The sequence below is a fragment of the Lynx canadensis genome, chromosome B4 (assembly GCF_007474595.2).
Source record: "Lynx canadensis isolate LIC74 chromosome B4, mLynCan4.pri.v2, whole genome shotgun sequence".
NCBI classification, from domain to species: domain Eukaryota; kingdom Metazoa; phylum Chordata; class Mammalia; order Carnivora; family Felidae; genus Lynx; species Lynx canadensis.
This window is the reverse complement of record NC_044309.1, coordinates 112,285,309-112,357,397: the sequence shown is the minus strand read 5'-3', so window position 1 is coordinate 112,357,397 and position 72,089 is coordinate 112,285,309. Positions and strand designations below refer to the sequence as shown.

Below are 72,089 nucleotides of genomic sequence, written 5' to 3'. Positions count from 1 at the left end.
GAAATATGTAAATGTTTAGTATTCATTTGCTGAGTTTCAACAAACAAAGACAGTTATATCAAATTCTTACAAGGTATAGAACATCAATATCAGTCTGGAAAGTCAACTCTTAACCTCATCCTCCTGCAAACATCCACTGTTCTAGTTTTTTCCATTATAGACTCATCTGCCCATTCTAGAATTTGATATAAAAGGAATCATAGAGTATGTATCCTTTGTATAAAGCTTCTTTCACTCAGAAGAGTTTTTAAATCCATCTATATCATACGTCTATCAATTGCCCATTTCTTTTAAGTACTATGTAGTACTCTTTTCCTTTTTTATCTATTTTGGTAACGTTTGCCTTTTTTTGTTTAGTTTATTAGCATATAATGGAATTATCAATATTCATTGTTTAAGGCCTATCATTTTTCTATTTGTTTTCTGTTTATACTGTGTTTTGATCTTCTATTCCCTTTTTCCCCTTTTTTAAGAAAGTATTGTTATTGAAATATAATTCACATGTAACATTCTGTAAGTTTAAGGTGTACAACATGTTTATTTGATATGTTTATATATTACAAAATGATTACCACCATAGCATTAGCTAACACTTCTATCATATCATATTATTAACATTTTCTGGTTGCTGTTGTTTCATTTTTTAAATATTTTTAACATTTATTTATTTTTGAGAGAGAGGGACAGAGCATGAGTGGGGGAGGTGCAGAGAGAGAGAGAGAGAGACAGAATCTGAAGCAGGCTCTAGGCTCCGAGCTGTCAGCACAGAGCTGACATGGGGCTCGAACTCAGGAATTATGAGTTCATGACCTGAGCTAAAGTTGGACGCTTAACCAACTAAGCCACCCAGGTGTCCCACTGTTGTTGTTTTAATTTAAGTATAATCTATGTACAATATTATATTAGTTTCAGGCATACAACACAATGAGTCAAAATTAATATGCCTTATGAAATGCTCGCCACAGTAAGTATAGTAATCCTCTTTTCTGTTTTTTGTTTTTATCATTTGTCTTTTACAGTTCTATTTTAACATATATTTACTTGTTAGTTGTCTCTTATATGTCTCTTTTCGTTATATTTTTAGGGATCGGTCTAGGGATTAGATTAGAATAACTCCTGCTGGAGTTCTCTTTGTTTAGATTTTACACTGTAGCTCATTCCATTTTGACAATTCGTGTTTGAATAAGATGATTTTTTCTGGCCTAATTATTTGGATGAGGTTTTCCTGACGGATGGGCCAGTGGTATATTTCAGGATGGTGAGAAATATTTTTATTCCCATCCCTGTGTTGATGTGTGTGAGAAGTTTATTAGCTCTTACTTATCCCCAAAATATTGAGGTTAGCAACTGGCAGGCAGCTCCCAATGGCATGAAGGACTTCTCTCCTCTCCTTGGACTGAACTACAGGTAGGTTGTCTGTGTAATTTTTCCTTCAAAACAGAGCCAGGCCCAAGGAAGCTCCCCCATCAGCCCAGACACCCTGTTGCCATTTTTGCAAACAAGAAACTTGCTTTTGAATCTCTAGATTGCAAAGAAGTGCTTATGGCCTTTGAATTGAGTTCTGCAGCCACAAAGATCCTCTCTCTATATCCCGTTGGTCTTCACTATTTGAACAGGCCTCTCTCTTATTTAATAATTCAGCGTTACTTACTATAACCTCCAGGATTTTATTCATTTATTTTTGTTTATTATACAATGAACTTTATGTATCTGTTTTCTATCCTCTTTGTTGCTGTTGGATGATTGCCAAGGAAAAGAAGGGCACACTGATTATATTCAGCCACACACACACACACACACACACACACACACAATTCACCTTCTGGGGGTGCCTGGGTAGTTCAGTCAATTAAGCGTCCAACTTTGGCTCAGGTCACGATCTCACAGTTTAGGAGTTCAAGCCTTGTGTCAGGCTCTGTGCTGACAGCTCAGAGCCTGGAGCCTGCTTCAGATTCTGTGTCTCCTCTCTCTCTGCCCGTTCTCTGCTTACCTTCTGTCTCTCTCTGTCTCAAAAGTAAATAAACATCAAAAAAATAAATAAAACAAAAATAAATAAAAATAAGAATTCACCCTCTGAATAATTTTCTTTCCTCTTAACCTATTTTCTTGTCTTTGTAACATGTATATTTATTTGTTTGTTTGTTTATTTATTCTTTTAGAGAGAGAGAGAGAGTGCATGAGAGGGACAGAGAGAGAGAGAGAGAGAGAGAGAGAATCTTAGGCAGGCTTTATGCTCAGCATGGAGCCCAACATGGGGCTTGATCCCACAGCCCTGGGATCATGACCTGAGCCAAAATCAAGAGCCAGAGGCTCAACCAACAGCCACACAGGAGTCCAAATACATGTCATTATTTCAAATGTATTTTTTTCCTTTTTATTTGTCTGACACCCCCACTTGGAAGTAAATTCATTGAAAGCAGCAGTTTTGACAGCCTCAATTATTTCTGCATCTACAGTGCGTAGAATAGCTCCTGACATTATAATTGACAAATATTTGTTGAAACAATAGGAGTTCAGGAAATATTTGTTGAAAGCCTATATTTTCACCTGAATAAAACTAATTATTTTTGAAAGCATGATACACTTCCAAGCAAGTGGTTGCACGAGACACAGATTTCAGCAGTTTTACTTAGGTAATTTTAAATTTTATTTTTAATGTGATACACATGATAAAACAAAAACACTCATGATTTCTGTAAAATTTCTGTGACATTCAGAAGTTTCGCAGAAATCATGAGATAATATGTTTAAACGAATCAAGTTGCATTTGATTTAATAAAAATATTAAGTAATGGAATGAGTTCATAAGGATATGACAAACCTCATCAAAGCAGTCTGGTAATAATGGAAGTTTGGAAAATACTGTATTGCTTCATATGTTTGAACAAGACAGTAATTACTAGGCTGTGCCAGCCTGGGGCTAGAAATCAGGTGACTTTTTCTTAACCATTCAAACTGCAATGACTTCAATCTCCTACCTGTCCAGACAGCCTCCTCCCAGGGCTTCTCTCTCCAAAGATCCCTGATGAGTGCCTGTCCTGCTTGTTGCTTACCCACTGCCCCCAGCATGGAGGACGGGAACTCACCTGGGCTCCTGAGGCATCTCCACACTGGTGACCTAAAAGGGATATGCCGGAGGAAGCTGGTCCCTATTGTGTTTGCTTGCATTGAGTTTAGTTTCTTCTTAAAGGAGTGGCAGATTTGAGAAAGGTCAGCAGAGTTGAGTTGGATTTTGCACGTTTCTAATTTTTTTCCACACTTTCCCTTCAGGCACAGATTCTTTCTCCTGATGAGACCTGCATTCAGATGTCTCTGCTAAGGATGTGCATCTGACATTTTTCGCACACTTTATTCCACACCTCCCTTTCCCCACAGGCGATCAGTTATCTAAATAGTCACATTTCAGGATGATGACTGAGATTACCTAAAAGGCTTACCAAAGAACTCTGCCTTAATATGTCAGGAAGAAGACTGGCTGAAAATAGAATTGGAGGGCCTGGATGTCTCAGTGGGTTAAGCGTCAGACTTTGGCTCGGGTCATGATCTCACTGTTCGTGAGTTCAAGCCCCACATTGGGCTCTCTGCTGACAGCATGGAGCCTGCTTGGGATTTTCTCTCTTTTTCTCTCTGCGTCTCCCTGCTTGTGCGCAAGTGCTCTCGCTCTCTCTCTCTCAAAAACAAATAAACATTAATTTTTTTAAGTGAAATTGTACTTAACTTTTTTTTATGTCTTGAAATACTTTGTATGTAGAGGTCCCTTAGAAAATACTAGGAAGGGGCACCTGGGTGGCTCAGTCAGTTAAGAGTTTGACTTCAGCCAGGTCATGATCTCACGGTCTGTGAGTTCAAGCTCTGCATCTGGCTCTATGCTGACAGCTCACTCACCCTCTGTCTGTCTCTCTCCCTCTCAAAAATAAATAAACATTAAAAAATTTAAAAAAAGGGGCGCCTGGGTGGCGCAGTCGGTTAAGCGTCTGACTTCAGCCAGGTCACGATCTCGCGGTCCGTGAGTTCGAGCCCCGCATCGGGCTCTGGGCTGATGGCTCAGAGCCTGGAGCCTGTTTCCGATTCTGTGTCTCCCTCTCTCTCTGCCCTTCGCCCGTTCATGCTCTGTCTCTCTCTGTCCCAAAAATAAATAAACGTTGAAAAAAAAAAATTTAAAAAAAAAAATTTAAAAAAAGAAAATCTACTAGGAAGAGGAATAGTGGTCAAGGCAGAATGTCAGCATTCCTTGGATATCTAGCTAAGGAATCCAGAGAACAGCATTAATTCTAATAAAACCCATGGTGAATTATGAAATAATTACAATAGCTATCAAAGTAAACAAAAATTACTATATATGCCGAATGCTTCCTGTACATTGGAAATTTGCTATATGCATTTACATTCAATAGATCATTTAAATATACGATCCTCATGTTAATCCTATAAGGGTTTTGCTTTTCTTGTTCTACAGAACAATAATCTGTGATAAAGAAGGATTAAATGAGCTTTTCAAGGGTACATAGCCAGTAAATGCTGACTTTAGGAGCCATCTAACCCCAAAGCCAAGATTCTTCACACTGTGTGAGGAATGAAATGTTTTGAAACCTTTAAATGCATATCAGTTAAAAGGGGATGTGATAGTTCATTTTATGTGTCAACTTGATTAGGCTCTGGCACCCAGTTGTTTGGTCAAATACTAGTCTAGGTGTTGCTGTAAAGATATTTTGTAGATGTGATTAACATCTACAATTGGCTGACCTTAAGTAAAAGAGATTTACCATTGATAATGTGAGTGGGGCTCATCCAATCAGTTGAAGGTCTTTAGAGGAAAAACTGAGATTTTCAAGGGAGGAAGAAATTCAGTCTCAGGACTGAAATAGAGAAATCTAGCATGGGCTTTGTTTACCATACTGCCCTACACATTTCAGACTCAAGGCTACATCATTAACCACCACCTGAATTTCCAGCTTGAGGGCTAGCCCTAGGAATGTTGGCCTTGCCACCCCCCCCCCCACAATGTGTGAGCTAAATTTCTATGGAATATGTGCACATAGTCTACTGGTTCTGTCTCTCTGGAGAACCCTAATGTTCGGGGTACTGACACCTGCCCTAACTTACAGTGTGTGCACAGCTAACACTTCAGGTGAGGTGTGGGTCAAGAACTTGCGTAAAATAGACTGCCATAGCAACACCTATACATGACATCTTATGTGATGACCATTGTAAACCAAAGAAAATTCTTCATGCATACTTTCAAAAATCCTAGCTCCATTTTGAAACTGCATATGCCTTTAAGATTTCAGGGAGCTTCAAGATTATCACCTTAGATTTCAAAGGATAAATAAACCTACCCTGGTGCATTCACATTGGCCCAAGGCCCCACACACACGCTCCCAAGTTCTTCTTGAGTGAGGTAGATTCAGATGCCTTCAATGAAACCTCATCTGAATACCCAATGAGAGGTATTTAGTATTGCACATTTTACTTTCCTTCATGACCTTTGAGTTACCTGCCATTCTACAGATTCTGAAGTTCGATGAGGAATCTTTGCAATGACTTGTAGGAATTTGAAGAGATCCATTCTTCCTTTTCACTGCTTAAATTCTAAACTAATTAGCGTTGACTATGAGATATGGAACACTCGGTTAATTCAAATCTTAGGCAAACAATGAGCAAGTTTTTAGTATAAAAATGTCCCAAGTATTACATGAGGCATACTTATATTTTAAAAATTGCCATTCATTTGAAATTCAAATTTCACTGTGTTGCTATATTTTTAGTTCCTAAATCTGACAACACTTGCTAGTAATTGAGAGATACAATTACAGAGTAAATCAAACAAAAGGGTAAAACATCACATTTGCTAATATAATGATAAATAATATTGATAAAATACTTCATAATTGCCAGCATTTTCACTTTAATGTTGATAAGAATACTCTAATAAATTATAATCATAAAAGCTGACTTAAAGGGCTTTGGTGTTTCCAGATAGCATAGTTCAAAAGACATTTTACCCAGGGATGGTGAAGACTGATGAGAGATAACACTTTTTAACTTAAGAGATAATAATTCTGAAAAATAAAAAAAAAAATTGTATACAAAATAAAGAAAAAAGATACAAACTTCCAGTTACAAAATAAATAAGTCACAAGGATGAAATGTACAGTATAGGGAATACAGTTAATAATAATGCACCAAACACATTTGTATGGTGACAGATGATAGATTTATCAGGGTGATCATTTTGTAATGTATAGAACTGTAGAATCACTACATTGTATACCCGACACAAATATAATATTGTATGTCAACTACAATAAAAAATATAAACAAAAATAAAACAAACTTGCATACCTGAAAAAAAGAAAGAAAATATTGCATTATCTGTAATTTTAACACACAGAGATAAACATGAATAATATCTTGATGTATTTCCCTCCAGTCTTGGATGTTCATGTGCATGCACATGTACATGGTGTATAAATATGCACAAGCAGAGTGAGGAATTGGTAGAGTATTCTCAAGAGGTCCATTCTGTCGACCTCTTCAGCTCTGAAGTTTGTCAGCTTTATTAATTTGTATTCCCTAATACTTATGGGTGACTGGCATATCAGGACCGCATAAAGACTTCTTGAATGAAGGGAGAGCAGGCTTTTATGAAATGCGGAGTAAGAGGGAAGTCAGGAAAACTCAACAGCAATCACCCACTGAGTGGCTAGAACAGTATGTCATACAACCGACTGGTCACTAAGAGGCACCAGCTCAAAAGCTGACACAAGACATACTGAATAATGGCCACTACCAACTACTGTTTCCACCAATAGACATTTTGACCCCATGAGGAAAGAGTCTTCCAGATGGTCTTCTTGTATTTTACTTGGGTCTGACCTAGTTCTATACTAATTTGACTCAATGAAACCAAATGGCCACACGATATAAATTTTGAAACTGTATTTTCTTTAGCCCTACATTTATTGGAGTCCTCCTTTGTTCCAGAGACAGAGCTAGACAGTGGATATCCAAAGATAGGAAAACAAAACGTGATTTTTGCCCCTATGGAAGTTTGCTTTGTGGGAATTAAAGAGGACAATAAATAAACACAAAATATTCATAAGAAAAAATATGGAAAATGAAAGCAAGATTCTATAATAATAACAATAAGAATTTTGGTTTGGAGACATCATGAAGGCCTCTCTGAGACACAAATGATTGACAGGGGTGTTTTGAGAGAGGGAGAAAAGTACATATGAGACAAAAGGAAATGATAGCGGTGAAGAAGTCAAAATAGAAAGAACTTGGTATATTGGAGGCAGTGAAAGATTAATGTGACCGAATCTTAAAGGAACATGACAGGATGAGGTTGGAAAGGTACCAAGCCTCTACAGAAAGCATATTTCAGCTACATCAATGATGTTTTATTTATTTCCAAGCACAAGAAAGTGTCATTGCTTTGTTGTAGATATAAACAATGTTGTCAGCAGATTTTTAAAAAGAACAACAGTATGAAAAGATGCATTATAGACAGTTTTAAAGAAACTGATTGTCTGTGTTTTCTCTTATAAAAGAGAAGCATTTTTGATTCCTAGAGGCATTTACTTAGTATTTTAAGTAATAATAAAAAGACTAGGAATACAAACCAAAACTGCAATGTGATATCACCTCACAACTGTCAAAACGGCTAAACTAAAAAAAAAAAAAAAAAAAAAAAAAAAACCTCAAGAAACAACAGATGTTGGCGAGGATGTGGAGAAAAAGGAACACTTGTGCACTGTTGGTGAGAATGCAAACTGTGGAAACAATATGGACATTCCTCAGAAAGTTAAAAATAGAACTATCCTATGATCCAGCAATCACACTACTGAGTATTTACCCAAAAAATACAAAAACACTAATGCAAAGGGATACACGCACCCCCATTTTTATGGCAGCATTATTTACAATAGCCAAGATATGGAAGCATCCCAAGTGCCCATCAGCTGATGAATAGATAGAGAAGATGTGGTACATATATACAATGGACTATTATTCAGCCATAGAAAGAATGAAGTCTTGCCATTTGCAATGACATGGATAGAGCTAGAGAGTATAATGCTAAGCTAGGTAGATCAGTCTGAGAAAGACAAATACCGTATGATCTCACTCATATGTGGACCTTCAGAAACAAAGCAGGGGCACCCGGGTGGCTTAGTAGGTTGAACATCTGACTTGTGATTTCAGCTTCGGTTGTGACCCTGGGGTTGGGAACCCCTGCATTGGGATTCACGCTGAGTGTGAAGCCTGCTTAAGATTCTCTCTCTCTCTCTCTCTCTCTCTCTCTCCCCCCCCTCTGCCCCTCTTCCTTGCTCACACTCTCTCTCTCTAAAATAAAAATTAAAAAAAAGAAACAAAACAAACAAGCAAAGGGAAAAAGAGAGAGAGAAACTAAGAAACAGACTCTTAAGTATAGAGAACAGACTGATTGTTAGAGGGGAAGCAGGTAGGAGGATATGTTAAATAGGAGATGGGGATTAAGAAGTACACTTGTGATGAGCCCTGGGCGATGCACGGAAGTGCTGAATCTCTATATTGTGCACCTGAAACTAATATCACACTGTATGTTAACTAACAGGAACTAAAATAAAATCTTTAAAAAATAATAAAAAAGACTAAATAGAATTAAATCTTTAGGTTTGGGATTCATATTACCAAATATACTGTATAGTTGTTTTTACAAATTTTTCACCAATTATTAAGAAACTTATGAAAATTCCATTTTATCTTCTTTTTTAGATGTTTATTTACTTATCTTTGAGAGAGAGAGAGCACCAGTGGGAGACAGGCAGAGACAGAGAGGGAGACACAGAATCTGAAGCAGGTTCCAGGTTCTGAGCTGTCAGCACAGAGCCTGATGTGGGGCTCACACTGACGAACCACAAGATCATGACCTGAGCCGAAGTCAAACACTCAACAGACTAAGCCACCCAGATGCCCCTAAAAATTCCATTTTAACTCTCTTTCTTAGGTATATATATTTCTCCTTTTATCATTTATCATTTTGTTAATGGCTTTGGCAATTATATATTAAAAAACTGAAGTCTAAAATATGATTATAACCGAAGGAAACTATAAGGAGAGAAAAATAGCAGCAACTTATAAAAGCTGTATCAAATGCTATCTCAAGCTGAAAACATCAGAGTAAAATTGTTTAAAGCACAGAAAGAGCAAAAGTTTGATGTTCTGGGATGAGAATCAAGTTTGGAGCAAAAAGCCATCTACACGAGCTGTGAAGGCCAAGACGAAAAACGTATCGTCGTGTAAACAAGTACATGAATTAACTTATTCATTTCAGAACGACTGATTTAACCAAGTTAGACAACATAAAGTCATTTCAGCCAAGCGAAGACTGGATGTTAACTGTAACAGAGCCAACAAACAGAAGAGTCAGAAAACTAGAGAGCAAAATGTTAAGACTGCTGGCATTTATATCCGTGTGTAGACATAAACTTAGAAGCGAGGCTATATTCTGTAGTAAGAACACCATCAATGCACTGTGTGCAACAGTTCTCTGCTCTGAGAAAAGCCTCTTTTTATTTCAATGGTTTTCCTTTAGAGGAAAATATTTGCTAAAGGAGAAAAAATTTCTCATATATATGATATATGATATATATATATATATATATACATATATATATAATGTACACACTGTGTGGGTTATCCCTGCAGATTAATGCAGGAACCCATCCATAACCAGAGGTAGTAACGGTGGGAGTTGTAGTAGCCATAGTAATAGTTACCACATTTTAAAATATGGTCTATCCTTAATCCAGTATAATACTGTATGTTTACTTTAGGTGCTCCCTACATCAGGAGAATTCCATAAAGTTGTATGCCCAAGTACAGTGCCTGGGTACACAGGCACACCTCATGTTCTTGCCCTTCACTTCATTGAACTTCGCAGTGATTGCATTTTCCTTTTCTTTCTTTCTTTCTTTCTTTCTTTCTTTCTTTCTTTCTTTACTGGGTAATATAAACATAATTTTGCATGCACTGGGAAGTAAAAAAAAAATCATTTAACTTGCCTTATTTGCAGTATACCTGCAAATACCTGCAGATACCTGCAGTATCTCTGAGGTACGTTTGTAGTAGGTACACCAAAAATAAGGCAAATTAGTGAGCCAATTAATATATTAATCGTGTGTGTGTGTGTGTGTGTGTGGTGAAATGAAAAGACTGAATTTTTTTTAAAGATTGAATTTTTGATTAATAGTTTTAGATTTGCAGGCAAATTGGGCAGCTGGTACAGAACTTCCCAGGTTCCCACCTCCCGTGCCCCATATACTATTCCTTTATAATTAATATCTTGCATTAGTATGGGACATTTCTTATAATTAATGAACCAATATTAATACACTGTTATTAACTAAAGTCCATAGTTGACATGAAGGGTTGCTACTTGTGCTGTACTGTTCTATGGGCTTTGACAGATGCATAATGTCATGTATCAATCATTACAGTATCATACAGAACAGTTTTCCTGCCCCCCAAATCCCCTGTGCTTCACCTGCTAACCCCTATCCACGCCCTCTAAACACTTGGCAAACACTGATCTTTTTACTGTTTCTATAGTTATGCCTTTTTCAGAATGCCATATGGTTGGAATCATACAATATGTTGACATTGAAGATCGGCTTCTTTCATTTAACAATATATATTCAATTTTAATCCAATTCATTTTATGGCTTGATAATTCATTTTTCAAAAATAATTTGAGGGGCGCCTGGGTGGCTCAGTCGGTTAAGCGGCCGACTTCAGCTCAGGTCATCATCTCGCGGTCCGTGAGTTTGAGCCCTGCGTCGGGCTCTGTGCTGACAGCTCAGAGCCTGGAGCCTGTTTCAGATTCTGTGTCTCCCTCTCTCTGACCCTCCCCTGTTCATGCTCTGTCTCTCCCTGTCTCAAAAATAAATAAAATGTTAAAAAAAATTAAAAAAAATAATTTTAATTATTTTCCATTATATGGGTATACTGCAATTTCATTCACCTTTGAAGTATATCTTGAGTGCTTCCAGGTTTTGGCGAGTATGAATAAAACTGCTATAAACAGAATGCTCTCAGTTCCTTCCTCCCGTTCTTTATAGCGCTGCTGCCATTCATTTTACTTGTCCATTTACTACATTATCTGTTTGTCTTTGCACGTTGTCCACTTTTTCCAGTAGAGTCCTTCACATAGTAATCATATTTATTTTAGATTCTCTGTCTGGTCATTTCAAAATCTGTGTCATCTCTGGAAAACAGTGTGGAGGTTCCTCAAAAAATTAAAAATAGATCTACCCTATGACCCAGCAATAGCACTGCTAGGAATTTACCCAAGGGAGACAGGAGTACTGATGCATAGGGGCACTTGTACCCCAATGTTTCTAGCAGCACTCTCAACAATAGCCAAACTATGGAAAGAGCCTAAATGTCCATCAACTGATGAATGGATAAAGAAATTGTGGTTTATATACACAATGGAGTACTATGTGGCAATGAGAAAGAATGAAATATGGCCCTTTGTAGCAACATGGATGGAACTGGAGAGTGTTATGCTAAGTGAAATAAGCCATACAGAGAAAGACAGATACCATATGGTTTCACTCTTGTGTGGATCCTGAGAAACTTAACAGAAACCCATGGGGGAGGGGAAGGAAAAAAAAAGTTAGAGTGGAAGAGAGCCAAAGCATAAGAGACTCTTAAAAACTGAGAACAAACTGAGGGTTGATGGGGGGTGGGAGTGAGGGGAGGGTGGGTGATGGGTATTGAGGAGGGCACCTTTTGGGATGAGCACTGGGTGTTGTATGGAAACCAATTTGACAATAAACTTCATAAAAAAAAATCTGTGTCGTATCTGAGTTGTGTTCTGATACCTGCTTTGTCTTGCCAGACTGTGTTTTTCTTGTCTTTTAGCATACCTTGTAATTTTTGGTTGAAAGCTGGGCATGATGCATTGGGTATTAGGCACCGGGGTAATTAGGCTTTTAGTGTGAGGTTTTATGTTAATCCGGCCAAGAGTTGGGTTGTGTTTAATGTTCACCATGGCTGTAGATGCTAGAAGCTTTAGTTTTCTCTAGTTTCTTTGTTGGACATTTACTCCCTCCCCCCATTGCCTATGGGTTTCCCCTAAGAACGCCTTCTTAAATAGATTCCACATCTTGAATATTTCTCAGTTCCAATCTGTTGTTTTTAAGTTGAAGCCCTGTTGATGTGCTGGTAAGATGCTAGGGAGGGTAAGCATTATATATTTTTATAGTTACAGCTCAGGTTTTTAGTAGAACTTAGTCCCTGGGAAGTATGCCTTAGTGCTTTCTCTCTCTCTCTCTCTCTCTCTCTCTCTCTCTCTCTCTTTATGTGGGACAAAGAGGCTAACAGGAGCTGGAGTTGGCTGGTTGCCCTTCCATCAAGTCAGAGAGGCTTCTGGTAAAGTAGCTTCCCATGGACAACAGGCCTTTGTTAATTTTCCTTTGGGCATAATTCAAAATATTTACTAAAAACAGTAAAAGAGTGGCCAGTTTAAGGACATATACAGGAAAAATAATAACTTTGACTAGAGTGAAAAGAGATGATGACAGAAAAAAACAAAATGTCTCAATATGATGTATTTGTTATTTGAGAAAAATGATTCCAATGAATTAAACAGAAATCAAAATTCAAAGGTAACCTAGAAGAGATTTGTGCTAAAATTAAGAATAGTAACTAATCTGCAAGTAAAAAATGCACTTTCTTCTCTTGGAAAGATTAATACAGAACATAAATGTCAAGCCATCATTTGGTGATGTTACCAAGGCTCAAGGTGTAGAAAACATCTTATGAGCCTCCAGAGGAGAAAAGAAAATGACCTAAACAGTGGAAAATGATTAGGCTGGCTTCAGACTTTTCCACTGCAACCTTTAGAGCCAGAAGACAATGAAGCAATGTCTCAATGTCCCAAGAAAAATGTGACCTAAGAATATCCTACCAAACAATTTGTCCTCAGAGTAAAAAGTTCACAGACATTTTCAAACATGCAAGGCCTCAGGGAATTTGGCACATATGAGATGTTTTTTTGGGAAAAAAAAAATCTGGAAACAAATGTAGCTAAAAGCATTGTTATCTGTAGATACACAGAGATAACATTTTGGGCCCTGAGCATTTGGATGGTTATCTTCCCTTTTTCTCAAAATGTCCTTGAATTTTTATAATGACAAAAATATATAATTTATACCAAAATAATAAGCTTTTTAAAAAGATGCAACATAAAAAAAGCAAATAAAATGTAATACTTTAGAGTCCAAATTATGATAAAAAAGCCTCAACTGTGTCTATAATTGTTATTATAAGTATTACCGATTAGGCTTGAGCAATGTGAAAATGATACAGAAAACATGATCTACCATAAGCTCTCCATGAAGCAGAGATTTAATGGTACTACTATCACATGTTGTTTGTCAGTGATTTGTTGATACCTTACATCAATTTGCTGGGAAGACATATAAAAATAATAAATTTAGCAGAAAACTCTCAGATCATACAAAATAGTTTTCAGAAAGTCCATGCATAAATGTTCAAAGACTGTCTCCACTCATGATTTATTCACTCGTCTTTTACTAGTCCCTGTTGGGAACCCCTCCTTTCTCAGTTCATTGCAGGCTCAAGGGTAAAGCATTTGGCCGGAGGTCTAGGTTGGTTCATTAATTTATTCAACAAATATTTGTTGAACGCCTATTGTGTGATTATGGGCTAGAAATGCAGCGATAAAAACGAATATATCGTGGTTTTGTGAAGATAACATTCTGACGAAGAAAATAAAGAAAGTAATCATTTATGCAGTGATGTCAAATAGTTAGAAGCGTTCTGAAGAAGGTTGGCTCTCTTTTAGACAGAGTGGTCAGAAAAGGAGTGACCGTAAAGGTAACATTTGAGCTGAGCCTCAAATGAGGCAAGGACTCAGCTGAATAGACACTAAATTCTCTCAACTCCATTTTTTTAAGTAATGTGCATTGATTTTATCAGAATTAATAGCGCAAAAAGTAATATTTTCTTAGGTTACTAAAGAATCCTCCTTTCCCCCTGGATTTTCACCCGAAAAGATGTAAGATATGGAGCAGACTTAGTCACCTCCTTGGCTAGGTGGCCCACTAAGAATGACGTCAACCAAAAGCAAATTCTCTGAAAAGAGAGAAATGTACTTTTCAGTTACTTGGGTCAATGAATTCCCTGTTTCCTAAGTAAATTTGAGTTTTGGATTTCTATACCTCTATTCAGAAGGATTCCTAACCGGTATGGAAACTCTCTCAAATTCTCATCACAAGTCCGTACCATATGTCTTTGTATGTGACACAAGGAAGCATTAGCAGCAAATAAACATGAAACCTTGCTGTATGAGGCCCATGGGCAGTGGCTTGAAAAGTGTTAAGAGATAGCCTGGCAGTTAGCTAAACAGAAAGATGCAATTAAAAAGAGAGAGAGAGAGAGAAAAAAGGCCAAAACCCACTTATCATAAATGCAAGTAATCCTATCATATATATTTTAGAATAGCCCAAGCAAATCATAGTTTATTAAGTAATTATGTCTTAGTTTGAATTACTGTGCATTTGATTCAGGCAGTCAATCATTAATTGGCTGATTCATTCAAATAACACTGAGCATGGATTTGGGCCAAGCAGTATTTTAGACACTAAGGATACAACTGTGAATGTGACCAATAAATTTTAGGCATCGTGGTGTTTATATTCACCCAGGGGAGATAGATGTAAAAACAGAAAAATATAATAACAGATTGTGGCAAGTGCTATGAAAAAAAATTGTAGTGAGGCATTAGAGTAGGATGCAAAGGAAGAGGGTCTACTAGGATGGGGAGGAGGCCAGGCAGGAAAATAAAACCATAGTAAGATGAAAGTGTACTTTATTAAGTTAAGGCATAATTTCAAAAGTCAAAATCAAAAGATTTGTAGGGTGAATCAAGTCTGCAGATACAATTTTGGACTCTGCAGTGCTTTAAAATAAGTTGATTTTAAATTTCTTTAGCTTTACACATGTGTTCTCAAAGATGCTACTATACAGCCATCATTTTTTGACATTTATTCAGTTCGTTTGTGTTATAGGGAACCCCTGCCTGAACTTTGTTCAGAGCATGTGTGTCTGTATGTAGAACTGACCTAGTGGAAAGGGAGATACCGGGAGGGAGGAGAGAATTCAAGAAACACAGACCTTGAAAGGAGGAAAGGGTATAAGATCCTGGGCATCATTTGGGGGGTTTACTTTTAATGCCTTGGTCTGTCACAGAAGGGAAAACAGAGGGTGCCTATACACGCAAGAGGATTTGATGGCCGAAGTTAATTAAGCATTATTCTGATGACTTTTACCATCACTCTGTTTTAAAAGGAATATGGGACGTTTGACAACAGAGGAAATGTTATAAAGTAGTCATCTTAGAATGTCAGAAAGGGCATCATCATCATCATCATCAGAAACATAGTATGGTTGAAGATTAGTTTAAAGAATTTAAAGTGATGTCCATCATTGTGTGTGATATTCACTGGTAATAGACAGCCGCTCCAATACAGGAGAGAAGAAAGCTGGGAGTTGTGTTCAACTAAAGCTGAGGTTTTCCCAGGTGAGTATGATGGGAAGAAGAAGAAAAAAAAAGGTAGCAGAAAGTACTTGAAAAGGTATGCATATGATAATGGTGCATCCAACCTAAAGGTAAGGAGAGAAGTAAAACAGGAGGTTTAATGAATTGTGGGAAAGTGATGGAAGCTATGGAAGAAGGCCTCATTAGGCAAAAAGAAAAATAATAATAGGGCCCCATTAGTAGGTTTAAGTAAAGCCTGGTGATGATGAGCTAAAAGGCATGACAGTGGTGGTGAGTGGCTGGGTAAGAATGTGGTAACTTTCCTGTATCTGAGGAGATAAAGCAGCAGTCACACCACCATGATAGATGGATCGTGTGGAGGATAGATGGACAGATGGAGATTGGCATCACTGGAGATGATGACCGGGTATGAATAGAGGGTATGAGCGAGCCAGGAGCTGAAGTCATCAACAGCAAGGGGTTTGGCTAGGAGATCAAGCAGTTGATGACAAGGGAGAGGTTACAGATAGTTAAACCAAATGCCATGAATTCCAGAATGGGCAAAATTTTTGCAAGAGTAAAGAGGACAAGTCATTTGAAAGAGAAAATCTAAAACAAGTAAAATCCCCCCATCTTTTAGTTATGTGAGTGAAGAATTAAAAAAAAAAAAAAACATCAGTTTAAAGGACAGCAGCAGAAAACTTTGCCAGGAGGCAGCCAGATTCTATTATTATTATTATTATTATTATTATTGTTATTATTATTATTTAACTTACTTATTTAAATTCAAGTTAGTTAACATACAGTATAGTATTGGTTTCAGGAGTAGAACTCAGTGATTCATCACTTAAGTATAACACCCAGTGCTCATCCCAACAAGTGCCCTCCTTAATGCCCATCACTATTTATCCCATCCTCCCATGTTCCTCCCCTCCAGCAACCCTCAGTTTGTTCCTATAGTTAAGAATCTTTTACAGTTTGCCTTCCTCTCTGTTTTTGTCTGATTTTTCCTTCTCTTCCCTTCCCCTATGTTTATCTGTTTTATTTCTTAAATTCCACATAGGAGTGGAATCACATGATATTTGTCTTTCTCTGACTGACTTATTTTGCTTAGTTTAATACACTCTAGTTTAATCCATGTTGTAGCAAATGGCAAGATTTCATTCTTTTTGATCTTTGAGTATTGTTCCATTGTATATGTAGACCATTTCTTCTTTATCTATTCGTCAGTTGATGGACATTTGACTTCTTTCTGTTATTTGGCTATGGTTGATAGTGCTGCTATAAACTTTGGGATGCAGGTGCCCCTTAGAATCAGCATTTTTGTATCCTTTGGATAAATACCCAGCAGTGTAATTGCTGGATCATAAGGTAGAGGGTAGTTCTATTTTTAATTTTTTGAGGAACTTCCATACTATTTTCCAGAGTGGTTGCCCCAGATTGCATTCCCACCAACAGTGCAAAAGAGATCCTCTTTCTCCGCATCCTCACCAACATCTGCTGCTTCCTGAGTTGTTCATTTTAGCTATTCTGACAGGTGTGAGGAGATATCTCATTGTGATTTTGGTTTTTATTTCTCTGATGATGAGTAATGTTGAACATCTTTTCATGTGTCTATTAGCCACCTGGATGTCTTCTTTGGAAAAGTGTCTATTCATGTCTTCTGCCCATTTCTTTACTGGATTATTTGTTTTTTGAGGTTGAGTTTCTTAAGTTCTTCATAGATTTTGAATAATAACGCTTTATCCAATATGTGATTTGCAAATATCTTCCTTTCTGTTGATTGCCTTTTAATTTTGTTGATTGTTACCTTCGCTGTGCAGAAGATTTTTATCTTGATGAGGTCCAAAAGTTCATTTTTGCTTTTGTTTCCCTTGCCTCTGGAGACATTTCTAGTAAGAAGTTGTGGCTGAGGTCAAAAAGGTTGCTTCTTATTTTCTCCTGTAGGATTTTGTTAGTTTCCTGCCTTACATTTAGGCCTTTCATCTATTTTGAATTTATTTTTGTGTATGGTGTAAGAAAGTGGTCCAGGTTCATTCCTGTGCATATCACTGTCCAATTTTCCCAGCACTATTTGCTGAAGATACTGTGTTTTTTTCCCATTGGATACTCTTTTCCTGCTTTGTCAAAGATTAGTTAGCGATACCTTTGTGGATCTCTGTCTGGGCTCTCTGTTCTGTTCCATCGACATCTGTGTCTGTTTTTGTGCCAGTACCACACCGTCTTGATGAGTACAGCTTTGTTACACAGCTTGAAGTCCACCATTGTGATGCCTCCAGCTTTGGTTTTCTTTTTCAACATTACTTTGGCTATTCGAGGTCTTTTGTGATTCCATACAGATTTTAGGATTATTTGTTTCAGCTCTGTGAAGAATGTTGGTGTTATTTTGATAGGGATTGCATTGAACGTGTAGATTGCTTTGAGTAGTATAGATATTTTAACAATGTTTGTTCTTCCAACCCGTGAGCATGGAATGTTTTTCCATTTCTTTGTGTCTTCCTCCATTTCTTTCATAAACTTTCCATAGTTTTCAGCGTACAGAACTTCTACCTCTTTGATTAGGTTTATTCCTAGCTATCTTATATTTTTGGTACAGTTGTAAATGGGATCCATTCCTTGATTTCTCTTTCTGCTGCTTCATTATTGGTGTATAGAAATGCAAATGACTTTTGTACATTGATTTTATAACCTACAACTGCTGAATCCATGTATCAGTTCTTGCAGTTTTTTGGTGGAGTCTTTCAGGGGGTGGAATCAACATGTTGGTGGAATCTTTCATTTTTTTCCTCATACAGTGTCTTGTATGTCATCTGTGAAGAGTGAAAGTTTGACTTCCTCTTTGCCATTTGGTTTGCCTTTTATTTCTTTGTGTTGTCTGATTGCTGAGGCCAGGACTTCCAGCACTATATTAAACAATAGTGGTTAGAGTGGACATCTCTGTCGTGTTCCAGACTTTAGGATGAAGGGGAATGCTCTCAGTTTTTCCCCATATTGGCTGTAGGCCTTTCATATATGGCTTTTATGATGTTTAGATTTCTTTAAGATAAAATAAGCAAAGGGAAACTTTCCAAAAGAAACAGAAGGCAAAGGAGAGTTTTCAGATTTCAGGTCAGCCTTGACAGATTCTGGAGGAGATGATCAGATCAGATTAGGGGATACATCAGCACAGTGTATATGGGTTTATGGTCTAAAACTCCAGGACTTCTATTACTGAGTTCAAAGTCTTTATGGCAACATGCAGATTCTTAGGAAGGTAGCTAATCACTTCAGGTATTGTTTTTATTCTTGATAATCGGTGGAGCGGGATATCTACACCCTCACATAGCTCTTACTGATGTGGTCCTCTGGCACTGAGGACAAGGACAGGCAGCACTATGCTGTCCTCAGAGTGCTCTTTTCTGTTCGTTACTGCTGCAGAACAAAGAGAATTATTAAGAGAAGACCATTCTGTTTAAAATTAATTCCATTTAAGCAAGCAGGACGATGTTTAATTAATTTTGTTAAGAGTTGTAGCCAAAAGGATTTGTAAAATGTTTGGGGTTTAAAGAGACAAAGCCAGAAAGCCTTAGTTACTAGATAATGCAACTAGTCTTAATAACTGATCCCCTGAGGGTTTCTGATAACCAAGCTCAGGCTCTATTAAGAAAATCATCATGAAACTAAAAGATATTTACCAAGGATAAGAAAGACTGGAACTGGTAATTAATCCTTCTCACTATTAAACAGAGATTAGGTCCTCATGGGATTGTTACAAATTTGAGCTCCCATAGTTCAAAATAGATTTTGAAATATTGGAGACAGCCCAAATAAGACCAAGCTGAATAACTTAAAAGCTGCCCATTTTTTATAAGGAAAAATGAAACACTTACTTATTTGGAAAAAGAGAAGACTCAGGAATGATCATTTGTGTGTTCAATCCTATATTAGGACAAGTAATTTAGTTATTGCCTTCTCACAAAACAACTGCATTAGTAGACAGTGTTATGAAGCCCAAGGACAGCATCACTTAAACCAACAGGTGACCAAAGGACAGTGTGAAAATATTAGTTCTGAAAATAGAGTCTTATAGGTTCGGTCAGAGTCTTCCAGAAAACAAGGGACTCCATAGATGCCACCTTTGTCACCTGACAATGTGTGCAGAGTATTAGACTAAATAATGCAGGAAGAAGAAAAAAATTAGGTATTTTCATGGATAGTCTATTCATCTGTTTTTATCCCAAAACACCTAGAAGAGGCTAAAAACTGGTGACAGGTAAACAGCCTAGAATCTAAGAAACTGAGAGATGCCACTGTCTTTTTACCTTCACTCATATCCCTCAGATGAGCTCAGTAACATCAGGGAACTTGACCCAATTTGGTTTTCTCTTTGTGTCACATGTGACCTTAGAGAATTAAATGATTGAGTGCCACTCACCTGGGAATGGAGAACTACTCTGATCGAGAACGTGTCGGGAGAGTTAACAATAGGTAAACTCGTCTAGCACGCACTGTGGGACAGCGCTGTAACACAGCCAGTGTAGGAACCCAGCTTCATGCCTTTTTGTAGAAATGCTTCTGAAAGTAGCCTCCACATGATGTGAAACTGCAGGATGCAGGGAAGGAGTCCCTACCCCCCAGGATGGCCTCTCTGCTATTGGAGAGGTCTTGATAGATTCCGCACTTTATCCAGTATCACTGCTTCCATTACAAATAAAACTGGTCCCAAGGAAAATAACTCACACTGAGAACAGATCATGTGGAAGCAGGTGTGCGTGATGAGGATGACTGACTGTGCCCTGAATCCCCAAAAGTTGGGGGTAGGAGGGAGAACAGGAGGGAAGGCAGAAAGAGGAGAGTCTTGAAGACAGACTTTCCTCCATCAGTTTGCCCTCACCTGCTTTCAAAATTCAATACAGCTATTCACTTCTGGTCAGTGAAAAAGAATTCCTGATGCACAGGTTAGAAGCAGACACCTGGATTTATGAAAGCATGCCAGAATACATGACATAAGTTTCATCTTCCCCTAGAACTTTTGCAGTGTGAATGGAAGTGGAGAGAGGAGATTTGACACAAATGTACTTTGTCTCCATACCTGTAGTAAGGCTCAGTTTCACAAACCATGTCAGGTACCAGGAGCCTACAACAAATCTTGTATTCTGTGGGAAAAACGTTTTTATGTAATTTGATTTGTTTGGTTCTGATAGATAAGAGAGGAAAAGGAGACTTTTTTTTTCCAAAACACTCATCATATTTATGCATTGTTTCAGGGCATATTTTTCTTCGTAAATGGGAACGCAAAGGGTTTATTGTTTCTTTGCTCTCAGAATGTTCCAAGCAATAAGAAAATGGATTTTTTTTTTTTACTTTCCCAGCATTAAACAGGTAAGGCTTTTGCCACATTTGCTGAATTTCATTTAACGTTAATGAAAAGTGAAGAAAGCAACGCTTGACACGCAAGGAAAATTATTTCTTATTAGAACATTTCTAAAATATCCATTTCTAGTATCACTGTATACATTAACTTTTTCTTAATTGGTGAGTTTGTTATAGATTAAATATATTAAAACCAACTTTTTGTATTTAAAATGTTTAAGGCGACATGTTGGCAATTAGAACTCCTTTAACATATTTCAAGAACTCTATACACTATGGCATTTGGATTCGACTGCTTATTTTGAGTGACTATAAAGTAATTTGGGGTTTTTAAAGACTGAGAAGCATTTCTCAAGGTTAGCTTTTCCAAACAGAAAATTGAGTGTTATAAATTCCACCTCCCACAGACCAGAATTCACAACCATTGGTCAGGGGCACATACTACTGGCTCGGCGTCCTCAGTCACTTCGTGCCATTTCACCAAGTAGGAGCCAAAGGTAAGTTTTTACAATTGCTTTCTTCTTGGGTGAGATACTTTTTTTTCTCCTCTAACAACTTTTTGAGAAGTAATTCAACTTGCTTTCATATTTCATGGTGAACTTTGATTCAATGGTTTAGGTTTAAGTTTGTTATTTTACATTTATATTACTCTTGGAAAACTCAAATTTTTAATTAGCTCAGGAATTAATAACACACAGTAAAATGGTTGATCTTAATAGCCAGGATAGATGCCAATAAAATTGTAGTAGTTTCCAATATATTCCTTAAATCAAGTGCCCTGACATTGACCATGTTTCTTGCCATTATAGACATGCACTATTGATTAGCATTGATTGAAATATCATGCAAAAGAAGAAAAAGGGAGATTTCATGAGTTTAAAAATATATTGATGATTATATGGCAATTATGCATTTAGAATGTCTTTATAAGCTATATATTTTAAAGTTTTATTATAAGCATAATTTTCAAAATATCATGAAATGGTATAAAGTGGGCAACAAGTTCAAAGATACAACATTAAATACTAGTATAGTTACTTGGAGGAAGAAATGTACTTTTTAAACTAAGCATAGATAGGTGTTCTTCATATTTCTGGGGTTTGCACAGACTGTCTCATTGCTGATAACTTTGAGGGATATGCCCAAAGCAAATAAACTCTAAGAATGTAGACACATACTCACATTTATAGTTTGAAGTGAGAAAAAAATCATCAGCAAGTACATAATTACTTTGAACAATGAAAGTGGCCAGAAATGTAGAAGGAAATGTAAAAAGAAAAGATTTTCTCTAGGTTAGTGGGGTCCACAGTTAATGTTTTCCACTCGACTATGGAAGAATGGTTTGTGGAAAATTTGTAAATCACACTGTTTGATTAAGTAGGACTTTGCTGGTGATTGTGTACAACAGTTCGAAATCTGCAATCCTGCAAAGACCCCTGCAAAGGCAAGTGACATAGAGGCTTGGCTTATCCAGGATGGATAAAAAAATTACTTGAAGAAATCATAGGAGGGAATAAAAAGGAGCTCCTTGTACTGCTTCTTATTCTCGGAGGAATTTCATATGCCTCTGCCTAAACCTGCTTCATAAAGACTTTCTTTCAAGTAACTGAAGGTCAGTTTGTCTGCCAGTGCATTCAAGTTTAAAAGTAATGTTTATCATGAATTCCCTTTTATACGCGTGTATAGGTACAAAACACCATAGGCACTGTTCTTGAAGTAAACCTGAGAAGTGTATCCAAAATACAACACCTTTAAAATTAGACATGCTTGATAAGAAAAGTTTTCCAGATTCTTTGCCTCCTCGAAAAATGATTACCAGGTAACATTTTTGATAGGCCCAATTTAGATGTTTAAAATTAAACGTGAGAGGTTTTTTTTTCCCCTAAAGCTAGAACGTATTCAAAGGAGTACATACAGAACTAAAATAATTAAAATGGTAAGATCTTGATCGAATCCCCCCGCCACGATGTTACCATGGAAAATAAGAATTGTGCTTAACAAAGAATTATGAAACAAAAACTTCTTACTTTTATGTGTGTGGAAATCCTCCTCCAAGAAAATCTTGTCTTATAGTGTCTTTTAGGCATGTATTCTGACTGATTCTGAGTTTAAAGCTTAGACAGCTATGAAGAACTGAAATAAAACACGAAGGACTAAAGAAAAAATCATTTTCTGCCTCATTCGGTTAAGAATAAGTTTTGAAAATATTGCATGAAATAGTAAATTATACACATATTAAATTATGCATACATCAATGATACCCAGAGGCAACAAGGAAGTAAAAAAGAAAAAAAAAAAAAAAGAAAACCTTCATTATTTTGTCTGGAAAAAGCCATAAGCTTAAATGTGCAAGAAACACTTATGAGTCCTAGTTAGATCGCTAGTCAACTCTGCCTCGGTTTCCTCATCTGTAAAATGGAGTTACAGTTATAGTCCTCCGCCACCTCCTTCTCCTTCCTACATCCCAGAGTTGATGAAAGAAACTTAATGTTTAGTAAAAGGTAAAACTCTAAGGCAAAGGCTTTCATGAACAAGTGTATCACAATATTTCTGTGTCCCCTTTTTCCCTGTGTTTCTCTATGAAAGAAACTTAATTTCGCTGTAATGACTGTATCTACTGTAAAAATGTGGACAGGTTTGTGAATTAATTTGAACATCTGCTATGAATAGCCTTCAGAATCCGTATAATTTCATGTGTTATGTTTATAAATGATCCATATAAAGAAAGCTACCAGCTTGAGTTTCACAGTGTCGAACTGTGAATTTATCATTCCTAGTTAGTGGAAACTATTCCTAAGTTATTATCAACTAGATATTTATACATTTAAGTATTTTTTGTTAGGAAAGCTTGAAAAATGAAAATGTTAGCAAGACTCATTCTGGGACTTGTCATCTTTGATGCTGCTGTGACTGCTCCCACTCTGGACCCCATCAACTATGACTCAGAAACTTACGATGCCACTTTGGACGACCTGGATAATTTATACAACTATGAAAACATACCTATTGGTCAAGCTGAGGTAACTGATTCTTGCCTCTCTTGAGACTTTTAAAAGCATGAATATGGGGAGTTATTGAGATTTGTTCTCTTCAAATAGATTTTTGTTTATTTATAAATAGAGATGTTCTAGCTTAATGGTTTCATATGAACCCTTTCTTCACAATCTGTTCAATCTGTTGGAAGTTAACATTGGGACACTCTTTTGCTTTCGCCTGGTTCACTTCATTTTCTTTATATCTTCTCACAAATTAAAACAACAATAACAAAAAAGAGCTTCTTTCAAGTTAGAACAGAGAGCATTAGAGGAGAAGAGTGGAAATAGTACACGTGTGATAATAAGGAAGTTGGGGAAGTTTGGGGCAAAGGACAAAGAGGAAAATAAATTTGAATAAAATAAGAATGCAAAGAAAGGGCAGTGATTTGGAACTCCACTGTGTTCCAAGAGTGAGTGTGCTTTTCTAAATGACGGATTATCTCTCAGCTAATGTAGGCATTGGCAAGGTTACAGCCCATTACATAAATCTGATATGACATGTTTCCAATTAAATGTTAGACTTTTTACATAACTAAAGGATACAGACTAATTTTTTAAATCAAAACACAAATAGACCTTGAAATGTTGGAGGGTAATTAATGTACAACATTGACAAAAACTAATTAAGCATAAATCAACCAAAAGGGAAGTTACATCACCTTTACAGGATCATAACATATTTTGGGCAGTCACTCAAGTGTAAGTCTTGTTAGAATAATTACTTTTGGTAACTAGGGAAATAAAATATTTTGACAAAAGTATTTATTTAAATTGTATGGAATGTAGCTATATCTTTATTAAGAGGATATGCATTCTCGTTATTGTTTATGTTGCCTTATGAAATTTAAGAATCAAATTTTTGCAATGCGATGACTCTCACATCTTCTTCCCCACCCCATTTTCCTTTCCATCTTCCTCTCTTTTGTTTTTACTCTCTTCCCACCCCATTCCTTCTCTGTCTCCCTCTTTCCTTATTTTTAGTAAAGTTTTAGGCTTGACAGAAGACCACTTTTCTTCTGCACATTTGGTTGTGACTGTTTTCCAAGTCTTTATACATTGTTTGATTCATTTTGCTGTATGACTTCTACTATGTTAAGGGAATTTTCTGTAGAGTTTATAGTCATTAACACTAGTCTTGCTATACATGTTCTCTAGATCTCCAATCTAATGCATCAGTTTAGAATATAAGGAGAAACTTTGTTAGTGCTTAACTCCTCTGCTCTGCTCTTTTTCCCATTTTGCATAAATATTTTTTTAAAAAAAGATTCAGTATGTATCTGCAGTTATCTACCAAGCTAAATATTTTAGTTTTAAATGTACTGTCATTCCTCCAAAAGATATTTCATAGGATCAAAGAGGTTTGATGAGTATCATCAGTGAATCCTCTGTTTTCAGTAGGCCTGTGGAGTGGGTTCTAGAGACTGCTCAAGGCTGCCCTAGATAAAATTTTGAAGGAGATGAGCTTTATCTGTAGACCTCTTTAAAGCCATTCCTTGATGTCAGAATCCCCTTTTGCTGCACAGACATTCTCAAGAGATTCTGAAGTTCTTTGTGCCATCAAGAAGCTTAAGGTGATAAATGTATCTCTATAAAGAAGGTTTCGTATCCAACCCTTCCTCAGTATTTGCTTATTCTGGAAGAGCAACCTTCTTGCAAGGTACCAAATATGTGGCATTGTATCCTGTTACCTCATTCAAATATGCTTAATTTTCACACTGACGTAGCCAAACTCAGCATCCTTAACAACTCTCTCCAGAGAGCCACAAAATAATCTCTTGTTGATGACTGAAATACATAAGTCATCCCTGATTTAATAATCTGTTGTGATGAAGAAAACCAGTTTATAGATAGATGATATACACATATACCTGTGCCATAATGAAAATGTAACACATTTGAAAACAAACTATGCATAATTTTTTAATTTTACCAAGTTGGTCCAGTAGCAAAAATCAATTCACCATTCCACCCACCCACCACCTATGAAAAAACAAAATACAAAAACAATGTAATATAATAAATAAAATGACCGAGGAATAAAATTCAGAACTTAAGCTCAGATCTTAACAAGTTGTTAATGTAAATTGCTTTACAAACAAAGAACTAATATTCAATTCCTTATGAGAAGATGTAAAATGAAGCCAATAGATCCAGCCATGCTGCATGGATTCTAGAATGTAGTTACTCATTACCTGAATTTCTTGACTTTAGTCATGGAAATTCAGATTCTGACAACTCCTGATAAGCTTATTTATCTCATATTTATCAACTAAGAACAGTTGTTCTACATTTTCTTATTCCTGTATGACACTTTTTGAGTGAACACACTGGTAACTTACCCATATAAGGTACAGTTGATAAAAAAAAAATTCATGGTAAATGAAGCACATGGAGAATGGTAAGATAAGGTTCTTTTCTTTTATGTCTTCAATCCCAAGAGTGTGGTTCTGACTATGTTAGTCTAGAATTTATTTCATTTCTAGAAAAGTCAAGTTTATATTTTAAAATTATAAATTTATAGAATAACCGAGCAATGTTTCTAAAATATATGCCAGTTTCTTTCTTACAAATTTTAAGACTTGCATCTTGGGCCAATATAATAGACCCTCTAGACTTTGAATGATTTATCCTTAAGGCCTTAGACATATGAGGTAGGCAGAAATCTAAGATGTCCCCTAAGTGACTCCTTCCCTGGTGTGTCCATGCCCTCTATAATTCTCAACATCAGAACTATATTGGGATATCAGGCTTATAATTAGGTTATTTTATATGGCACAACTGAAATTTAAAAAGGGAGATTCTACTGGTTGGCCTGATCTATACTAATGAGTCCTTTAAAACAGTGTCTTGAGGTCAGGGACAAATTTTAAAGCATGAAATGAATTCAAGGAAATGGAAAACTATTTGTTGCTGGCTTTAAAGATGGATGGGTCCACATAGCAAGGAATGCAGGAAGTCTCTAAATTTTGAGAGTGGTTGACAGCCAGAAAGCATATGGAAACCACAGTCCTATAGATATAAGGAACCCAGAGGTATACCTGAGATCACAACCCTGGCCATTAGCTTGATTTTAGCCTTGTGAGACCCTGGGAAGATGTCTGGCCATTCCTGGACTTCTGACCGTTCCCGGCCATTCCTGGACTTCCGGCCCACAGAAACTGTTAGTTAAAAATGGGTAAAGATTTAAGCTGCTAAATGTATAGCAATTTGCTTTGCAGCCATAGAAAACTAATACAATATGTAATAATGTAAGTTTTTTTTCTGAAAACCAAATTTGAATTGTACTGCTGCAAGGCTTGCATTTGTGAATCCAGTGATTTATCTAGCAATGAGCCAAACCACCCCTCCAACCCCAGAGTTAGAATCTCAATAGAGCTTTGTCGATTTCTACTGGTGGTAGTATATTCATTACCTCCCTAGTGAGTGAAAGGGTCATGAAAGAATTTCTAGTTTTGAAAATGACATGCAGGAATAGTATTCCAGACTGCTGACTTAAGTGATTTCTGATGATTTAGAATATTCAGAATCTGCTGGATTCTGTGTTAGAAGCAGATCTTAGGCTCAGCAATTCCATCATAATGCTCTATGTTACCCAGTGGATAATGGATAAACTTGCTGGTATAACATAATTTTTTTTTCAGTCTTTTACTTAGCCTTTATTTTAATTTAATGGTACAAGTGAGAATTGGTTACAAGCAGTAAGACAAAAATATGAACTTTTTGCTTTCTGATGAATATTAGCTAACCTTGATTGAGCACTTTTTATGTGCTGAGTACTATTCTAGGCCTGTCACATGCATGATCTCCTTACTCACAACAAAACTAGGAAGTGATATTGTTCTTTTCATTGAATACATGAGACTATTGAGATAAAGAGCGGTTAAGTAACTTGATTAAGATCATAGTTGTTAATGACATATAATTATAGTGATATTATCTTCTCGTATCAGAAAATAATTTCCAGCAGGTTAATAAAAAAAATATTATCCTCCCTCCATTTTCTACCATTTTCCAAATTGTCCTTTTAACTTGATACTTGTTTTAGTAGAACTGAATGCTGGTGCTCCAACACTGCTAAAAGCATTTGTTCTATGGGTGAATAATGTAATCTAGAAGTAAATTTTAGAGACAGTTGACTTACCCAACTTGTAAGAAAGAATGGCTTAAGACTAACTACTTCAGGAGCTCCTGGGTGGCTCAGTAGGCTGAGCGTCCAACTTCAGCTCAAGTCATGATCTTGTGGTTTGTGAGTTCGAGCCCCATGTCGGACGCTAGCTCGGAGCCTGCAGCCTGCTTCGGATTCTGTGTCTCCCTCTCTCTCTCTGTCCCTCCTCCACTTGTGCTCTGTCTCTCTCTGTCTCCCAAAAATGAATAAATGTAAAAAAAAATAAATTAAAATAAAAAAAGACTACTTCAAAGATTAATTGTAGATAGTCATCCTCCAACATAGTATATCTATGCTATGGGGAATAGCCTATAGCTATCTCTCTATGTCTCTATTTCTATCCATCTATCTGTCTATCCGTCTATCTATCTAACATCTATCTATCCATCCATCCAATGTAGATATAGATATAGATACAAATATAAATATAGATAGATATATAAAATCATAAATATTTGGTGGTTTAGACTCCACGGAAACATTTTGTTATTTGCCTTAAAGTTTTCATCAGAACACAGTTAAAAATTTGATATTCTTTGAGTGATTTAAACTGAGACTGTATTTTTGAATAAGTTAGGTATTTGATGCTTCTGTTTCCATGGTATAGTTTTGGGGTTATTGATTACTCATTTCTCTTAGGTCTCAGAAAAACATTGGCCTGCCCATGAGTTATTTCCTTTGCCCAGAAAAGTACTCAGTGGCAGTATTAGTATTTATGGAGCATATGAACTTCCGTTCCTGCAGTAACCTTTCCTTGGCTCCATCCAATCAGATTTACCCTCCCCTATCCTGCCTCACTCTAGTCTTATATAATTACTTGTACTTAATTGCATCTGCAGTGTCTCTGCATCTTTAATAAACACCATAAATGTTGTATCACAGAGCCCTGTGGAGCACTTGGTTGTACTTAATGTGGGACAGCATGAGGGGCACTTACAGTGATGCCATACAATGCTCTTCAGGAGGATATGGGGTAGACATTTCTCTCAGGCCTCAGTACCCAAATGGGTTGCAAATTTTCAGGAATGTGCTTATTTTCTGGGCTCTACATCTTGTAAATAATTGTGTTTGTCATTTTGCTCAGAAATTTGGGCCCTGAATTTTTGCTGCATTCTTTCCTCATTTTATATTACTTCCCCCACCTTTACTTTCCCATCATCCTAATCTCCTCGTGTAGATTGTTTGAAGAATTACCATACGTGCTTTTAAAACTGCCTCATATACTTTCTGGAATAGGATGGAGTAAGCATTCATAGCTAAATGGCAATAACTAATAAAGGGATATCAGTAATAATTGACCCATAGGGATTTTTTTGAATGAAAGGTGCCTTCTTTGCTATTACTCTCCATTGATCTTAAAATTAGGCCATTGTTTTCTTTTTCATAAGGAGAATAAGTAGTGAATTTATGTAAAATCATCCCAAAGAAAATCACCATTGAAAGAAATGAATTAAGCTTAAAAAATAGCTTTCAGGGATGAAGAAGCGATAAGATTCATCAAAGGAATGAAAGTTAAATTTAGTGGAGTTGTAGAAATGGGCAAGTATTCAGTGAAGGCAGTTGTATCCAGGAACAGTTGAACAATGGTTTCTTTTCAGTTGCCATAATGGTAATATGATGCCATGCAGAATAATTTTAGAACAAATGTTGGTGCCCTGTAACACTAGAAATTGCTTAAGAAAATGACATTAACTTTGAGCTACTCATAGAATCAATGTCCACTTCAGATAATGATATATAAAAAGTATTTTAATTAGGTTATCTAAATATGATAAATTGGTATAGAGCTTTGGTAATGCTAACAGATAACATCTTTGTATTTTCTGAACAGAAAGCAATTAATTAGTAATATTTCTACTATTTATTTCCTCTGGTAATAAAGATATGGAATACTTTTATCTTTTATCTTTTTTTTTACCTTTATATTTGGAATGATGTCTCACTTTGGCCAGTTTATGAAATATATTTAAAAGTTTCAAACTTATGGTTTGCATATAAAATACTTTTTATTGGAAGAAGTAACTTAAACTCAGCCTGAATTAAATGTTCTTTTCAGAATTTGGCAAAAAATAAAAGCTAATATTTCTCCTCACCCTCCCTCCTCACCAAAGACACTCTGGAGAAAGTGGGGGGGGGGTAGAATTTTGCTGATGAGCTTTTAATATGGTTGTCTGATTGACTTTCCATATGCTTCTTTTAAAAACAGTGTTAAACTATTTGAATCTCATTTTAAAACTATTTGAAAACTAAGAAAATGCAACAAACATACAATCATATAGGCTCATCAGGAAACAAAAGAACACTGATAGTCTTTGCCAGTGACTTATTTGTGTTTGTATTATACGTTATTTATGAGACCACAAGCCTAAGTTAATTCTCATAACTATCCTTTGAAATGATAAATTATTCTATTATTATTATTATTATTATTAACAATTGAAGATCAGAATTTTGCCCAAGGTTATTCAGCTAGTACGTTCCAGAGTAAAATTTAAACCAGATTGTTTTAATGCCAAACCAGAGAGACTTTGGCATTAAAAGCTTCCATTATTTTCCTTCTTCTTCTCTTTAATCTTTACTTCTTTTAGCTGTGTCCAATATTGAGGTTTCTTTCCTCTGAGATTAAGTAATTTGATTATTAAGAATCAGAAAAGCAAGAATTTTCAAGTGATTATAATTAGCACAATATCTAAGCATCTGTCTTAGCTGTCAAAGTATTTAAGGGAGCAAGAGGTAAGACAATCCCTCTGAACTGAAAGCTGCTTTGTGAGAAATGTGAGGATTGAGCAATCTTCGCCACATTTCTTCCTCATCCATTTTCAAGATAAAATAGAAAATAAGATACAGCTTTCATTGCCAGTGTCCATGGTCACATTCTTTTAGATAATTAATATGGATCAGTTAAATCAATTTGTACACCAGGCTGATATTTAGAGAATTCCACCACACTTAAGATATCTACATGCCAGTCTATGAAATCCTTACGAATGCTTCGCTAGTAACCCAGGCTGAATATATGAGAACCTTTTAACACCTTTGGAAGCCAATTGTTGACATAATGGTAACAACAAGGAGTAGCTTCAAGATTTCTTATCAACTATGTGGGACAATTTTGAGAAAAGAGAAATTTAAAATTCCATTCTGTTTAACAAAAACCTTATTCTGTGCAAATATGAAAATCCAAATAACATTCTGGATTTCTATTTTTTTTTTTAATGAGAAGCAGATCTGTAATTTAAATATTTTCTGCTGAAGGCCTGGACTTACTGGTTAGGAATTGACTGGCAGAGTGAGGATCTTAATCAAAATGAATACATAGGTGAGGACATTTGTTTTCCAATCTGACTTTGGTTGGGCATTTAAATTATTAAACCACACACTACAAAGAATAATGTAACAAACCACTAACTTTGGTATTAACCCAAAACTGTGGTTAACCACAGTCATCAGATTAGTGCCTGATTCAGTAAATCGTAGTGCATGGAGGGACAAAGCAATGTATGTTCTTGACAGGCAGACAATTCTCCCCAAAAGGGAGGGTGAACCACTCAGTCCTAGTATCTTCTGCCATCCACCAATTAGCCTAGTCATTCTTCTTCAGGAAGAGTGAATGAAAGAGCCAACAGAAGATGCACTCACCTCCCAGGATGGTGGCCTTCAAGCCATTAGGCTTAACTATTAAGTTCAAGATAGCTTTTCCCATTTTTAGGACAATCATGCTCCCATCTTTATGAGACCTACCACCATGACAGTCAGTACCCTTAGGCGTGTATGGCAGAATGGCAGAATGTAGATTTTGATCCCAAAAGCTCTGAAATGATCCAAGAGCATCAGTGAATTTATCTCAAAGGCCGTCCTGCACCTGAGATTGATATCTCACTCTCACTTGTATGTTCTACCTAAAATTATATCAAGCCACATTAATAATAGAGCTTAGGAAAGACTCTGAAATGAAATGAAATTCTGAGTAAATATACTCCAGTAAAACAATTCCAAGGGTGCCTGGGTGGCTCAGTCAGTTAAGCCTCCGACTTTGGCTCAGGTCATGATCTCACAGTTCCTGAGTTCGAGCCCCATGTCGGGCTCTGTGCTGACAGCTCAAAGCGTAAAGCCTGCTTTGGATTATGTGTCTCCCTCTCTCTATGCCTCCCCTGACTCTCTCTCTCTCTCTCTCTCTCTCTCTCTCAAAATAAGTAAACATTAAAAAAATTCCAGAAACATAAAGATAACACAAATCTGTGTATATTTCCCCTACTTCTATGAAGCTTGTGTGGAAAAATAAAGGACCGAAGATTAATATCCATCTCCTGCAAATTAAAGTCTGAATTTGTTTAAATCCAAAGAGATTACAGTACAAAATCAGCATTGTTTGACCTTGATTGAAAAAGCCAAAGAACTTCCTTTTCCTAATTCTTTTTGCTTCTCTTCATCTTACCTGGGCCAAGCTGGACTCTTTCGGTAACACCATGACTGAATTCTTCCAGATACAGGTGTAGTTCCTTCAGAAGCACATACTTTGCTAGTAGCTCACTACAGTCTCCCATGACTTTGATATTTTAAGAGAATGAAGCATTAAGTGTGCATGCAGTATTATCACAAAAATGGCCCTAACCCCCATCAGATTTAAAGAACAAATTAATCCCGAGTCTCCAAAATTAATTATTCCAAGCAAAAGGGTATTCCCCCAGACCAGAACATAGTGTTGGCAGATACTCAAGAAGAAACCTGGAGCTACCTAACAAAAATCAGGAGATGGAAAAACAAAACAAAACAAAACAAAAAAACCTTGGTTTAGCCTCATCCAGATGTTGGTCAGCTGATGTTTATCGTCCCTAGTTTGCAACTTTGAGCTCAAACACTGGGAGAAATCTTCCATCAGGAGTTCAATTATGGCACAGTTTTACCATTCTCAGAGTAGCTTTTCTCAAAATGTAGTTTCTGAACTAGCAGTATCAGCATCACCTGGGAGCTAGTCAGGAATGCAAATTCTCAGGTCCCAACCCAGACCTACTGAGTCAGAAACTCTAGAGAGAGCCAGGAATCAGCGAATTTAACTCCTCTGTCATTCTGATGCACCTGTGGTTTGAGCAGCACTGAACTAGGAAACACTCCCTAAAATAATGGCTCTTTTCTCAGAGTAGCATTTGAGATATTTTTGTTTTCCAGCATCTTTTTAAAACATACAGTGGCAGCCGGCCCAGTTACCAGGTCAATCAAAGTTTCTTCCTCTTTTTGCATACTCAAAGCCTTTGAGTGTCTAATTTCCTGCTAAATTCTGGGTTTCTGGCACCTGATTCTGCATTGTGTATTCTGTCAGGTGACAGATTATCTTGTGAACAAGAATTTTCAGCCAGTAGTGTTCTCCAGCTTGAAAGCTATGCCAGTGGCTTATCCATGGCTTCCTGCTATGGAATTCAAGAAATTTACCTCCCAGAGACCTTTCCCTTCTTCCCCAAGTTTTTTTTTTTTTTTTTTTTTTTTTTTTTTCCCAGCTGGAGAATCAACCTCAGCAGATTCTTGAACTGGAACTGTCATGGATGTTTGTGAAGCTTCTGGCCCCGGGAGCCTAGTGAAAAACAATCCTTCTACCACATTCTCATCAAGAATTTACTAAACTTTCAAAGTTCCAGGACTTAATTAGTATTTCTGTCTCCTACATGCTATTCAGTGAAGTACATTTCCCCTTTAGTGTGGGGGTTCTCAACTTTGGCTACATATTTGAATCACTGCTAGAGCTTTTAGAAATCCTAACGCCTAGGCCACACCCCAGACTATTGAAATCAGAATCTCTTGGGATAGGCCCAGATCCAGTGTTTGACTTCCCTCAGCTGGGAAGTGTGAATCAGTTGCTGGTTTGTTGTTGTTTTTTTTTTTTTTTTTTTAAATTATTTTAATAGTTCTAAATTATTTTCTAAATTATTTTTTTCTAAATTACTTTTTCTAAATTATTTTACATTTTTGGTGCCATACAATGTATGCCTTCTCATTTTTTTTTTTCCAGTCCAAACTTTTGCTTTTCTAACATACTCCTGTAGATTTTGCCTTGTGGCATCGTACATAATGACATATATTTAAAAAAAAATAGTAAATTATAAATATGCCAGAAATAACATCTTTCAAAAAAAGTTTGGAAATCTTATATTTTAGAGTTGGGTAATCCTACCCTGACCATGTTCTCCCATCATACTAATTTCTAACCTGAGATTGAAAGTGACCTATTATTGTCTTGATTAGCTCTCTTTCAATATGCCTAATTTTCACTAGATCTTCCCCAATTTCCTATATTCATATGGACAAGTCCTGCTTAAACTGGTCTTGAGTTTGCTAGGAATAGAGAGGCTTACCTTATGTTTGTTAAGGTACACACTCACAGGCATGGAAATAGTTCAAGAATTATCGCTTGGTAATGTTGTCCCTCATTAGGTTGTACAATTACTAGCTTTTGATGTCAACTCAGCCAATATGAGATGCAAATAAGTGAGATCTAAAGGGTAATCACAGTGAATCATGCCAGTCTCTCTGCTCACATTTAGTGTGGGCTTTAAAGAGGTAAACGGTATGGATGCAAATATATATATACACTCCATTTCTTAACATATGAGAAGAATAACAAAGAAAATAAATATATAAGATATTGAGGCTGGATCAAATTTTCTCATAAGTTATCTTATTAAGTTATCTTTGGAGAATCAAAGTATTAAATGTGAAAGAAATCAAATCCAGGATATTTAAAATTAAAAAAAAATCCTCCTACTAAAACTATACTGAATCTGTAATATAGAGAGAGATAAAGGAGATTGAAAAGGATCAGTACATTCTGATACTGAGAGAAGAAAGGAAGATCATCAAATCAAATATTTTCAAGGCCAATCAACTACTACTTAACAGCCTTCAATTGGCAGGATGATTCAATCCTGAAACTAATAGTAAAAACTTATGGCCATCAACAAACTTAAAGATTTTGATCCCTAGAAAAACAGCACCTCCTTCACCTTATGCTATTACAAAGCTGGCTTACCTATTGTCTTTTGTTCTGGTGCTATGGTCAACAACAATCTTTTGATCATGATTAGGTTCCCAGGTGAGACTACAGAGGCTACAGGGGATATATTGGTGGCAGTAAGTGCCTTCAGGTTAGCATTCTGGTCTAGTTCAGTTTTTGCATTTGTTTAAACAAATTCTGCCTCTAAAAGATAAAGTCAGGTTTCTAAATTTGTAAAAATTTTTTAAGGTTTTACCACTGGAACTAAACAGTAGAAATAAATAACATAACAATTATCTATTTCAAAGGCAATTGGCTATTAGCTATCTGGTCCTCCCTGCTGCACATGTTTTCCTATTCAAAATGTCTATTATTACCCTCTGGTAATATATACATCATCATCATCATCATCATCATCACCATGAGTGAATAGCAATTTTATGCAGATAAGTTCTATGTATTAAAAGGCATGGCTTATACTTTGTGAATCAATAGAGTCTGTGCTAGAAGGAATAATTTGCTTTGTGTAAAGATAGGAAAGATCAAAACTTAAAATATTACTAAATTGCTCTGTCAAAAAAAAAAGCTAGAGTTTATAAGGTTCCAAATCTCTTGGTTTTCAGTCCAACTTCTTTGTTTTCAATTACTGTGATTGACTCTCTCTCTCTCTCTCTCTCTCTCTCTCTCCCCCCCCCCATCCTCATGAGATTACTGATTTCAGCCTACACTAAATTGTCCTTCTGGCATCCCTACTTGGGGAATAAGGGAGGTAAGGGGAAAGGGAATGTGAACTGACTTTATTATTAGATAATGTTTCTAAAGCCTTTGCCAAAGTTCTCTTCCAATATTATTTGGAGACATTCAATTAGAACTAGATGATACATTTTGTGAGAACTAAGATATTGAAAATCTATTAAGTTTTTCTGGAGCCTAATGGAATGGTGGTGAATGGAGTCCTTAATAAACTGGGATAAAAGTAAAGTAGAAATTTTTTTCTGGCAACTAAAAATGGAATATTGCCACTTTCTGACAATAAGGAAAGGAAATGAGTAAATAAACATGGGAACAACAAAATGCTGTGGTCCCAGAAGAGATACAGACTAGAGAGGATATTATTAAATGAAACCCTCAAATCATCAACTCTCATCTCTCTTGCATTACAATTTTCACCTAAACATCGCATTAAATACAAAGAAACATTACCATTCAGAGTTATGAATTTATGATGAATCACCATCTATTAGGATAGATTTTTTAAAAGCATGAAATAATTTACATGTTTTCATAAATACATCCTAGCAAGTCAATGTCAAATATGATTGTATGCTTTTTTGAAGTAAATAGAAAGCCATTAACTAATTTTGATATTGGACTTGTAGAGATTTGTTCATAATATATATTTATAAACTCTGATTTAATCCAGTTAATAAAATACTGAGCTTTAAAAATAAGTGAATTGAAATAATTGTGAATTCACTCAAATGTGGTAGTATACCATTTCATTAAGTATTCCACCAAATAAGCAAAATCAAAGAACAGTTGTTTGTAAGAAAGAAATCAGAGAGGATTGAGTGACACACGCACACAAAATGCGTTTATGTTTTCGAATTTCAGTGATCTGTGCCAGGTAAATCAACCCATAACAATATTAAAAATTGTTCCCTCAGTATGATTAAGATATGGATAAGAAAACAAAAATTTAAAAGATCTATGTTAAGGCAAGTTACATTAGCAGCTGTAACAAACAACTCCAAAATCCCAGTGGCTTTACACAATAAAAATTTATATCTTGCTGACATGACTGTCCAATGCAGGTCAATAGGTTTACTGTCCTCCAAGTAGTTATTTAGGGATTCAAACTTCCTTCATGCTAGAACTTCACCATCTTCACCTTGGGACTTCAAGGTCACACTAGTATCTTCTGTTGACAGATGGAGAAAGTATACTTGCGCTTCACTAATTTGGACCAGATGTGGTGCATTACTTCTTTTCCCATTCAATTGGCTAGAACGAACGACATGACCCGATCTAGAGTCAAGGAAAGTAGAGAATGAACTTTAGCTGAATGCCCAGGAGGAAAATGAAACTGTGGTGAATGCATGGAATTGTCTTAGCCATCAAGTTTAACCAGACTAAAGCTTCATTCTGACATAATACCTATTTCTCAAAAAAGTTAGAATTACAATAAATGCTGCTTGAATTTTACAATCCACCTATGTTGATATTATATGATGCTTCTCACACTTGTCAATTTCAGGGGAGGATTGAATGACTGTCAAGAGCTCCCACAGGGCAATGTGGCCTTGGTATTGTCTTTCGCCTTCAGGATCAGCAACTGACTAACATAATCAATGATGATCAAATCAGATTGTAGGTTGATGAATGATGCCCAGCAAAAACTACATGAGGCTTGAAATTTTGACAAGATAGTCCATTTATGAATGTATAAGGTGAAGCCATTTCCCAGTGGTAAGGCTCACTTCCCTGATCCAGATCCCCTCTTTCTCAGAAGGAAGTTTCCTAAGAAACAAGATTATTCAGCAGAAACTTATTTGGCTGAATACAGGTTCAAAATTAAGTAAATCAAGCAGTCTTGTGGCAGGACTAATTAGATTGAAATCCTGGTCTTACTATTTGTGTGACCTCAGACAATTCATTTTAGCCCTCCCATCTCCCATTCTCAGTTTACAAATCTATTAGATGTGCACAATTACTGCACCTTCTACAAAGAGCTGTTCTGATAATTACATGTGAATCAGTGGGAAGAACATAACAGTTTCTCACATAGAGTGAATGTTCAGTCCATGCCAGTTATTTTTATCTAGCAGATTATGAGATCCAGTAAAACTTCTCTTCTCCATACCAGAGATGATCTCTTTAGTGACTGCTGCTTATGGCCAACACACTTAAGATTTCTCTCCTCCAAACAATGCTGGACACAACAACAAATCATTCTTTCCTGAACTCGATTTTTTTAGGCTGTCACTCTCTTCATTTTACTTTTTCTTTAGCTATTCTATGATCACTAAAAAGTCAAGAGTCAGGAAGCTGTTCTCAAAGCCTTGGTGAAACGGTCTTTTCTTGCGCGTTTTTAAGGTCAGTTTTATATCATGAGAACAATCTAAAGTGACTTCTTGGAATGGAGACCTCACTGCGACCCTCTCCCTGACCCTATCAGTATTTACACTAAAATATGCATTATTTTTTTGTATTGCAATAGGAACAATTATGTCTTCATTCTTAAGTGAATATCAGTGAGTCACCAGGGATCTCAGTGTGCACATGCTTTTGCTTTCTTTGTCTTTCAGGATTTACTGTAGTGTCAATAAAGCTGTTAAAAAATAAAATAAAATAATATTGGGGGGGGAAGCTAAGGGATGGAGGGAATACCAAGCAGAACAACTAGCACATGCAAACGTCTTCTAGAAAAAGGAGCATAAGAAATTAAAGATGGGCAATGCCAAAAAAGATCAGAGTTTGTATGAAATGGAAGAAGGCAACACTAGAAGGGCAAAGCCATGCAGGACCTTGTGAGGCAGAGAGTTTTGAATTTATTTTATTAATAATAACAAACATAAGGGGCGCCTGGGTGGCTCAGTCGGTTAAGCATCCGACTTCAGCTCAGGTCATGATCTCACAGTCCGTGAGTTCGAGCCCCGCGTCGGGCTCTGCCCTGACAGCTCAGAGCCTGAAGCTGGCTTCGGATTCTGTGTCTCCCTCTCTCTCTCTGTCCCTCCCCTGCTCATGCTCTGTCTCTCTCTGTCTCAAAAATAAATAAAAACATTTTAAAAATTAAAAAAATAATAACAAACATAAAATAAAAACAGCAAAAATAAAAATAGCAAATACAATTAATAATAACTTTCCATGGCACTTACTCTGTGTATTAACATTTTCATCCTAACACAGCTGTACTATATACTATATATACCAGGATTTTACAGGTAGAGAAACTGAGGTTTAGGAGGCAAAGTCCCTCACCCAAGATCTCACAGATAGGCCAGAGTCAAGTTCATCCAGTCAAACCAATATGTTACCTTGCTTCTGCAAGGCCACTGTTCTTGTGGCTATTAAGAACAATAAAATGCCATTTAAAGATTTTAAGCAGAGGTTGGCAGTGATCAGTTCTGTCTTTTAAAGAGCTTTTATTCTCATTAGAGAGTGAACATATAATGGAGGAGATGCCAACTTCCTGTAAGTAGACTATTGCTGTATTCCTGGCAAGACAGGTAGCAACTTAGATTCTGGCCATAATGGTAGACATAGAAAAAAAAAATGGTATTGATAGATGTTTAGAAAATAATACTAACAGGGAAAATGGACATAATGATCATTACTTAAATGTAATGTTTGGCATAGACATTCACTCTGGTTGATTAGGTAACCATAAAGACTGGCAAAACTTCCATCATTTACAATTCACTCTTTCATTCAGTGATCTTTTCATCCATTCATGAAGGTAGGAATCCATTGAGTATCCTGAATTCTTTCATAGCATTCTTTCCATCACACATTAGTGACATTTTCATTAAGTTCTTCTTTGGAAACTTAAGTTCAGTTTAAGTGCTGAGATCAAAAGATATCAAAATATTAAAACACACACACACACACATACATTATGTTTTTTTAGTTGAAACACATGCTTAGCAGCAGCAAATGACTCTCCATCATCCTAAACAAGTATAAGCAGCATGTTCAGCAAGAGTCTGTAGTGACGGGGTTCCTGGCAAAGGAGGCAATTAGGAAGAGAAGTGTGGCTCTTGTTTCCGAACACACTTCTTTTTTCATATTTTTACCATGAACTTAAGACAAATACATTAAGTAGACTCAATGGTAACAATGTTCCTCCAGGTCACTTAGATGTGCTTTGGGATGAGACAAGTGGATTTGATTAAATTTGTTTAAAACCAAATGTTATCACTTAAAATGGTGCTGAGTGCTTTTAGAAGATTTTTCTGTGGACACCTCTTCTGATTATTGGAGAATGAAAGTCTGAAATCTTTCACAGTATTATTGATAATGAGATAAATATTGCTGGTAAAAGTCTCAGTACACATAACCTGGTCCAAGAAATGTAAGTGAATCATTCTTCACTGTGAGTCCTTATGTCTCCAGGGGGCAGGGACCCCATCTAAGACCCTTGCAAGTTATTTCAGACCCCTTTTCCCAGGGATTGTATTGGGCTTACATGGAGTCAAGGCTGTGAAAGGTGCAGAGGCCAAGGTAGGCCTGATGACTCTTTTTGGCACTGTTATCGCTCTAACCTGACATCTGCTGACACTTCACTCTACCCAGGTCACTGCCTGTGGGCTATGCATTTGTCATCTCTGGTACAGATGTATTCTTTTATGTAGATAGTTTATGTCCACCATGACTACAGTTCTAAAGCCAGGTAAACAAGAGGATAGCTTAGGGGCGCCCGGGGGGCTCAGTTAGTTGAGCATCTGACTGTTGATTTCAGCTCAGTTCATAGTTCCAGGGTCGTGGGATCAAGCCTTGTGTCTGGCTCTGTGAGGAGCATGGAGCCTGCTTAAGATTCCCTCTCTCTCTTCTCTCTGTCTCTCTCTCTCTCTCCCTCTGCCCTTCTCTCTAGTTTGTGTGAGCTCTCTCTCTTTCAAAAAGAAAAAAAGAAAAAGAAAGAAAAAGAAAAAGCTTCCTGCACCCCAGTCAACTCAGAGACGTGCCTTGCTGGTGTTATGTCAAGAAGATATAGGGGCACCTGAGTGGCTCAGTCAGTTAAGTGTCCACCTCTTGATTTCAGCGAAGAGCATGCTCTCACAGGTCGTGGGTTCAAGCCCCACATCAAGCTCTCTGTGCTGACAGTGTGGAGCCTGGTTGGGTATTCTCTCTCTCTCCCTCTCTCTCTCTCAAAATAAATAAATAAACCTAAAAAAAAAAAGATATGCAAGCACAGTGGTGGCTAAGTTCGAGGCCATGTGCAGGAGTGACCCTTTGTATTTATTGTGTTTGTAAAATCCAGGTAAACATAATAAACAGATCAAAAGGATTCAGTAAAAAAAAAAACAAAAAACAGAAAAACAAACAAACAAAAACAACAGGTCAGAGTAAAACAAGGAGGTAAAAGGAAAAACAACAGAGGAACATTCGGGAAGAATGAAGATTTATATCACAGGCTCAGTTATATTTGCATTTGAGTGTTGCCAGTTGTAGCCTAAGAAAAAGGGGCAGGGATGTTTTCTGGCTATTTGTGTTGATTCCCAAATTTAGGTTTCTGCAGGATAAGCATAAAAGTCAGCCACATGGAGAGCCAGGTGGCTGTGCTTCCCTGGCCACATTTCTTTGCACGCATTGCCTCACAACTTCATATCGCAGTACGAAAATTGTTAAAAGAAAGGGGGAAAAAAGACAGAAGCTTAAATCATTTCTATTCAATAGTGAGAATAAATGTGTCTGCAATGCGAAAAGCTTACCAGGAACAGCACTTTGAGTTTATAGTTCTGTAATTTTGCTGAACTGAAAAGGCATTCCTTTCCCTTGGTCTTCAAAATGGTTCAACGTTCACATTTTATTAGCAAGTAAGCATGAACAAAACGGGTTTTGATAAGCACAAAAGCTGTTTTTTGCCTCATTATACTGGATGGCAAGTGAGATCTTACGGCTTCGCATCAAATCAGTGGAAAAACAATTATCTGTAGAAAGTATGTGCAAACATTTTTCCTACAAAGCTAAAGATTCAAGGCGACGTGTCTGGAATGTGTTTCTCCCTTTAGGCTGCCTCCATTCCATGAAACATCTGTCTCAATTTCCGCTCTTCCTGGAGCCTCCTTTTGGTCTCTGCAGATCTATTCCTTCTAAATCTGCTTCATTCTGATCCTGCAGATGGAAACCGTATGTCTCCCTGCTTAAGGAAGTGTGCCCAATCTTCTCAAGTGGAGATTTCTGGCCAAGAGTTACAATATCTTCACGTATGGCTTCCTAATGCACCAAATACAGTATGAGACGCTTTTGGTTTGATTTCATGCTTTAAAATGCATTAAAGTGGGCATTAACACATTCATGATTCTTATCAGTAAAATCACTAAAGTTAAATATAAAGCTGTGACTTAGATATAGTTTGGACAAGCAAGCTTATATTTAATAAGTACTTGTTGATCATCTATTATGCTACAGCCTTGAGTTACAAAGATAAAATATGTAACTCAGAGTGTACCATGTAGTGGGCTTGGATAGGCAGGAAACTGGTGGAGTCACTACAATACAGGGAAGAAGGGCTGAAAGGGACAGACTCTCCAGAAACAGAAAAAGACACAATTCAGAAGTGTGAACTGACAAAAAAGTTTAGTGTTCCTTTAAAAGAGTAATTTTAATTTTCATCTGTGAAGCCACGCATTCAAATTTATTAAAAATAACATTAAATAATAAATGTATCTAATTTTAAGTATATTACGATTACCTGAAACAGCTATCTAAAATACCAAAATATCTGGTCTAATTACATACTTATTTCATACATGAAAGTAATATTGTGCATACCATTTGACATTGAATACATTAAAAGGTAATTTGTGGGTTTTTTTTTTTGCTTATTTAATAAATGTGAATAAAGAAGAAAGGTGGGAAGAATCAAGCAGCCATATAAGGGTAGTAAAAGGAGAATCTGAGATTTCTGGATGCCATCAGGAAAGTAGACTCCCAAAGTGTGTCCTTCATGTTGCCAATGAACTATCTTGAGCAGATTTCCTGCCTAAGGTTATAAGATTGTCAGGAAGGTAGATATTTATTAAGTAATGCAAAGGAATAGACGTTGAGACACGGGAAGGGATTTGAGAGTAAGCGGTTATTCTAAATGCAAATGGTGTTCTTAAAAGCAGTAGTAACTCATTACCTAAAATATGCAAGAAAAGAACACCATGTATAATCTAAAATATAATCTCTGAAAAAATATTTGAGTATTTTTTTTCCATTTTAACAGATGCCTTCTATTGTCAAAACTCTCACAAAGGCCAATTTTAACAAACCCAAATATTGTTGGTAATACTTGTTACTCAAATTAAAATTGAAAGTATATGAGAAATTGCACATGATAAAATCATATCGTTTTCATATATCCATACATATTTTTTTTCATTTTAGTAGAAAGGACACTTCTCAGTAAAACTATTGGAAGTGCAAATTGTAAAGAAACAGAATATTTGAATCTAGGAAACTAAGGATGAAAAGGACCGGAGCATACACATTAATTTCTTAATAGTGATTATCTTCAAGCAGAGTGGAATCAGGGCTTCAGGGTGAAGGGGACTTTGGGATTTTATTCTGCACACTCCTGGATTAATTTAAATCTTCCACAACAATAATGCATTCTTGCAATGCTATGTATTTATAAAACAATAAATGAGGTTTTTAAAAAATAATCATATAAGAATGTTTTAAAGAGCAAGATAATCACCCCCCCCAAAAAAAATGGGCATTGGAAATTATTACTAAGATTTGAGAAACAAAATTAATTAAACCCAACAATAACAGTAACTAGAACCACATGAGCCCTCCCTGGCAAGCTGTCCTGTAAGGTTGAACTTCAGAACACCAGTGCCCTCTTGTGGCAAAAAAAAATGGATACATTTAAAATTTGGGTCCCTACCACACAGGGGGGTTGAGGCTTCCTGGTGAAATTTTGTTTCTTTTCCAGGTTGAAATAGCCACAGTGATACCTTCTGGGAACAGAGAGCTTCTCACCCCACCCCCACAGCCAGAGGAGGCTGAAGAAGAGGAGGAGGAGTCCACCCCTAGACTTATCGATGGCTCTTCCCCACAGGAGCCTGAGTTCACTGGGGTTCTGGGCCCACACACCAATGAAGGTCAGGTCCATCAAAGCTGATGTGAATGAAGTCCACTTGGTCATACCGCAACACCGTCAAGCTCCAAGGCCATAGGCAGTCCACATGACTCACAGAGAAAGTTTTGCTACAGGCTAGGTTTGAAGCAGGAGATATGTATTTTGCATTCAAATGTAAAGGAGTTTTAATAATTCATAAAAAGCAGTTTTGATAATTAATTTAATAATTAAATAAGCTTTGCCATGATAGAAATGATCAAATAGCCAAATCTGGGGACGAAAACATTCGCCTAGCATCGTGACTCAAAATCTTTGTGGTGGAACGCATTTCTAGAACAAAGAGTATACTGTTAGCAAGATGAGAATCGATGTCTGACGGATGAGGCCACAGCAGTTCAGGGTGATAAGGTAATGACAGCTGATTGGGTTGACGGCAATAATACTAATATTTTACATTGACTGGGCACATACTACCTGTGGGCCATAAGGCTCAGCGCTTCATATTCTCTCACTTGACTACCACCACCTGCGTGTAAAGGTGTGAGGATTAATCTTTTCATTGTTAATAGCTCAAAAATGGTAGGAACTTGTCGGAGATCATGCAGCTGTTAGTGTCACACACTGAGTTTAAAGCAAGCCTGTTTCGATTCTTGTCTGTGTACTTATTGGAACAGTCTTCTTCTCTCACTCAGTCCTAGGGAGCAGCAGAGAGGAAGGCATTCCATAGCCCTGAACTCCATCTTGTATAGCCTGAGGGTGACCTAAGCCACGGCCGTTAGGAGTTCCCGAGGCTAGATGTGATTCTATGATCTATGTTTCTTGTTAGAATTCGTCCATGTCACCCCTGGAGGCACTCAAGTGGACTCACACCAGAATAGTTTCACACACAGAGAATGGCATAGTGAGGGGGTGTACAAAAATGAGCAGAGTTCCCATTGCAAAGGTTTATTTAGTACAGAGAGTGTCTCTGGACTGAAACTTCTGGAGCTACGAAACTTATCTTAAAACGGACTGCTGTTTTCATGGATATTTTTGTCTAGTACAGGGAGACAGACGTGTGAACAAATGGAGAGGCAATAATGTGTAATAGGTAATATGACAAAAGGCTGTACAGAACATACGGAGAGAGAAAGCAGGGGAGCGCATTCAAATCCCAGCTTTGGGACTTGCTGGGTACACAATCTTGAGCAAGACATTCACTATATTTTGCCTTAGTTTCCTCATCCAAAATGTGGGATAACAAATAATACAACTTTCTTCGTAGAGTTGTTGTAAGAATTGAATGAATGAATTTAGTGCCTTGACCCACAGTAACATAATAAATGTTATTCTCGTTACTCCACTATTGATAAAAGAGCTTATTTTTTAAAATTCTCAACAAATATTTCAGAGTACAATACAGGTTTGCTAACTATGGGCACTATGTTGTACAGCAGACCTCAACAGCTGACTTATTTTGCATAAGCGAAAATTTACATGTGTTGAGCAGCAACTCCCCAGCCCCTGGTAGGCACCAACCTACTCTCTGCCTCTACCGGGTTTTAACTGTTCACCAGTAAGTGATGTAAAAGATTGTCTTTTGTAAAATGTTGCCTATACGCCAACCGCTAAAACATTTTATGTATATTAACCCTTTGAAGAGTCAGAATGATACTCTGTACTATTATTATTTCCGCTTTACAAATAGGACAACTAAAACTCCAACATAGGATAAAGTTGTGCAAGATCATGGCCGTGGTACTTGGCTGTGCTGAGATGCAAATAGCGACCCCTATATCCTAAGCCAATACTTCAAGTGAATACATTATATTCTTACCACATAGCTAACATTCTAAGGAGTAGTAGAGCACGCTACAAATAAAAACATGCAGATACGCACACGATAGAGGGAAACGTAAGTATCCAGCAGAAAGTTTTCGGCAGGGAAATTAGACATATATAGAACGTCACTCACTTTTAAGTGATTTCAGATCCGTCAGACGTTGACTGATCTGGCACTGTTACCTATACTCAGGTCTTTCGGCCAAGCCAGGAACAACAGAAAAACATAACGCCCAATCTTTCCAAAAGCTTTGGATTTTGAAAATTGTGTTTAGTTTTTGAAATTATGGCTCAATAGTGTCAGGTTTGAACCCATAAAAAAAAATCTATGGCTTTAGAAAAAAAAAAAAAGTTATCTGCAAAGTAGTCTGAGGGTGAGTAATGAAGTTAAAATTTTACACTTGACCTTAGCCAAAAGGCTGAGAAGCGATGAAGTTAAAATTTGAATTCACATTTTAATTTCCACAGAAAAATCAGCACCAGAAATTCTAAACTTTAAAATTAAATTTAAATCTTATACATCCATCATAGCTCAATAGCTTGGAAGGAACTATTTGGAGCATTAATAATCAACTATCATTTTTTTTACTATGAATACAATTTCTAAAAATAATTTTCTGAAGCCATATAAATAGGCTTGGGTTATGAGTGGAAAAGTTAGAATTAAAATGTAACTGGTGTGAATATATATAAATTACCTTAAGCAGTTACTGCTAAATTAGCAAGGCAATGAAAATATAGAAGAATCAAATACTTATTTTAAAAAGATTATATGTGGTAAATATTAATTTATAATGAATTGAAAATTAGCAAGTGTTCAATATTTTATAGTTCCCCTTAAATTTTCTTTCCTAGATTTCCATTCCTAAAATAGTTTTCATTCCCAGAGCTGTTATTGTAAATAATTTCCCTACTTAATGATAACAATAAGACCTTAGTAAGCGCACTAATAATTCTTGATCACAAACCACAAGTAGATCCCTCCGCGAAGGCAACCAAATGTCCGGGTCTGCCTGGGAGTGAGGCGTCCCATAGTGGGGGGGTTTCAAGGCTAACACCAGGAAAGTCCCAGCTAAACTGGGATGAACTGATCACTGAGCGATTGCAAGGAAGCTCTTCCATCACTTTCGTCTAGTTTCTCTCATGGCTATTTCACATTCTCCATCTCACATCTTAACCACCCTTCTCCTCCTCCTCCCTTTTTTCTTCAAGCTCATCAGAGAGCCAAGCCTCTTGCTCAACAGAGAAAATGCAATCTTCTGGTCAGCAGCTCTTGGTCTTTCTGTTTTGAGATGTAATCTTTACCTACATGGACATGCACACACTTATCTCCCTGTCCTCCTTTCACAACAGATAGACTGTCCTCTCAAATACAGGATGCGATCTTGCCCACTGTGGCTTTGAGTCCATGTCTTACCGCCCTCTCAGGATCCTTTTGATCTTCAAATTCTACTTTGGATCTCTTTCTACAAATTTCTCCTGCTTCAGTCAATTTACACACTGCATATATATTTGCTTTTACTTATCACCATCTCTCTTTCCTCCTTCACAGTTAAACATCTCACTAGCATTGTCTATATCTGCTGTAACTACTTCCTCACCCTCAACTCCCTCTTCAATTGGCTGTTAATCTGGCTTCTAGCCCCATCACTCTGTAGCTCTTACTGAAGTTGTATATAACCACCGCAGTAACTAACCCAAAAGACATTTTCAGTCCTTAAATTACCTGACATCTCAGCAGCTTTAGAATGTTTTCTATTCCCTTTCCTTTAAACTCTCTCTCTCCATTGGCCTCCATAATATCTCCCCATCTTATCTTGCTCCTTTCCTTCTGGTCATTGCATTTCTATCTTCCTTTGCAGCTCACTGTCCTCTATATGACCACTAAACAGAGAGTGAAGGAGGGGTGTGTGTATGTGTGTGTGTGTGTGTGTGTGCACATGTGATAGAGAAGTATAGATCAATGTGTTGAGACATAACGCAGCTTCACAATACCTTTGGATATGTTGCCTTTTCAACATGTCACCATGACCCCAACCAAGCAACTATCATCTTTTATCTAGACAGCAAGTCATCTCCACTCTGTCCACTTGCCCTCCCTCAGTCTTCTACGACAACTTCAAGCAGAGTGTTTTCTTAATCTGTGCAAATCTGATCATGTAATAACTTGCCCATCCTTAGGATAAGGAACAAAACCTGTAATAGCACAGCCTATAAGGCCTCTGCATGGTCTGCCCCATACATTTCAATGTAGTCTGTGCTATAGACACATGGACCATATTTTAGTCCCTCCAAAGTGAAGGGCCTTTGAAAATGCTGCTTCCTCTGCCTGGGTACTCTTTCCTCCCACTTGCATGGTTAACTCCTTCTGTTCTTGCAGATCTCAACTCAGTTATCACCTCCTCAGAGAACCATGACTGTCAGACTGAGTCAGATTCCCCTATTTTATGCTCATATATTCATGACATTTTTCACAGTTACCATTTATTTATTTGTGTGATTAACATCCTAAGCCAATACTTCAAATGAATACATTATATTCTTACCACATAGCTAACATTCTAAGGAGTAGTAGAGCACTCTACAAATAAAAACATGCAGATACGCACTCAATAGAGGGAAATGTAAGTATCCAGCAGAAAGTTTTCAGCAGGGAAATTAAACATATATGATCTTACATAGAAGATCATAAATAGAACTGTGTCTCCTCGTGCTCCTCACTATTTCACCAGTTAGCATAGTGTCATTTACATAGAAAGAATTCAATAAATATATTGAGTGAATTAATATTAATGATCATTACTGTGTCATTTTTCTTGAAGCAGATTTTGTTTCAGTGAGGTGTTTAATTATTAAACCAAAGACTTAATAAAAATATTATGTGTGATGTTTTAACTTTATGAAAACCAGTCTTACTATTTACTTCGAAAGGAGAATTTCTAATAAGCATAAAAGCAACAACCACACTTTATCCACTCAGTAATTTGAAATAAAATTTACAACATTACAAAGAATATACTAATTATCATGGCAGCTTTCCTTGGTACGTTTGACTTTAATTTCTATTTATAGAAAACTGTGTGATAAAATATGAAATATCCCAGGGTAGTCTATATGAGACCCTAATATTATTTAACAAACACCTAATCACATTATTTCTTGGAAATTGCTTTTGTTACTGACACATAATTATTTGCCTCTACCTTGTAGACTTTCCAACCTGCCTTCTGTGTACATGTATAAGTACCACCGTATACTGTGATGACCATGAACTTGATGCTATTCCACCGCTGCCCAAGAACACCGCTTATTTCTATTCCCGCTTCAACAGAATTAAAAAGATCAACAAAAACGATTTTGCAAGCCTAAGTATGGATGACAGCATTAATACCATTTCTTCTTTACAGACTTTTCCAAAATTTTTGCACTATAAAATGTTGGTACTAAATATGAACCTTGGATATGAAATTGGCCCATAACAACTCTTTTCTTATTTAAATATTTGAAGGTATTTTTAATTATATTAAAAATGATGAAGAATTAAGGTCATTATGAAACTATATAGTTGATATTTTCAAATGAGCTATTTTCAAGAAATAGAATCATCAGTGTGTATATTTTATAGGCTAAAATTCATTATCATGTTATGACATTGAGTAAAATGTCATGGTCATATATTTACTAGGATTTGGGTTGTTTGAATAGATTCCCATTAAAGCACAGTTGCTTTATGATTGATGCATAAAAGCCTACATTCTGACTTAATAATTTTGGCAACTTAGAAAAGTTTTTACAAAACTTTATAAAGTGTTGTATAAAGTGTCTTTATAAAGTGGTTTGATCATTTGAGAATTTCTTTTTAATGCCTTTGTATTTTAATGCTAATGTATCTATGACTATTAGAAAATACAGCAATCTGGCATCAGTGAACATAATGTTCAATACTTTGTTAAAGTTATGCTTTTTTGGGGGGCACCTGGGTGGCTCAGTCGGTAAGCGTCTGACTTCAGCTCAGGTCATGATCTCACAGTCGTGAGTTCGAGCCCACGTTGGGCTCTGTGCTGACAGCTCAGAGCCTGGAGCCTGCTTCAAATTCTGTGTCTCCCCTCTCCTCTTCTGCCCCTCCCCTGCTCATGCTCTGTCTCTGTCTCAAAATAAATAAAAATATAAAAAAAAGTTATGCTTTTTTAAAAAATTTTTTAATGTTTATTTAGTTTTGAAAGAGAGAGAGAGAGAGGACAGAGTGCAAGTCAGGGAGGGGCAGAAAGAGAGAGTGAGACACAGAATCCAAAGCAGGATCCAGGCTCTGAGCTGTCAGTACAGAGCCTGATGCAGGACTGGAACTCACAAACCACAAGATCATGACCTGAGCCAAAGCCACAGCTTAACCGACTGAGCCACCCAGGCACCCCTAAAGTTATGCTTACTTATAAGTGTATAAAAAAATATGTATAGCCCTGGGTGGAAGCAATTAAATTTGTATGTAAAGTAGTTAGAAATAATTATTTTATTTATTGTCCATTGATAATTAAATTCATTGTTATTTATATTCATATTTTTATGCGAGCACAACATATTCAACACTATTAACTACTTCTTTTCATTTTTCCTTCTAGATGACTTAAAAAGAATTGATCTGACATCAAATCTATATCTGAGATTGATGAAGATGCATTCAGAAAGCTACCTCAACTCCGAGAGCTTGTCCTGCGTGACAACAAAATAAGGCAGCTCCCAGAATTGCCAAACACTTTGACATTTATTGATATTAGCAACAATAGGCTGGGGAGGAAAGGAATAAAGCAAGAAGCGTTTAAAGTGAGTTTTAAGTTTGGATATGGAGACTTTAATCTTCCACTTCATTTGCTGTCATTGACTAGCTTTTTTATTTCCATAAGGAAAGTGTCAATTTTATGAGACTTTTAACTACTAAAAACAAAACAAAACAACAAACAAACAAAACCTCTAAGTACTACTTATCAAGTTTTGGGGAAATATTGTGTTCTGGTAAGTTCTGAGGCTAGTCAAACAACAAGAACAGAAAAGCAGAGTGAGAATAAGGAGTTGGTGGCTCCCTGGAACACCAGTCTACAAGGCGCACCTAGAAATGGTGTAGCCAGACAATTTGTATTTCCCAGGAACTCCGCTCAAGGTGAATATTTTACATGGCTTAAAGGATAACTACTTGTGCAGGGTGAGGGAGTGCGTTGAATAGAGAAGTCTTCTAAATCACCTTGTAAAAAGGATGGATTCAGTTAATCTTAGAAATTTTATTTTCTAAATGAAAGAAGCAAGTCTGAGGCTAGAATAACAGCATAGAGTATGAGAACACTCACCAACCAGCTTTCTTACCCTCTCTTTGTTCAAGCTGCTCTTCTAAATCTATGCCAACAACAAATTCAAATACTATTTGAAGAGACACCATGTTATTCCCAGGGAGAGTATAGAGAGCTGTGTGGACCCATTAGCACTAAGCAATGGCGAAAGTTCCATTTCTCCACTAGCTCTCCCATAACATACCCTGGTAGGCATTGAGTTAGGACACCTTATTGTATGTAGTCTGCCAAGGGTCAAAGTTCAGTCTCCCCATTCAGCTTTTGTTGGCATGGGTGATGGTGAGTCACGGTTTATTCTGTAGTATTGGCAAGAGTAGACCTCTTATTGTCTAAATGTTTTTTGTTTTTTATCTTGTTACGCTGCCCTTTCCTGTTATTTGAACTAGAAAGAATAGGATATTGTTGAAAGAAACTCTTTTCTCTATCCATAAAAATAAAGGACCTTCTTCCTACACCGTACCCAAATCTTCAAAACCCTATTGCAGAAGATCTTCCATGGGAAGACACTGCCTTGCTTAAACTGGAAGAAGTTAGAGTGCACAAGCAAGGTTCTTCCTACAGATCCAGAAACACTTTACACTTTCATCAAGAAAGATTTGCTTACAGTTAATTCTTACAAAACTCATTTGAATTGTCTAGCAACTAGAGAACTAATCTGCCTCACCCTTGCAAAACAAGACCTGGACGGGCATGTGTTAGTTTACAAGTAGTTGAAAGAACAGGGAATGGAAAATACAACTGTGAAACCACTAATTTCCACTAAGTCCCTACATGTGGAAGTTTACAGGAGTATGTAATGATCTCCATCATCTCTACCTCACCGATAACAATTTGGACCACATCCCTCTGCCACTCCCAGAAAACCTACGGGCCCTTCACCTCCAGGTAAGCTTCTACTAGTAAGGTACGCTCAATAGCTCCATGGAAAACAAAAGCAAAGAGGAGGAAGCTGGGATGCAAAAACTGTTTATAATGTCCTGTTGACACACAGTCACCATTTTTCTTCTTCTTCTCCCTTTATTCACTCTCTCACTCTCTATCTGAGTGCAAGGTCTTTGTATATTCATGCTTCTGTCTATACTGATTTATTTCTGATAACCATAGTCTCTAAAGATTTTCAGTCTTTATTAAATCCTAATACACCTTTCTGGCACATGAAATTACTTTTGAAAAAAAAAATCAAAACCTTTATCTCCTGAAGAAATGTGTGAGAATTAGAAATGGAAGAGACAAAAGGCGGAAAGAAATTTTTAATTTAATTCCTGGCTTTCAGGAGGAAAAAAAATGTCAATTTTAGCTTTTGATTTTAGGTTTTATGTATTGAATAAATTCAATCCTAGACATTCCTATCTGCTGAGGGATGACAGACTTCCATCTCTCTGGATTAAGAGATTATTACTGTTGGTCTGTGATAATACTGACCCTACAAAGTAAATGGGTCCTCTGATGTTGCATTCAAACACAATGGATTTGTATATACAATATGACATTAAAAAATAAAAAGTAATTGGCTTCACATACCCTACTCTAAGGTTTAAAAGGGCATCATTAAGTGCACCATTTAAAACAGTTCTCTTCTCATGACCACCTTATCAACATGCAGTATAGAGCTGTTTTTCTTTAAGTTGTTTTTTGTTTTGTGTTTTTGTTTTTTTTTTGAGAGACAGAGGATGCAAGTGGGGAAGAGACAGAGAGACAGGTAGAGAGAGAATCCAAAGCAGTTTCACACTACCAAGATAGAGCCCAATGCGAGGCTCAAAACCCACGAACCACAAGATCTTGACCTGAGCTGAAAGTCGAACGCTTGAAGAGAGCCACCTACACACTCCTAACTATTTTAATTTACATTGTTTTCCATTGTATTTATTTTTAATGCTTATATAAAAATCTCCAATTTTGATTCATTTCAAATGTTTTGCCAAATATATATATATATATATATATATATATATATATATATATAGTAATTAGAATGAAGGGCTCTGGCAAAAGCAGATTCCCCAGGATGAAATTCTACTCCCAACACTATCTAAAGATTGGACAAATAGCTGAACCTCCCTGCACCCAGTTATAGGACACGGTAAGTTCTTACATTGAGGCACAATTATTAACAGCAGGTACCTATTACCTATCAAAGAAAATAGTATAGACACAGGCAACCAAATCTGTTATTCCTGATGGACCTTTGTAATGAGAAGAGGGTCAATTCACAGAATGATAAAATGATTATCACATTCTGCACCTAACATGTATAATTATATATTCCTATATATTATTATTAATCATTATTACATATTATAATATGATTATAAACAGTATGCCTCAAATTGTGTGAAACATGAATAGAATTGAAGGTAGAAATAGACAATTCAACAAGAAGTTGGATCTTCAATACTTCACTTTTAATAATGGGTAGAATGCCTGTCATAAGATCAACTAGGAAACAGTTCAAGAAGATCTTAGCAGCATCTGGTTGATCTATAAATCAACCAGACTTAACAGTCACCTACAGAACATTCTACCCAACAACAGCAAAATATACATGGTTCTCAAGTGTTCAAAGAACATTTCCCTGGATAGATCATATGGTAGGCCACAAAACTGGCCACAATAAATTGAAAAGAATTGAAATTATGCAAAGTACATCTGAGTATAATGGAATTAAAATAAAAATCAATAACAAAGGAAATCGGGAAAATTTACAAATATGTGGACATTTAACAACATTTTCCTTAATTAACAATGAGTTAAAAAAGAAATCCAATAAATGATTTAAGCAAGGTAGTAGGTAACAAAATCAATATACAAATATTAATTGTATATGTATACACTATAAATGAACAATTTGAAAATGAAATTAAGAAAACAATTCCATTTTATATTAATCACAAAATAATAACACCTAAGAATAATTTTCACAAAAAAAGTACAAGATATATAGTTGGAATACATATTGTTGAAAGACTTCTGCACAGCAAAGGAAATAATCAACAGAGAGAGGACATAATCTATAGAATGAAAGACGATATCTACAAACTATACATCTGATAAGGGATTAGTATCCAAAATATATGCACAACTCAAATAACTCAATAAAATATCGACTATATTGGCCAAGTACCTAAATAGGCATTTCTTAAAAGGAAACATACAAATAGCCAACAGGTATATGCAAAGATGCTCAACATCACTAATCATAAGGGAAATGCAAATCAAAGCCACAGTGAGATGTCACCTCGTTGAATGGCTATTATCCATAAGACCAAAGATAACAAGTGTTGACAAGGATGTGGAAAAAAGGGAACCCTTGTCTGCTATTGGTGCAAATGTAAGGGGTACAGGCATTCTAGAAAATGGTATGGAGATTCTTCAAAAAGTTAAACAGAACTACCATATGAGCCAGCAATCAATCCCATTTCCAGATATATATCAAGGGAGAAACTAAATCAGTATCTCGAAGAGGTATCTGCACTTTCAAGGTCACTGCAGCATTATTAACAATTGTCAAGATATGGAAGCAACCTAGGTGTCTCTCAATGGACGAATGGATAAAGAAATTTTGGTATATGTATACAATTGGGTAATTATTAATTCTTTAAAAAAGAAAAAAAATTCACCAGCACCTGGGTGGCTCAGTCGGTGAAGCCTCCAACCTTGATTTTGGCTCAGGTCATGATCTCACGGTTCATGAGTTTGAGCCCTGCACTCGGACTCTGTGCTGACAGTGCTGAGCTGCTGTGGAATTCTCTCTCTTTCTCTCTCTCTCTCTGTCCCTCCAGCTCGCTCTCTCTTTCTCTCAAATAAATAAATAACTACACTTAAAAAAAAAAGAAAAAAATCAAAAAAGAAAAAAAAAATCTGCCATTTACAACACATGGTGAGAACATTATGCTGAGGGAAATAAGTCAGACACAGAAAGACACATATTATAAGACGTCACATGTAGAATCTAAAAAGTCTAACTCAAAGGAGAGAGTAGAATGGTGGTTGCCAGGGCTTTGGGGGCTGGGGGATATGGGAACTGTTAGTCAAAGAATAAAAAGTTTTAGTTGTTCAGAATGTATTAAGTTCTGGAGATAATGTAATACAGCATGGTGACTATAGTTAGAAATACTATACTGTGTACTTGAAATTTGTTGACAGTAGTGGATCTTAAGTGTTCTTACCAGAAACACACATAAAGGTAACCATATGAGGTGATGGAAACGTTAATTAGCTGATTGTGGTAAGCATTCACCATGTATACATGTATCAAAACATTATGCTGTATACCTTCAATGTATGTAATTTTATCTGAGGAAAAATAGATCTAAATGAAGGAAAGATAGCCCATATTCATTGTTTGAAAGACTTAATATTAAGATGGAAATAATCCCCAAATTGATCCATAGATCTTTTATACAGAAAGTCAAAGTAATTCACTAAACCATTTGAACTTAAATGAGTTCAGGGCGCCTGGGTGGCTCAGTTGGTTAAGCGTCCGACTTCGGCTCAGGTCATTATCTCGCGGTCCGTGAGTTCAAGCCCCGCGTCGGGCTCTGTGCTGACCGCTCGGAGCCTGGAGCCTGTTTCGGATTCTGTGTCTCCCTCTCTCTCTGACCCTCCCCCACTCATGCTCTGTCGTCTCTCTGTCTCAAAAATAAATAAACGTTAAAAAAAATTTAAAAAAAATGAACTTAAATGAGTTCAGCAACGTGGCAGGTGATAAAATCAATACAAATATCAATTGCTCAATACACTAGCAATGAACTCAACCACAATGAGGTACCACTTCACATCCACTTGGTCAGCAAAAAATAAAAAAGACAGATAATTACAAGGTTGGTTAGGATGCAGAGAAATTGGAACACTTCCATACATTGTTGGTGGAATCTAAAATGGTGCAAGCTACTTGGAAAACAGTCCAATACCTCCTTGAATGTTAAACATAGAGTTACTGTATGACCCACAATTCAACTCCCAGGCATATATCCAGGAGAACTGAAAACATCTGTCAACACAAAACTTGTATGCAAATGTTCATAGAAGCATTATTCATAAAAGCCCAAAAGTATGAACAATCCAAATTTCTGTAACTGATGAATTGGTAAAATGTGGTATGGTCCACACAATGGAATATTATCAGGCAATAAACAAGTGCCCGATACATGGTACAAAATACATAAACCTTAAAATACAATTGGAAATGAGAGAACCCAGTCACAGAAGGTGATATGTGATTCATTTACATAAAATATCAAAGTAGGAACATCCATAAAAACAAAAAGTAGATTAGAAGTCATCAGGGCTAGAGAGAGAAAAATGGTGGGGGGTGGGGGGAAGTAATTGCTAACATCTATGGGATTTGGGGGGATGTTTAAAGTGTTCTAAATTAAATTATGGTGATGGTTGTATAGCTCCATGACTATCTTAAAAACCACTGAACCACACACTTAAAGTGATGAATTTTACGTTATGTAAAATATATCCAATAAAGCTATTTTAAATACATATTTCTGGGCCCTGCGTATCTCCCTAAGATTTGCTCACTCTCTCCCTCACTTATTGACTTCAGCCATTTTGACTTTTTTCCCATTCTGAACATTCCATGGTAATTACTCAGATTGAACATGGTGTTCTCTCTCCCTGCAATATTCCTACCTTGGCTCTTTCCATTCTCAGCTCCATTGCTACCTCTTAAGATGACTTTCCACAGTGACCACCCTTCCTTTTCCCTACTCATCATTTTTAGATATAACATTTTCTTTAAATTTGTTTTCTCGCTTTCTTATTTTACATTTCTATTACTGAAATGTAAGCTCCATTAGGGCAAGCACATGTCTACTTTGTGCTTCAATGATTTAATCCCCACTGTCTAGAAAGTGTTCAATGCATAATGATCCCTAACATGCATTTTTGGATAAGAGAAAGAACAAAAGAATAAAAATGGGGGTGAGGCAAAATGCACTATGTTATTAATCAATACTAGGCATATGTATATTTTGTCTTATAATTTATTATCATCTCTTTTAGAATAACAACATTTTGGAGATGCATGAAGATACTTTCTGCAACGTTAAAAATTTGACTTATATCCGTAAGGCGCTAGAGGATATTCGATTGGATGGAAACCCTATCAATCTCAGCAAAACTCCTCAAGCATACATGTGCCTACCTCGTTTGCCTATTGGGAGTCTTGTCTAATTGCGGATAACGGTTAGCATTATGATGCCTGCTATAACGAAACAATTCTTACTGCTCTCTTTGGAAACAAAAAGCTCAGCATGATACTTTCAAATAGTGTTCTTAAAAATGATATAATTTCACAAAATACAACTAAAAGTTTTAAGATATGATGACAGTTTTATCAATTTAAGCAAACGCCAGATAAGTCAAGGATAAAAACAAATGATGTACAGAAAGAGTGAAACCAAATGAGAAAAAAAATATGTATCTATTTCGCAGATATTCTTGAAAATCACATGTAACTTGCAGGCTTTAAGGATTTCTGTCTCATATAGTTTCAAGTTAAGTACATAATAAAGAAAAAATTTTAAATGAGCACTTTAGGTGTATTGTCAAGATTTAGATTTTTAATTAAACTTTCCTTTTCCTTTTTTTTTTTGCTCTAAAGCATGTTTCTGTTTCCAAATTTATTAAGAAAATCAAAGAGAGAATAAAAATATTTGAAATCTACAATGGCCTTGTGGGCAAATATTCACTATAATGCAACATACAAATAATTATATCCAACAACAACAACAAAAAAACACATGGCTTTGGTTGTTGAATATAATGTTGTTATCACCTTAAAGATCTATCAACTCATTTTAGAACCTTGCTTAAATGGAAATTTGTTGGCATATCTCATAAGAGGGTGGTGTAGTAGGAAGACTTCAGGCTTGTCTCATCCCTTGAACACAACTAGATAACTATCGAATCATTCTGTTGGTATATCTTTATGCCTGTGAACAAAATAAAGTTTATAAACTAGAAAACAGACAATGGATGATATGAGAGCTACATTAGGAAGAAGCTAAGGAATGCTTTCTAAGGTAAGTTGATCTTTCTGAAATGTATGATCATAATACAAGCACATGGTTAAAAAGTGAAAGATGACAAAAGACTATACAATGAAAGGTGACTTTCCTTCCAGCTGCAAACCTCAAGTTCCACTCCCAAGAACAAACTAGGCAATGGTTTCTTGCACTTTTGTGAAAGTTTCCATAAGAAACAAAAACTTGTACATAAGCAATTACTCCTCTTTATTACAAATATACACGTGCAGGTGCCACACACACATATATATCACCATAATATATGCATCTATACATGTAAACATGGATTTTTAAATACAATAATCACTATTCTAAACCTTGCTTCTTTCACTTAAAAATATTTCTCGATGATTTTTCCATATCAGCACATACGGCTCTACTGATTCTGAAAAGCACGTATCAGCCCATTACATGAGCATACATTTTATGTTCTTTTATTTACACTAAAAATTGGAAGGACTAGCCTTATGTAAACAAAAATAATTTTGTGTACATGTGAGAGTACATCGTGGATAAAACCATAGAAGTGGAATTCTGGGTTGAAGAGCATATAATTTTAAATGTTAATAAATATTACTAGATTGGCCTTCAAAGATGTTACACCCATTTAGACTTTCACCAACAGTGTGGGAGAGTGCACAATTCTCTATACCTCACAAAAATGTTTTAATATCAAACTTCATCATTGCATAATCTGTTTCTTATGTTTTGTTTTGTTTTTTTTGTTTGGTTTTTTTTGAGACAGAGAGAGAGAGACAGAGTGTGAATGGGGCAGGAGTAGAGAGAGAGGAGACACAGAATCTGAAAAGTAGGCTCCAGGCTCTGAGCTGTTAGCACAGAGCCCAACACAGAGCTCGAACCCACGAACTGTGAGATCAGACCTGAGCTGAAGTCAGCCACTTAACAGACTAAGCCACCCAGGCGCCCTTGCGTAACTATTTCTGAATTAATATATTAAAGTAAAAAGAGTGACAATTGGCAATAGTACACCTTTAATAATTAAAAACATACAATATATTGGGGCGCCTGCGTGGCTCAGTAGGTTAGGCGTCTGACTTCGGCTCAGGTCATAATCTCCTGTTTCATGAGTTCATGGTTCATGGGGTCGAGCTCTGTGCTTACAGCCCAGAAACTGGAGCCTGGAGCCTGCTTCGGATTCTTGTCTCCCTCTCTCTGTGCCCCTCTCCTGCTCACGCTCTTTCTCTCTCTCTCTCAAAAATAAACATTAAAATTTTTAAATAAAAAATAATAAAAACTTAAAGTATATATTTTTATTTTCAACTATCTCTTTCAGGCAAATATATTTCTTCGTCTATATTTTCTGAAATTTTTCTCATTATTTCATACCATCCATCATATGCCATTATTTATAGACATTATAGCTAAATCCAGAACTTCTGTAGTTCAGCAATTGAAAAGAATTGTTATGTTTCTCCACAGTAGATGCGTAAGCATTTCTTTGTTTCAGTTTAAAAGTATAAATACCAATATGTCTGTAATAATTAAAAATATATATTAATTTGCTTGAGACATATGGGGTAAAATTAATCATGCACCCTGTGAATCATAATTTCTATACCCCAAGTTGTAAACCTTAGAAAAGAATAACCATCAAGCCATCATTATAAAAACAGTGATATTTAGAAATTAATTGAGCTTTTGTTTGGACTTTTTAGACACACTCCAATACATGATTCTGAATCAGACTAAAGTAGAATTCTAACTTTGCAACTCTATATTCGTTTTCTATTATTGCTTTAAAAAAATTGGCACAAAATTAGCATCTTACTATCTCACAGTTTATATAGGTCAGAAATCCTACATGAACCAACTAGGCTCTCAGCTAAGGATTTCACAGTTGCCAAAGTCCCATAATGGTTTTCGAGACCTATAAAAATGTCTTCATTTCTTTTAATATAAAACAAAGCAAGATAATGATATAATGATAATAAATATGCAGTAATGAATCTAGCCTGGATTATATATTTCCTTATTTCATATGGAATATGCAATATGATGATAACATTTTAGCATTCCTTGTAAATGCATCCTATTTTTCAGTGGCCATTTCCAACACGTCACATTCTTCATTGAAAGCTTTAATTCTAAAACTGGCCCCTGATTAAATGCTGTGTTTTTAATAACTTTTTTTTCTTTATTCAATTGCTACACAGGTTTATTTTTCTCGAATATTACAGGCCATTTTTCGGGGGGGGGCACTTCATTCTGTTGCCCCACAATACAGCGTACTTTAAACTTATTATAAACAAACATTTTCATGCTAATAATTCCTAATTAATCATTACTGACTACACATGTTTTTCAGATGTCATGACTACAGTACGTCAGGTTAATTCCCTGAAAATCTTGAGTGAATAAAAGATTAGTAATATTTTCAAAGCGTGATAACAAATATACCTACACATAGTACGATTACCAGTACAAAATTCCCATCCTTACTTCTCTTTAAATCTGCAGAAACTGTCTTTGTAGTTATCTCATTACAAAGTTAACTTTCTCTTCATAATTTACTTAAATGACACGAGGAGTCATAAGTAGAAAAGCACCACAATGTTATTCTTTGATGCACAATAGGCCTCACAATATGCCAACTATCCCCGAACTTCCCAATTATCAAGGGAAAGCAATGAGTAATTTGTATCTCACTATTTTTTAATATGAAATGTATTGTCAAATTGGTTTCCATACGACACCCAGTGCTCATCCCACAGGTGCCCTCCTCAATGCCCATCACCCACTTTGAAAGCTGGTCTTAATACTTTGCATTTAGCCTCTAAGACCAATAGATGGCACCTCCCCTTGTGGTTTCAACTTCCTGTGCATGGATACCTTCAGGGTGGCAAAAAGCAAGTTCTTGAGAGTGCATAAAATATGTTCCATTTATTTGTTTTTTTCATTTACCATAGAACTTAATTGGTTACAAAGACGGATCTAAAAAATATTTGTTGAATTTTATTTATCTGACCAAATGTATCAGTATATCCAACTTCTAGCTAGAGATTTTTTATACGTTTAATTAACTGAGGTTTGCTTTCTAAAAGCCAGTTGAAAAAATGCTAAAATCTAGTAACTCATATTGGCAAACTGGAATAGTTTAAATATAGTGTTCGTGATAAATATAAAAATGAAGTACCTATATTCTCATAGCTTGTTTTGTATACCAGGGCTTTCGCTGACCGAATTTTGAATGAGTTACTACTGCCATCAAGTGTTTGAATTCATCCTTTTCAATTCACACAAATGCACAAAAAACAACACTAAGATAGCAGTGTGTTTTCAACTTAAAAATATACTGTCTCGCGTACATAAAGCCTAGTGTAACCCATGCTGTCATGTGGCACTCAGTGGAATTTCAAAATGTAAAATGTCATTAAGTCTCCCAAATAAATCATAACTAGCTACCAAGAAGTACATATTTTACTAAATTTACTTGGTATATGTGATGAATAAACCCTAAGGTAATCCCCCAATTAACTTCCCACCTCTTGGTATCCGTGCCTTTGTGGAACCTTTCCTCTTGAATGCCGGTAAGACATGGGGTCTTGCTTCCAACCAATAGAGTATAACAAAGATGATGGATGTCACAAATGTCAATGTCAAGCCCATGCTATGATACATATGTACGTGTGTGTGTATTCATTGTGCTAGGAAGCACCAGGGAGATCTGCCTTGCTGACTTGATTGGAGTGAATAGCCATATTGAGCCTAGGCCTTCCCATGGCAAAGAAGTGAGAATGGTCTCTAGGAATGGCTGTTGACCCCTAGGACTTGTGGGTGGCCTCCAAACCTCAGGGCATCCTCCAGAAAAATTCTGTCTGTCCAACAGACAGCTGGAGGTCCTAAAGGCAGGGTCCTAATTGTATACCCACAACAAATTCTGCCAATAACATTTTCCCAAATGGAGCCTCCAGATAAGAACCAAGCCAGACAAGTGCCTTGGCCATAGCCTGGTGAGACCCTGAGCAGAGGACCCAACTAACACCCGAAAAGTCTGAAGTAACAAGTGTACATTGTTTCAGTGAGTTTGTGAGAATTTGTTACACAGCAGTAGAAAACAAATACAACATACTAAGCCATGGCAAGTGTATTATATTTCATGATGAATTAGAACACCTCATATTACAGTATTTAAAGAACATGGGCCATTAAAAGATGTCTTAAAAAATTCTTTAGTTGCACTTCTGAAAGCTGTGTTTACCATACTCAGGCAGTAATTTTCTTGGGTGATTTACCACTACATGAACAGCCAGAATTACAATGCCAATCTTTTGATAAAACTAAAACTCATAAATCATAATTTTCTGTTTCTCTTAAGAAGAGGAAGGATGGGGCAAGAACAATACCACATTAATGTTCTTTAATAAGGAGAATTAATATGAAATGTATACGTCACCGGGAACAATTGTACAAAAAACAATGTCCTTAATTATCTGAGTTAACCTTTTTTGAAACAAGACATTGGTGAGAATTCCACTATGGCACCATGGTCAGTTTCTAAAGTTCCCAATTAATACCACATAGGTCCTCAGAAAAAATAAATCTGGGGTGTCGCCATTCCAATTTGAATTAAGCAGAGTAAAGGGACAGTAACTGCCAAATGTCTGGGTCTACATCCAGAAAGGGACACTGGAGGCTAAATGTGTCAGCATTCTGCACTTTGAGTCAAGCAGGGTAGTCTCAGCAAACCACAGAGCAAACAAAATTGAATGAAGCCTGTGGAGCCTGCAGGTCCCACGGCAATGGCTGAAGTCCTGATCCAAGAATCCCCACACTGTTCTCCGTTTTCAACCAGGAAAGCCTGCATGACCTCTGCAGGCTTCATGGAGCTTCCACCTTTTACTTCTTTGCCATTTACTGGGGGCTTGTATAGATTCAGGTTCCCAATGGGCAACGTTCCATTTTCCTCAATTCTACCCACCATAGGAAAGCAATAAAGGGATATACTCCGAGATGGTTTTTTCTCTAGGATCAGGCCTCGGGGCATTTCCTTGATGTTTCTGAAAAGTGGAACAAGAAAAAGTCACAGGGCAAGGACACCTATTTGGGCATTACCCACAGGGTTACTAATCTTTACATACACTGAATCAACTTCTTTATCCTCAAGTAGTTAGTATGACAACAATGATAGTTAACAGCTACTGAGTGCTCATGGGTACCTGCACTAGCTGGTGTTGTTGTTGTTGTTGTTTTTTAATTTTTTTATACCGTTTTATTTATTTTGAGACAGAGAGAGACAGAGCATGAACGGGGCAGGGGCAGAGAGAGAGGGAGACACAGAATCGGAAGCAGGCTCCAGGCTCTGAGCCATCAGCCCAGAGCCCAACGCGGGGCTCGAACTCACGGACTGCGAGATCGTGACCTGAGCTGAAGTCGGACGCTTACCGACTGAGCCACCCAGGAGCCCCTGCACTAGCTGTTTTAATGAAGTGCCCTATGTAATCATTAACACAACCCTATGGAATAGGTATTATAACTGTTTTCTGGGTATGGGTAAGGAATCTGAGGGTTTACAGAGACTAATAATCGGTAAATTGAAATTCAAGCACATTTTTTAATAGATTTCAAGTTTTTTAGCAGCTTAGGTTCCATTCGAATTGAGTGTAAGATCTCCCATATACAGAGATTTCCCATATACCCCCTCCCCACTCATGCAGAGCCTCCCCCGTTACCAACATCCCTCACCAGAATGGTACTTTCCTTTCAACCGATCAACCTACAGTGACACATCATCATCACCCAAAGTCCATAGTTCACATTAGGGTTCAGTCTTGATATTGCCCATTCTATGGATTTGGACGAATGCATAATGACATACATCCACCCTTATAGCATCATTCAGAGTATATTCATGATAATTTAAATCACAGCCGTATTTTTAATGTAATGTTATAAACGCTCCCAACGAATGGGTTTTCTGGTACAGATAGAGGGACATATGAAAAGACATAACGGCATATTTGTGTTCTCACGAATATACATCCTGGTACTATTTATTTAATCAGTGGACATTCGCGTGCTATGATACAATTAGCACAGTGCTTTCCTATAGGATTTCATGTACTCCTCACAAGAGTCCTATTTAAGGAGGGTGGGCAGTTGAGGAGAGTCACATGGTTAAGCTTGTGGGTTCTGTGGCCAGACAGACCTAGGTTTCAATACCAGCCCCGAAGCGCTTAATCCCCTTGGTAAAATAACCTCTCAATTTCCTACTCTGTGAGGTGTGATAACAATGCCTACCTCACAGGGGAGGTGCGAGGGCTACGTGCCGTGAGCCCACGCTTGCTGCAGGCACACGCAATAAATGTCCGTGGTAGTGTTTCCCACATGACGCACTATAACTCTCAAGAGTTAGAAGAGTGTGCACAGGCCATAAGGGAAGGAGTGGGGCCCCGTTTTCTGACTCTAGGCACTTCCCTTTATAAGTTTTCCAATGTACAAGCCCCCACCCCCCTGCCCCCCCTTCCAAGAGGTTCAGCCTAACGGTCCAGCTTCCATATGCTCGCACGTCCAGGGGTTACAAAGGTATCAAATATTATCAGAGTTGAGTACACCCCAGCCTAGGGCCCTCTTTCCCTCCTTCAAAAACTGCGTCACAAGCCCTCTGCGAACCTTCACAGGGCACCTCGTTCCACCCGGAATCCCCCTCCACCACAAGGGGAACGACCTCGGCCCAATTGGCTATCACCCTGGGCAACCAAGGACGCGGTGGGCACGCGGCGGCTCCGGCCGGTATTTAAAGGCTGCCTCTGGCCTCGGCCCCTCAGTCCCACCAGGACTGCGACGGTGAAGCACCTGGGTTGGGAGTGAGCTGCAAAGGTAACGCGCAACCCTTGCCTCCCCGGTTTCCCAGCCCGCGCCTCTGCCGAGGCGGGTGTGTGTGGGATCCGGGAGCGGGTCTCGCTGTGCGTCGCCCACCAACACCTTCCTCCCCCACCATCCTTACCCAGCCCCAGTCCGCCCAACCCACCTGGGCAAGACAACTCGGGTGCGAAGAGATTACGAAGGAGGAGCGATCAAGCAAGCGGAGAAGAGGGAGAAGAGGAGTCCTCTTGGAGAGAAAGGCGTGATCCCAGGAGCAGGCACGTGGTGCTGAGCGGACTAACGAGGCTCTTCAGCTCTTCGGATCTGGCCAAACTTGACCGCTACCAGGACGCTTCCATTTAGACCTCCCGGAGCTCCCTGAACGATGACCCAGACTCTCCACAAAAGGGAGGACCCTCTGAACCTGGGCGGCGGCTGGGCATCCTCGGCCCCGTTAGGCACCTGGTCTTCCTGGCACCGAAGGCGCAGGGGCGCTCCAATAAACAAGCGGCGCTACCGCTCTGGTCCCAAGTCCTGAGTATGAGCCCCCCAGGAAGCACAGCACGGTCCGGGCCCCTGGTTCCAAACCACCCCGACGGCCCCACTGGAGGTGTACTCTAACTGTGGGCGCTGGGAGGGGCCTGGCGCCCACCTCCAGAGGGATGCTGGAGGCCTCCAGGCCGAGTGCAAGTGATCCTTTGTACGGTGCTGCACCCGCTCTGCCTCTGCTGCGGCTCCTGCTGGCGCGGGCCCTGGAGCCCGCGCATGGGCCAGGCCCCCGGGCAGGAAGAACGCTGGGGCCGCAGGGGCCGCGGCCTGCCCGCCACCCTCGCCGCTCCTTCCCCAGAGCCCTCCCGTTGATCTGAGCACTCTGCGTCCGGCCGGGTCACCCTGTCGGGTGCGGGCACCCGCATGCGGCGCCGCGGAACACCCACCCAGTTCATCATGAACCAGATCTACGAGGACATGCGCAGCAGGAGAAATTGGAGCTGCCAGCAGGAGGCGCTGCGGGCGCAGCAGGCCCAGGCGCGTGACCCGGCCTCCCCCGAGGGCCCCTCCTGGAACGACGCGCCCCCCCAGCGGCGGCGAAGAAGCAGCGGAGCTGCGGGAAACTTTGTACAGCTTTGGGCAGAACCCGCCTCTGGTCTTCCCTCCGGACCAGTCTCCGACAGCACAGCCTGGGGAGGAGGACGAGGAGAAAAATGAGGAGGAGTATGATGAGGAGGAGTGTGATGGGAAGGAAGAGGAGAGCAGGAGGAGGAGGAGGAGGAGGAGGAGGAGGAGGAGGCAGAGGCCGAAGACGAAGAGGAGGTCCAAGAGGCGGACTGTGTGGATGAGGGGGAGGAGGAAGAGGAAGAGGAGGAGGGAGGAGGAAGAGGAGGAGGAAGAGGCGAGAAGAGGAAGAAGACGAGGGAAATAGAAGAGGAGGAGGGGGTGGAAGGGGAGGAGCAGAGGGAGGAAGAGAATCACTTACCTCTGGAAATGCCTTTATCGTGCCTAGTGGGCGCTGAGGAAGAGAGAGAGACTTTATAACTGTACTTATTTAAGCCCCACGCAGGTAATTCCCAATAATGCCGCAGGAAGCTCTCTTCATGTTAGACGACATTAACTGTTAGACATCAGGAAAGGGATTGAGAATGAGATGGAACTGATTTGAGGCTAAACTGCATTAGCACTTACTAAAACCTAATTTAAAAAGTGGGTTCCATTATAAACGTATCTATGTAAAGCCCTCCTTTGACCATTATAAAACATTTAAAAATTGGGTGTGTTTGTGTATGACTCTGGGTGGGGGAGGGGGGAGCTTTCAAATATAATTTAATTGGAAATGATTAAAGGCCAAATATTTTATTACTGCAGTTTGAATAGTTTCTTTTGGTGTTTTCCTCTCTAGACACTGGAGGTTTCTTCTTTCTCTTTCTTCTTTCTTTCTTTTCTTTCTTTCTTTCTTTCTTTTGCTTAATTCTGGCAATGCTGAAAGGTTTTTTTTTTTTTTAACAAATTTATTCAGCTGTCTACTTAATAAACTTGGAATCAACAGATATTTTGGCTGTTACATGTTTAAGAAGCACATGCCATGGCTAGTGAACGTCTATCAGTGCTCTTAATACTGAAACCATTTAAAAATGCCTACATTTCAAAAAATATTTTTCCTTGTAGATTCTCCACCTTCAGAGTTCGTTTTTGAGGGTTGTATTTTGATGACCCCATTTGCAGTGTCTTGTGGCATCGCTCATGTATATTCCTTGTTCCGCAGCGCTATGGATCTTCCTCAGAAGAACATGGAGTTGCTTCTGTGGAACTGGTTATCTGCCATGGCCTCAACAATCCATAAATCCATGCATGGAGAGGATTCCCCATGGTCAGAAGTCAACTTGTACATCTAGTTAAAATCCAAGGTAACGGCCAGCAATGGAACATAGCTTAGGTTTTGAAGCCTTGCTCCTGGATATATTCCTTGTCATAAGTTCACAGGAGCCAGAAAAAATAGTTTTGCACAATGGATTTTTTTTTTTAATTTTTTTTTTTCAACGTTTATTTATTTTTTGGGGACACAGAGAGACAGAGCATGAACGGGGGAGGGGCAGAGAGAGAGGGAGACACAGAATCGGAAACAGGCTCCAGGCTCTGAGCCATCAGCCCGGAGCCTGACGCGGGGCTCGAACTCACAGACCGCGAGATCGTGACCTGGCTGAAGTCGGACGCCCAACCGACTGCGCCACCCAGGCGCCCCTACACAATGGATTTTTTTTAAAGGATTATTGGCCTATTGGGGGTGGAATGTTTTATTTCTTTCCCAGTTTGTCTTCCTTACAAAGGACAGTAAACAAAGATGAGTAAGTGCAAGCCTATGTGAGCTAGTTTTTAAGGTCTAAGCAATTACCTGGAGAGAATACATTATTCAGAGTATAGCTTTATTCAAACATTTTTAGGAAGTAGTAACACATTTCCTTCTGGGCACTTAATTCCAATAACTTAATAAAAGGTTCCACCGATGGCATATTCCAGAATATCCCTAGATGAAGAATTTGAACCTTTCTCAAAAATGACATTTTTTTTTTTTGACAAACTATACCTCCAGTTTGAACCACAATTTAGTATTTATTTGATGAAGAGAAGACTGTATGGTGGTATCTTACATGGATGTTGAATTTTACTCATATCCCAGCATACATAGCTTTGGGGGTGATAAGCTTAAGCTCTTGAAAAATAAAATAATTGAAGTGTTAAATGATAGTCCTCGGCTTTTCACTTATTATTTAATGTCAGAAATCTATTCAGCAATACTTCAGCTGTCAACAGGGTGAACAGAAGAAACGACACACTGTAGGAATCTTAAAATGACAACACTCCAAACTGTAGCAATGAATAACCAACCATTTAATAATACTCTAAAAAATCATTACTTTCCACAAGATACAGCTTCTGAGTGACCTATAAAGGAATTTAAAAATAGCCAGCCAGCCGTATTACTGTTACTATTCTAATATGTATTTGTAGAGGGAAATCAAGAGTTCTGCTCCTCATACTGACCCACAAATTCTTGCAAATCAAAGCTCATAGAATACTTTGTCCAAGACATTACAATATTCACTGGGTCATAAATATGTTCTCATTAAGGATTTAGGATTTCATTTCTTCATTATCACATCTGGACAATTATCAGCTTATTACTACAAAAGATTCTACTTTTACGTTAAAAATTTAACACATGATTGCCTCCACAGGCACGCGGCATTCTTCGTTAGCCATTGTAAAGGATGTAAACCTCAAGAATTTCCTCCACTTCTCAAACTTTTGTCAAAACACTCCTAGGGGTCAAGCAATGTAAATCCTGATAAGGATACAATGGTGAATAAACAAAATCAGTACTCTCGTGTTGCTTATGGTTTAGGAGAAAAGACACATTAAATGAGGAGTTAGACAAATTAGTCACTCTGCAAGCAATGCCAAGGAAATGCATCACTAGCACAGTATGTATCACAGGGGTTTCCAAGGGGATGTTTACTGTGGGCAGAGGGAACCATGAGTGTAAAGGCAGAGAGCTGGCAGGAGCTTGGTGCCTTTAAGGGACTGAGGACAGAAATATGAGAATGTCCCAAAGGAGCAGCCAATGAACAGTGACAGAGGTAGGCAGAAGCTATGTTATCTGTTAATTTCTGTGCAACCCATATCTTCTGAAATAGACACCAGCAAAAATTAATGACGAAAATGATTAGTACCTGATGATTCTCTATGGGAACTCTTGTTTTATTAGCCAGGTTGTGATGGCCCCTTTTCTAATCCTAAAGGCTAATATGAAATAATTAAATCATGCTGGGGGGGAAAGAGGGATAGTCCCCCCCGCCCCCAGTATACCCCACCATTACATTTCTCAGACTTCTCCTCATCCACTTCCATGTAATGACAGGATCCTAGGGGTTGTTGCCTAGCATGCTTGGAGCACTGTAGTTCTCAATTCTCATGGAGAACCTCTACGCAGCTTGTTCAGTACAACTTGATGATTCAGTAATATCAGTAAGAACTCAGAATAAATCTAGTCTTTAGTTTTAGAGTTAAGTGTACACTCGAAGAAAATACAATTTTCCAAAGTAAGTCTATCATTCTTAAAGTCATTTCAAACTCGATGCGTGAACACGGCGATAAAGAGGTGCCATTTAGTCAATTCTCTCAAGAGTGGAGGTATTATTTCCCTTGCCAATGATAAGAAAGATAACATTATAAATCGCAGATATGTCTAGAAGGCCTAGGCTTGATAAGAATCTTTGCTGTCTATTCGCAAGTGTTTTTAAATATAGAGATTCCGGTATTTTCCTTTCCTAGTGACTGACAGCATTTCTCGATTTATCTTCATTACTTCATCTCCACAGTAACTCAAAGGGATTTTTTTTCTGTGAAAATATTAGTCTTCTAAGGATGGTAAATACGTTTGACATTTAGAGATCAACTCTGAATTCTGAGTATGGTTTCATAAAATTTTTAACATCTGCTTATGAAAAAAGTAATTCCAACAGATTTAGTTCCATTACAATTAACACAAAAGGTGAAATAACCAGTTTTCCTGATGGCTACACCAAACCTACAGAGTCTGGGAAGGAAATAATACAAATATCATATCATAGGTGGTCTCGGGGTGAGGGAGTGAAAAGGACTAAGAAAACAGCTTTAATTTTGATTTTAACAGCATAATAAAATTATATATGCAGCTATGTTGTTCATATTTAGCTACATTTATATGAATGGAATAACAATAGAAAATTACTCAATATTCATGCTTCCAAATTCCTTTGGCCTTGGTTATCTGTGTATTTAAACCAAAATCAGAATGTGGCTGCCTCTTACCTATTTCAGGTACTATTGTTGTTCTGTATCCATTTACTCTGTATTTGCATCTATTTACATTTAATCAGTTAATGGAACACGGCCAGACATCAAGGTCAGTTGAGGGAAGAGAAGAGTTTGGGCCTCTGTGTGTGGTCACTGCTGCCTAAGAGTGCCTAAGTAGCCACTTTCCTTGGGTCTGTTTCCTCAAAGGTACTTGTCATACTCCATTACTGCTCAAGTCTACTGTGGAGATCAAATAACTCAGTATTTAAGAAGTACAGTGTAGACTGCATCACCATTAATTAGATGCTAAACTACATCTAATCATAAAAATCATGTCGACTTCTGAACATGAGATCAGTTTACGTTCATTAACTAGGCTCATGAAGTGTCATCTCATTGCAGTTCTGTTGGACTGAGATGTCTAGATATTTTAGTTGTTATCACTAAACTAAGAATGAACGAATCTGCCCTTGAAATTTGGTTTTGGCTCTGGTAAAATAGTGTGCAAATGTAGTGCTTTGGTGCCTTGCTATTGAAAGTGTAGTCCATGGACCACACAGCATTGGGTCTATCTGCGGTCTTGCTAGAACTATCGATGCCCAGCCTCCACCCAAACCTTTTGAGTTAGAATCTGCTTTGTAGCACGATCTTTAAACGATATGCCTGCACAGTGAAGGCCTAGAAGCTTTGTGGTTGAGGGGTTTGTGCCATTGGAGAGCCCTCAAGGGAATTTAGTGATCAAGGCTGCACTTTGTAGCTTCAAAACTTCTATTATTTACTACTTGTGTGACCTCAGGCATGTTACTGAAATTTTGGCTTCTCATTCTCCTCATCTGTAGTATCTGCCTCACGAGATTAAATGAGATTATGAAGGTTAAATGGGTCAATACATACCAAACACTCAGAACAGTGATATCCAATATCTACTAGTTATAATACTAAGTATTTAATAAATGCACAGATGAGACCATCGACATATCCTGGGGTGTCTAAAAGTCACTTGTTAGTAATCAGAGCAACTGTAAATGTAAAACCCCACAAGGTAAGTAACAAAATGATTCACTAACTACCTTGTTTCCCCATGGATAATTGTAATCAGATACATACTTTGAGCTGTACTTACTGTTGTGCAGGACTACGAAAATCAAATCTATATAGCTAGAAGTTTCTGTTCTTTATTATCTCCCCCTAATGCCAGGTCAGTGATGTTTCTTTCCTTCTTATGGCTGACATTAATACCCTAATGGCTAGTGCTAAGAACTACCCACCCCAGTCAGGATCATTCTTTTTTCAGAGAGGCAATGTATCTTTTCAAAATCAAAACACATGCATAGTAATGCTTAAAGAAGAAGGTTCTGTCTTATGCTACACCTAAGACAGTGAAAACTCCAATAAATATTAAATACCTGCTACAAGCCACCTAGGTGGAAAACATACACTATCCAGAACAGAGATCTTAATACTTCAAAAAACATGTAAGCATATGCAAGATTTTTTTTTTAATTTTTTAATGTGTATTTATTTTTGAGAGACAGAGGCAGGGGAGGGCAAGAGAGACAGAGGGAGACACAGAATCTGAAACAGGCTCCAGGCTCTGAGCTGTCAGCACAGAGCTTGATGAAAGGCCCGAACTCACAAACAGTGAGATCATGACCTGAGCTGAAGTCGGACACTTAACCAACTAAGCTACCCAGGCGCCCCAGCATATGCAAGATGCTTAAGATGTATTATCACGTTGAAATACATAGCCACGCTGTGAACTAATGCTTTATTTTCCTTATACAGATGAAGGGCCTGAAATGCAAAGAAGTAAAATGTTTCAGGACTCAAGTCCTCTGTTTGGAGTTTAAAGTTATAGGCCCAC

At 37.5% G+C, this 72,089-nt stretch overlaps 2 protein-coding genes across 2 annotated transcripts; both read left to right on the top strand.

Annotated features, from left to right (window-relative positions):
- The first annotated feature begins 23,760 nt into the window (after window positions 1-23,760).
- On the top strand, window positions 23,761-57,594 carry EPYC (epiphycan). Its single transcript, XM_032593754.1, is given in 7 exon segments — window positions 23,761-23,925; window positions 43,735-43,903; window positions 48,913-49,071; window positions 50,319-50,348; window positions 50,351-50,524; window positions 51,829-51,923; window positions 57,051-57,594. Coding segments are annotated over 7 exon segments (963 nt in total). The 3' UTR covers window positions 57,222-57,594.
- A 7,688-nt stretch (window positions 57,595-65,282) lies between these two features.
- CCER1 (coiled-coil glutamate rich protein 1) lies at window positions 65,283-66,513 on the top strand. Its single transcript, XM_030321912.1, is given in 8 exon segments — window positions 65,283-65,535; window positions 65,538-65,714; window positions 65,717-65,829; window positions 65,831-65,968; window positions 65,970-66,144; window positions 66,147-66,426; window positions 66,428-66,473; window positions 66,475-66,513. Coding segments are annotated over 8 exon segments (1,221 nt in total).
- The last annotated feature ends 5,576 nt before the right edge of the window (window positions 66,514-72,089 follow it).